This window comes from Mytilus edulis, chromosome 6 (genome assembly GCF_963676685.1).
Source record: "Mytilus edulis chromosome 6, xbMytEdul2.2, whole genome shotgun sequence".
NCBI classification, from domain to species: domain Eukaryota; kingdom Metazoa; phylum Mollusca; class Bivalvia; order Mytilida; family Mytilidae; genus Mytilus; species Mytilus edulis.
In genome coordinates this window covers 91,350,309-91,422,397 of record NC_092349.1, presented here as the reverse complement: position 1 = coordinate 91,422,397, position 72,089 = coordinate 91,350,309, and the positions used below count along the sequence as shown (strand labels likewise).

The following is a 72,089-nucleotide window of genomic DNA, read 5'->3' as shown; positions in this document are numbered from 1 at the left end:
TAGTAAATCAGCCTTATTTTTAATGTCAGGATTCAATGTATAATACAATCATGACAATGTACAGCAATATTGCAATATAATAACAACAAATTTCTGTTCGCCTAAATTAAGGGTGCCAGCATGTCCTCTTTTTACTTAAAATACTGATACGTAACAAAATTTCAGTAGTTTTGATGCCTCCAGTTGACTTGTACAACAAAATTATTTGACCGCATCCACCAAAACTGACCATATATGCACTTTAATTTGTAAATCTATATACCCGCATAGTAAATCAGCCATATTTTTTATGTCAGGATTCAATGTATAATACACTTTAATTTGTAAATCTATATACCCGCATAGTAAATCAGCCATATTTTTTATGTCAGGATTCAATGTATAGTACAATCATGACAATGGACAGCAATATTGCAATATAATAACAACAAATTTTTGTTCGCATAAATTTAGGATACCAGCATGTCCTCATTTTATTCAAAATATTGATACGTAACAAAATTTCAGTAGTTTTGATACCTCCAGCTGACTTGTACAACAAAATTATTTGACCACATTATCAAAACTGACCATATGTGAACTTTAAATTGTAAATCTATATACCAGCATAGTAAATCAGCCTTATTTTTAATGTCAGGATTCAATGTATAATACAATCATGACAATGTACAGCAATATTGCAATATAATAACAACAAATTTCTGTTCGCCTAAATTAAGGGTGCCAGCATGTCCTCTTTTTACTTAAAATACTGATACGTAACAAAATTTCAGTAGTTTTGATGCCTCCAGTTGACTTGTACAACAAAATTATTTGACCGCATCCACCAAAACTGACCATATATGCACTTTAATTTGTAAATCTATATACCCGCATAGTAAATCAGCCATATTTTTTATGTCAGGATTCAATGTATAATACACTTTAATTTGTAAATCTATATACCCGCATAGTAAATCAGCCATATTTTTTATGTCAGGATTTAATGTATAATACAATCATGACAATGGACAGCAATATTGCAATATAATAACAACAAATTTTTGTTCGCATAAATTTAGGATACCAGCATGTCCTCATTTTATTCAAAATATTGATACGTAACAAAATTTCAGTAGTTTTGATACCTCCAGTTGACTTGTACAACAAAATTATTTGACCGCATCCACCAAAACTGACCATATGTGCACTTTAATTTGTAAATCTATATACCCGCATAGTTAATCAGCCATATTTTTTATGTCAGGATTCAATGTATAATACAATCATGACAATGGACAGCAAAATTGCAATATAATAACAAAAAATTTTGGTTCGCATAAATTTAGGATACCAGCATGTCCTCATTTTATTCAAAATATTGATACGTAACAAAATTTCAGTAGTTTTGATACCTCCAGCTGACTTGTACAACAAAATTATTTGACCGCATCCACCAAAACTGACTATATGTGCACTTTAATTTGTAAATCTATATACCCGCATAGTTAATCAGCCATATTTTTTATGTCAGGATTCAATGTATAATACAATCATGACAATGGACAGCAAAATTGCAATATAATAACAAAAAATTTTGGTTCGCATAAATTTAGGATACCAGCATGTCCTCATTTTATTCAAAATATTGATACGTAACAAAATTTCAGTAGTTTTGATACCTCCAGCTGACTTGTACAACAAAATTATTTGACCACATTACCAAAACTGACCATATGTGAACTTTAAATTGTAAATCTATATACCCGCATAGTTAATCAGCCATATTTTTTATGTCAGGATTCAATGTATAATACAATCATGACAATGGACAGCAATATTGCAATATAATAACAACAAATTTTTGTTCGCCTAAATTAAGGGTACCAGCATGTCCTCTTTTTACTTAAAATACTGATACGTAACAAAATTTCAGTAGTTTTGATACCTCCAGTTGACTTGTACAACAAAATTATTTGACCGCATCCACCAAAAGTTTAAAACTGACCATATGTGCACTTTAATTTGTAAATCTATATACCCGCATAGTAAATCAGCCACACTTTTGATGTCAGGATTCAATGTATAATACAATCATGACAATGGACAGCAATATTGCAAAATAATAACAACAAATTTTTGTTCGCATAAATTTAGGATACCAGCATGTCCTCATTTTATTCAAAATATTGATCATAACAAAATTTTAGTAGTTTTGATACCTCCAGTTGACTTGTACAACAAAATTATTTGACCGCATCCACCAAAACTGACCATTTGTGCACTTTAATTTGTAAATCTATATACCCGCATAGTTAATCAGCCATATTTTTTATGCCAGAATCAATGTATAATACAATCATGACAATGGACAGCAATATTGCAATATAATAACAACAAATTTTTGTTCACATAAATTTAGGATACCAGCATGTCCTCATTTTATTCAAAATATTGATACGTAACAAAATTTCAGTAGTTTTGATACCTCCAGCTGACTTGTACAACAAAATTATTTGACCGCATTACCAAAACTGACCATATGTGCACTTTAATTTGTAAATCTATATACACCATGATGTACCCGCATAGTATTATAATCAGCCATATTTTTTATGTCAGGAATCATTGTATAATATAATCATGACAATGGACAGCAATATTGCAATTTAATAACAACAAATTTTTGTTCGCATAAATTTAGGATACCAGCGTGTCCTCCTTTTATTCAAAATATTGATACGTAACAAAATTTCAGTAGTTTTAATACCTCATGCTGACTTGGAAAACAAAACTATTTGACCAAAACTGATCATATGTGCACTTTTATTTGCAAATCTATATACCCGCATACCATTGTACCGAGGGCCTTAATGTCTTCTCCTGGCGCTCCTGTTCACATTTTAGTAGGACCGTAAATGTACACGTAATCAATAATATTGGAAAACCATTAATGCAAAAAATATTCTGAATAAATTGAGAATGTCAGAATTTCATCTCTTTATTTATAATAACAGTCACATCATATATAGGAGTTCATGATGGTGTACGTGTAAAACAAAACTATTATGCCACATCATCAAAGTACCAACACTGACATGTCTGAATTCATTTGTACTGTTTACAATGATTTAATAAAAAAAAGTATACGAGGTTCTCTTCTTGGAATCTATTATGTCGGTTGATTGATTTTGTTTATAGTTAAACGTCAAGTGGCAACTATTTCATTAAAGTGCGCATTGAGTATAATTTTAGGACGTCCCATATAAATATCGGCAATGACAAATCTCTCGATAAATCTGACGAATTTGACGAGATTGTTGATAGTTTTACCACATCGTATGCTTACGGACACTGTACAATTTCTGTTAGAATATTCTGCGGGAAATAGAATAGTAAATCCAATGCAAACAAGTTGAATATCAATGAAATATCCATGCAAGTATAAATTTATGCATAAAGTAAAATTTAGGAAGGGACAGGTAAACAACGGGGAACGAAGTAACGTAGACAATGTTGCCGATATCCCGTGATATAAGAATATTGTTCCGATGCGTTGGATAACCTTTCTATCCGCCTTCTAATAAAAAAAAACTCTGTGTGATCGTATAGCCATTTTTTATTTATATAAAAATACATGTATATCAAATAAAAGAGAGCATTTGTATAATATCTAGTAGAGTCTAGCGAGTAAATAATAAATGATATCTGTGGAAAAACAATGCGAATGTTGTTTACATATTTTAATGAAAGCTCAAGTCTGATATGAAAACTCTTATAACGATAATCTGTCATAAGCAGACCTGTCCTCAGGTCTGGTCAATAGCAGACGTGTCCACAGGTCTGGTCAAAAGCAGACCTGTCCTCAGGTCTGGTCAGGAGCAGACCTGTCCACAGGTCTGGTCTGAGGCAGACCTGTCCTTCGGACTGGTCAAAAGCAGACTTGTCCACAGGTCTGGTCTGGGGCAGACCTGTCCTCAGGACTGGTCAAAAGCATACTTGTCCACAGGTCTGGTCTGGAGCAGACTTGTCGATAGGTCTGCAGCAGTCCTAAAAAAGCAGACCGTAGGTCTGGTCCACCAACAACGAAGTTAACTTGCTTGACTGCTTAAAAATTCTCAAGTTAACTTAGAAAGCAGTCAACAAGTTAACTCTAAGTTAACTTTTGTCAAGGTTAGGACCGCACCCATCTGTAATGTCATGCTTTTAATGGATTTGTATCCGCTGGCGTTAAAAAGGAAGAGATTATTGGCATTTTATACCTCACCCTATATTCGGATCGTTGTTTATAAACAATGATCATTTTCCGGGTTTCATGTCAACGAATAGTTTAAATAAACTTAGGTGTATGTTATATGTTAGCTATATCTACATTATGTTCCAGGTAGGTTATGATTTTGCTACCTGAGTTTAGATTATCATTCTGACATATTAGATATTTCTTCCCAAAAGTTTTCATGAATATGTCATGGAATAAAATAGGTGCATGCGATGGGATTTTGATATGTGTGAGCGTTCTCCATTCTTCAATGTGTAATCTTGCATTTTGGATTAAGAAAACATAAATAATGTATATATGTTTTTCAAACCTACCGACCATTAATAGATCATTTGACTATCTTATTGTTTTTTTTTTTAATTTCATTTGATGAAAAATAAATTTTTCGTCAAAGGAATCAATTCGTTTTTATGTTTTAATTTGTGCTATATATACCCAGAATCAAGAGGTTATCCCTGCATTCCAAGAACATTATTGTTAAGTTAAGAGATGATTTTGACAAACAAATATATGCAAATAGTTTCTCCTACAATCTTGATAATATTTCAGATTGAAAAGCATGTTTTAAAAGGAAAATGTAGATAAATATGAAAGCATATTCTTTGTTTTAAGGATGTTCGCCCCTCCAGTTTTTGAATTTGTGCAAGATAATGGACTCTCTGGTTATCCATGAAGGGCCATTAAAATATTTCCTCGCTAATATCTTCTTCTCTTTTCATTTTTTATGCTTTATAGTTTAAATAGTATATTTGAAAATTCTATAAAATCCTTGTTATTTTTTCATAATTTTGAAAGTAAAAGAGTGTCTTAGATAATTTTGTCGCGTTGCCGTATAAACAATAAACTAGAACACACCCGCGAAATCGCGGGAATTCAGAGCTTGGTTGAAAGTTTGTATACTGTTGTGAGAGAAATTTTGTAAAAGATTTTGTGTCTGGAGAGTTTCAGTAAAAGAGTTCATGTCTGGAGAATATCAGAAAGGTATCAAAATTCATAGGTACTTGGAAACAGTTTCAGCCCTCTCCCATGTCTCCAAAGTCCGTTATTTTTTTCTTTGTTAAATTCCATTATTTTCACATTTCTGTATACTATGAAGATACGTATTCTATAAATAAAGTGTATCTGCTATTAACTATCAAATAAGGGCTTGGTTAAAAGTTTGTATACTGGTGTAGGGAGAAATTTGTAAAATATTTTGTGTCTGGAGATTTTCAGTTAAAGAGTTCATGTTTGGATAATTTCAGAAAAGGTATCAAAATTCATAGGTACTTGGAAACAGTTTGAGCCCTCTCTCTTGTTTCCAAACTCTGTTATTTTTTTCTCTGTTGAACTCCAATATTTTTGCGTTTCTGTATACTATGAACATACGTATTTTATAAATAAAGTGTATCTGCTATAAAACTATCAATTTTTAAGTTTCTTCTCATAGGCGATCACTGCTATGTTATAGAGAGAGTCTCTATCAACCCAATAATTATTATACTGTCCCCGAGTTCTCTTTTGAAATTTATGTGTCCTGTTTGAAATCGCGGGTATTTCAAGCATGGTTGAAAGTATATTGTCTCTTTTAGGAAGAACTTTTGTAAAATATTTTATGTCTGTAGAATTTAAGAAATAATATTGGAAGTCGTATAGGTACATGGAAACAGGACAAAACTTTTAAGCCCCCTCTCTTTTTTTCAAAGTCCGTTACCATTTTATTTTCAGTTATACATGTTATATTCCTTCATTTTCGCATTTCTGTATACTATGAATAGAAACATATAACACATTCTATGTCTCTGATATGACCATACGTTTCCATATTATCAATATTAGAGTGTATCTAATTTTCTATCAACTATTAATTTAAGTTTCTTCGCCATGGCGGTCACTGCTATAATACATATAGAGTGTCTATATATATATAGTATAGTAGTATTTAAAGCATATTATACAATACATTCAGATAAACGCAAACATAATTGTACTGTCCCCGTCCGAGAACTTATGAACATTATGTGTAAGTTAAACCGAGGTATAATAGTAGTGGTTCTCACGATCTAAAAACCACGATATGGACAACACTCTGATTGGCTTATATGTTTTTCAGTTTTGTTATCTATCATACGATAGGTTCTCAATGTAAAACCGGTAGTCATGTCTGACATAAAAGTCGGTCTGATGACAGAATGAATATCCGGACCGCTTTATTTTCGTTTTTCTCCAAAAATAACCCAAACTGAATAGTCATAAGAATGGATGATAAATGAGACTATGCATTGTACCTATAGGACACAGAGGCTTTCTTTTCATATTTAAAGTTTATTAAAAAAAATGGATAACTGTCTCTAAATGTTGACTATTAAATTGTAAAAAAAATCGTCTCATTCAAATTTAACATAAAAGACAAAATATAACTTTGTACAAAACTAAGGTTTTATCATCCATACTTTACTTTACATAGAATACTCATCACTACAATTTTGTTTGTTTGTTAAACTGAATCTTTAATGAAACGTTTTTTTTTTCACTAATACACTATGGTTTATTGTAACACAACGGCTTAATTGTAAGTTAAAACAAGTGTTAATATTGTGATTTATCGAATTACCAATAAGGCGGACATATTCAGAAACAGGTCGTTGCACGAATAAAAATGCAAAATAGTGTTTGTACAAATTAATCTAATGTTACAAAAAGCAAAACAGAAAAACAATAGGCTTTATATTAGAGTGTCGTCTATGTAATTCAGAATGAAATCAAGTCTAGTACAAGTCAAGAGGTGATGTTTCTCCTCTGCTGCGAAATGTATGATAAATGACGCCATTAATATCGTAAAGCTACATCAATCAATTGGAAACACAATTTCACAATACTGATGAATTCGGTCGTGGATTATGCAGTTACAATGGGTTAATCACGCATATTTTTTTCATAAATTTTTTTGCTATGAAAAAGGCCTTTAGTTTTCTTAATTCAATCGTTTCATATTTTTCATGTCGAAGCCTGTTATAGACGACTATACGATATTTTTTAACTGTTAAAGGCCCTACAGTTGTTTATGATTGCTTTAATTCACTTCATTTGATCTTCATTAGACAGTTGTCACATTAACAATCTTACCATATCTCTTAATTCTATATTAAAGATGTATATACTATTTCCGATAGGTGGAGGCTGTGAGTTGTTGATTCAAATTAGAGTTACAGGATTGAAAATGTCTCAACAGATACAGTTATATGGCTGGGTACACCAAGTGTTTCATTAGCATCTGTCTATGCTATTAACATCAATTGCATTAGCAATCTAAGCTGAGCTTCAGAGTTTTAGTCAATCTACCTACTCTTGAGGCAGTGTGAAAATATATACAAAGATATATTAGAAGATATACGCTATACGTATATTCCCTCTTGGAATTATTTTAAATGTTTGTTTTTTCTGTCTATTGCACAAAAACTTGAAAAGTTGCCAAATTCAATATAAACTATAACTCATTTGAAATAAAAGGAATTGCTTTTTTCATGAGACAGACTAAGAACATAGATATACAGTCCTTTGATGATGTAAAAGAGGGACGAAAGATACCAAAGGGACAGTCAAACACATAAATCTAAAACAAACTGACAACGCCATGGCTAAAAATGAAAAAGACAAACAGAAAAACAATAGTGAACATGACACAACATAGAAAACTAAAAAATAAACAACACGAACCCCACCAAAAACTAGGGGTGATCTCAGGTGCTCTGGAAGGGTAAGCAGATCCTGCTCCACATGTGGCACCCGTCGTGTTGCTTATGTGATTACAAATCCGGTAAATAGTCTAATTCGGTAAACTTCCAACTTCCCATACACCATTACGCCATACACCATACACCATTACAACATACACCCTGAACCATTTCACCATATATGTTACATCTTTGCATCATGCACATTAAACATTTGTCTACACCATCCGAAATTACCCTTATGCAATTTCATTTCATAGAAAACACACTTTATGTTCACGTTTCACAATCACACCATTTATCAGACACCATTACACCATTCCCCTTACAAGATACACCATACACCCTCTACCATTGCACCATAAGCCATACACCATAACTCCATACACCATAACTCCATACACATTTTTTTGGAAATGCTGTAATTGTCTATCATTCGATTGATAAACAATTGAGAAGTTTTATAAATACATGTAAGGAAATGTATGTACCAAGTCATGATTAGTTTGATGTGATTTAGCTATCGAATTTGCCATTTGATAAATGACTTTCCGTGATGCATTTTCGGTATTTTCCTTATCATTTTACTTTTTGCGACAAAGGATAATTTCAGCTTCCAAGTTTCGACCATGACAATTGGTTTGGCAACATGCAAGCAACACATGCATTTTAAGTAAATATCTCCTAGTTGGTAGGAAATTCATGACTTTACATTTCCTATTACTGTTTTCATGCTATATGGTTGCTTGGGGCTTATCAGGAAGCCAATAAACCAATAGTTCCGAGTGCAGAAGTTTAAATCATCTCTTACACAATTAACGATTGCCATTACGAATCGATTGATCGTTAAACAGTATTTTCTTCACAGCTGACAACATACTCCAATTTTATTTTGAACGTATATGTGGTTTTTTTTTGTTCACATATCGTTGTCAATATAATGGGAGTTTATATGACTCTCATACAAGACGACGATGGTGGATTTAAAAGACCATGGCTACCTTTGGGGGTTTTGCTTGGTCCAAGTCATACAAGTTACAGGTTTTGCTAGCTGTAAAATCAAGTTTAATCAACCATGGTTTTACAAAAGAAAATCGCCGTTACAGGTCTAAAAGTGACAGTTGTTATTACTTAGTGTGATGTGTTTTAGATTTGCGATTTTTCCGCTTTCTTAGGGACTCTCTGTTTAGAAGTTACCTTTTCCTTTGGTATTTTTGTTATTTTTTTTTTTTTTTTCACAAAAGATATGCGTACTGCTGGTTCCCATTCGAAAGTCATTCACGGCCGTCATTCGGCAACCCGAGAGATTGGTCGGTTAATCTATTTTGAGTATGCGGCTGGTCTGTTGTTCTGGTTTGGCTCAAGTCTGTTTATCAGGTGTTATCGGGAAAATCATTGCAAAGTGAATATGTTTCATTGAATTACTTTTTAAATATATTTGCATCATAAAAGCTGTTTATGTTTGCCAAAACAATTTAGTGTACTGAATCCAACGGTGTTATTGTTTTTTTTTTCTAGCTTCGATAAACGATCCATAAAATGAAAAGGTAGGCTACTCATTCATAAATGTTTACACATCTTACACACACACACCAAAGGTACGCAAAATATTTGATGAATTGACTCGCATGCAATAATTTCAACTTCGAAAAAAGACAGGCATTATCTTTGTAAAACATTATAATTATCATGTGAAAATCTACACAAAAATCTGTATTTGGGTTCCATAAATCAATGTTTAAGGGTGTACTTAGGTGAGATTAGGTGAAAATTAATAAATTTATAAATTAAAATTGATACTTTAAGCTGGTAGAGTATCACTTCAGGATAAAAATAATCTAGAAATATTTATAGGTCATGGACCTCCTTTTCGAGATATTTGAGATTTAAAATATGGCGGGAAAAGACTGACTCGGACTTTTACCTTATATTTGCATTGGTATTATTGGGTCCCACACAAAAGAAAGAAAATCAAGAATCTTCTCAAATTTTGGTAAATGACCTTTCATGAGCTATTAAGTCCAATATGAAAAAATAAATGGGTGTTATGGGGCAAAATATTTTACATTGTATTGTATGGAAAAACACCAAGGACACTGGTCTATTAATGGGTCGGATGTACTACACCCGGTCTGTTAAGAGTTATAAATGGCAATACAAGTTTAATTTGAATAATATATGGGGTGTTATCGTAACAAATGGGTAGGCTCTAGACGAGTGGATAAAATATACGGAAACAACTTATGACCATTAAAACATAAGTTTAGACAAAGGATATTTTTTTTATCAAATGGCATAAAATGTGTTGATAATTGCATACAAATTTAAACAAACCTTTCACACCAACCTTTCTCTACACCACTTTGAAGGTCACGCGATGCAAAAACAAGCACGTTTGCGGACTGGAAGTCGGCTTAAAAATTAACAATGGAAATAAATCAATACTCGAAAAATAAAATGAATATTATCCATTTGTTGTGATTTCCAGGACAAAAAATATTCTTTTTGTTACACTTAAAAGTTAATCAGTACCCTTCACAAATATTGATGGAAAAACTCTTACTAATGTCAATTTATTGGTAAGAACAACGTGTACTAAATGCATGTTTATTCCAGTGGTCAATCCATATCACGTTATATTGAAGTGACACACCCTTCAATAGATGCAAATATAGTCAAAATAAAAATGCTCTTACAAAAAGGATACTGTTGCGTCGTATTGTCATTTTTTCTACATAAGTACATCTCATTCTTAACTTTTTCAATGAGAAAATATAAAGGTAGTAAAACTATTGTCGGGGCTACAAAACTATAAAGTGACAAAATTTAAATTGTCCAACCCATTAACAGACTATATACTCCTCATATTCACCAAAACATGTGGTAGTACCCAAGTTATACTACAATTATGAAATATTACTAATGTCATTTTTTTCAACAACTGTTTTGTGTCCTTTAAATGGTTTTAAAAATGTTTTTTCCGTCTTTTGTATAAAAATTTGCTATGCTTAACCCTTTCGCGGCGAGTGTATCCTTGAGGATACACAATGCGCAGGGCGGATGTATCCTTGAGGATACACGATGCGCAGGGCGAGTGTATCTTTCAGGATACATAAATATTGTCCCAATAAAAGCCGCAGTTTTACGCTATTTGCCGTTCTTAACAGTTGAAATCAATTTTTCATTTAAAATCTACGATATCTGAGGGTATTATTTCAGTTCTTCAACAGCATTAAATACATCGTGAAAGGTAAATAAATCAAATCGGAAAATTTTATTTTCTAAAATTAGAACCGGAAACACGTTTTGAGGTCATGTGGGGTTTCAAAATGGCTCCTCTCGATAACGAGGAGTGGAAGTACAGCTGTTTTGTGTGTTTTGATGAAGCCCTTTATAATTCTTAGGTAGTTTTAACTATATAATAAAAATAAATGGTTCAATATGTCTTCAATAAATATGATAGCGATCTTTTTAAAGCCTTTGCTTCCCACAAAAATCGGAACTAGACAAGTAAGTTTTTTCGCGTTCATGGCTTTGCTACAAAAACAATTCTCGATTTCGAGGGAACAGAAATATGGCTTTGAAAAGCTGGTACTCGGTTGACACATACACTTTGATTGAGTATCGGGTGAAATAAGCGGATAGGGCTGTGAATGTACGGGAGAACAATGCACGAAATTGAAAGTAGTTTGGAAAGTGAAACTTCGTCTGCTACTATTGCAGTGTGAAAATGTCGTCAGACAAAACTGATGTAGAATTTGCATGTTCAGTGAAACTGATGTAATTAATGCCGGACACGAGGTCTTACTTAATGAGGAAAGGTTACGAAATGGTAAGAATTGGCAGGGGAAAGATGACAGTGAGGACTATAATGAGGAAGCCATAGGGGAGCAGGAGGTTAATATTAATTGGTCAGGAGATTGTGGTGATTGGTGGCACAAACATTACAATGAGATTAGTAGTGTTGAAAAAGGTCTACACATATATTTGCCCCTTGTGGGAATACTGGGCTAAGTCATGTCATGGGTGCTGAAAAGGAGGTGTCAGATTTCGGGCAACTTTATATGGACAATCCTTTTCTTGAATGCATTTAAATCAACAAAACTGATAACTTTAAGCTTTCCACTGATTTTTATAGGTGCTGTTATGCCACTATCCCAGATAAGGGGGAAAGGTTGAGCGCTCACAAACATGTTTAACCCTGCCACACTAATCTTATGTGCCTGTCCCAAATCAGGAGCATGTAGTTTACTGGTTGTTGTTGGTTCATGCCTGTCATTTTCATTTTAGATTAATTGTTTTGTAATCAAGTACATGTAGCTATATATATAGGCAGTTAGTTTTCTCAGTCGAATTGTTTAATATTTCCCATGTCTGGCGGGCCTTTTATAGCTGACATTACATTATGCGTTTTTCTCATTGATGAAGGCCATATGGTTGCATATAATTGCTTACATCCACTGTATTTGAACTTTGGTGGATAGTTGTCTTATTGGCAATCATACCTTATCTCCCTATTTTCATATTCACTACAAAGGCAAAGGCAAAATGACAACAAAATGCCTTGGAGCTACAAATAAGAAATGAAAGCATTTCTTGGTCTTGCATACCATTTACTAAGTTGTATTGGTTAACAGATCCAATAATGGTCACCTCAATATTTTCTTGTACAATGATTAGGGACAGGTATACCCATATTTTATGGTACCTTCATTTCTCTGACCATCATGTTGATCCTTTCGGTAATATTAAACCTGTTCTTTCATTAGTTGAAACTCTGAAGAACAAAACAAATGTATCAATCTTGTTAATATAATATATATATATTGGTCATGTTAAATGTTGGCCAGTTCGCAAGATAAGAGGTTAAACTACCCCTCTGCCATTGTTGACTACACTTCAAATGTGATGGCTGACCAATACATCTAGTATTATTGTTATTATAAAAAAAAATTGCAATGGCTCAAAAAGTATGTTTCATTTTAGTTGGGATTGTTAAATTTGTAATACCTTCATATTTACCATTCATCCAACCTAAAATTTCTTCAGTTTTCTTGTTTGCTTGTAAAAAGGATTGATAAATAGATATTTTGTGCTGGGGTGAGCAGGGGAAGGCCATTACTAGACATAAGTTTACACACATGCCTTCAAACTGGAACAAAAAAGAGAGAAGTCAAGTTTGCTGTATTTAATTTGTTCTTGTTGTTTGTTAAAATTTTATTGTTGAACGTTCATACTTTAGTTATCAAATTCTCTTAGTTAATTGTAATACTGATATAAATGGGAAGATATTGCTTAATTTTTTACCAAAATCTAAAGTTTTGTGACTTGATGTGGGAAAAATGAAACTGCACTGAATTATCAAGAAAGGATGAAACATATGACAGATATGTGTACATGTGTAATGAGAGTAGAAATTCATTGTGTAAGTGATTATTCTTCGCATGATTACAATGTACATGTATATATATGATAACTAAAGTATCTATCATAATTAAAATAGTAATTTAATATATTTTATATACTCAGTGATTAAAAGTTTTTCAAATTACACAGAACAAAGCTGTTGCATATTGGTAATAGAGGAAGTTGAAAAATAACCAAACCTTTGAAAAATAGACCATCTACAAAAGTACTTGTATATATACATGTATAATGGTTGACCCTGGTAAATTAATTAGTCTATTTTTTTTTATCGACTTATAAAAGATAATGACTATATTCTGCTTTTTTATTCTTCTAAAATAGGCAGCATAGACAGAAAAATATTTTTTTTAGCAGATTTTTTTTTTTTTTTTTTTTTATAAAGTATTGTAATGTTTACCAGGGAAAATGAAACAACAAACATATCTTGTTTGTTTAATAACAATCTTTAATACCAGTGTTTACAATATCAACAACGTATCCGTGGTAATCGTATATAATCGTACCATGATCTATCACTTTGAAAACGAGTAGTCGTTCGTCGATTGACAGAATTGTCTTTTCATCAATACAAATGGCGGTCGGAAACGAAAAGTCAAACGGTCAATTTATGAGAGATAAAAAGCTTCGGTTTTGCTATACATGATGTTTAAATGACAAAAACGGGTGATAAGATAAATAAGAAGACTCGGTAATAATGATTTGCTGAATATTATCCGTTTAAACACATTTTTAACGTAAACAAGTACAGCCGAATGTCGACATTTTGGCAACATTGAGCTAACAAGGTAACAAAAATCGATCTTCCAAGCATTGTAAAGACATTATTCTTTGTTTTAATTTTAATTCACTAGGAAAATCTTGTACAGAGCAACCTTTTGAACTTCTGTATCACTTGTTTAGGCGATCCGAGACTGCGTTCTCGAGTTACAGCACGTTTTTCAATTTGCAACTTTTCTTGAAGCGCCGGTCACGAAATTAATTCAGGCTGGGGAATCTGAGCGTGCAAATTTGCCTCGGCCACAGAAACCCGCGGAAAAAATAAAATCAGTAGTGAAAGTGTTAAAAACAGAAATACCACATACTTGTGCGGTGCCTTTTTGTTTTAGTAAAACAGCGCAGACTATGACACGTTTTCAAAAAAACGTTGTATGATATATATTATTTTGGCAAACACTTTTCTTTTCTTGTTTTGGTTCTTATAATAGGACAAAAATCTGTATATTTAACAGATATTATCATTAACAGATGTATAACCGACCCGATAAGAGACCAAGTGCCCATATAGCCGCATACTCAATATAGATTAACCGACCAATCTCTGGGTAAGCCGACTGACGTTTGTGTCATTGTTAAAAAACACGTATTAAAAATATAGTCAATAAGAACATGTGATGTGACTGCAAAAAAACCCCATTTATCTACCTGGGACCAACATGAGGTAGAAAGGTAGTAACTACATGGTCACAGTATGGCCTTTCGAAATGAACAAAACCCATACAGCCTAGCAACTAATAAGAAATACTCCGGGGTGATGGAATGTAAAACAATCTGAATTATGAAAAACCATGAGTATGATTAGCCTGTTCCTTCTACTATGTATCTTTCTCTACGTTGGCATTGGTGATAAATGAATCAAATTTTGCATCTTATTAATCAACAAGTTTAATTGGTTGATCACTAGTCACATCTTCTACGATAAATAAATAATGTTTTATTTTAATTAATTGATAGGGAAAGTATCATTTTTCATTTGTAGTTGTACTTTTCATATCAAAGTGTTCAAGAATATCAACAGTTTGATTTGAGCTACCTCCTCATGTAGGTATTCGTAAGATTCCTTGAATTTTATGTAATCATTATATTTTGTTTTATAGAACAATGGAAAAATTACCAACAATTATTTTGACTGTACTGGTCTGTATGCGTTTTGCAAAAGGTAATATTTTGTTCATGTCAAATATGTTATGTATATGTTATTTTATGGTTGAAGGGGTAACACATTGTTCATTGGTGTAGAGAAAACGGTATAAACTTTCACGTGCTTGTTATGTCATCATATACAATTCGTTATGTTTTCATCTATAATATTTGGCCCTGTGCATTTCCACATATTATGCAGAAATTTGAAATAGTTTTCCAACCATTAGTTTTCTTGGGCCAATTCCTGGCCTTAACGCCCTTGTTCCTTTGATGTTAAACATTTATTGCTTGCGATGTGTGAGTTTCGATATGGTATAACATGTTGTTTTTATATTTAAGTCTTTTTTGTTATGCTATTTATATAAAATGAAAATTGAAAATGTAAATAGGGAATGTGTCAAAGAGACAACAACACGACCATAGAGCAGACAACAGCCACCAATGAGTCTGCAATGCAGTGAGAACCTCTCACACCCGGAGGCGTCCCTCAGTTGGTCCCTAAACAAATATGTACATGTATTCAAGTTCAGTGATAATGGACGTGATACTAAACTCCGAATTAAACACAATAAACTAAAATTAAAAATTAAAAAAGAATAACAAAGGCCAGAGGCTCCTCATTTGGGACAGGCGCAAAATTGCGGTTGGGTTAAACATGTTTTGAAATCTCAGCCCTCCCCCTATACCTCTAGCCAATGTGGAAAAAAACAAACGTAAAATAATACGCACAGTAAAACTCAGGTTTTTTTAACAGTCAAAAGCGCTTTAGAGCTTGCGTTGTATATTATATTTTTATTTAACAAGACAAATACGAAAGAAAACACAAAATTCTTATTGCTTGAGTACCTAAACTTGAATATTAAAATATATTCTAATTTTTAGGTGCTTAATATTTTTTTCTTGCATACCTGACAATTTCTTTAGATAAGGGTACCTTGTCGAAGTCTTATCTATTTTTCTTTTTGAAGTGTGTTTTGTCAGTTAATTTCATTTACAAATGTTAATGTTTCTCATTTTACATATTACAGGTTTTGACAAAAGCCGCAGTAAGTATAAATGTGTTTAGTTTGCAATGCATACTAAATTTATTATGTCCATTTGAATTTCCCAAAAAAACTTTTAAAAATAATACTTTCATCATCAACGTTATCTGCAGTTGTTATTATATATATCTCCATACATTAGACAATGTAACCCGAGGGTAACCAAGTAGTTAAGATATCCTCTAATATAATTGATTGAGTGTTGATTGTTTTACGTCTAGTAGCAAAACAGATATTTCATTTTTATCAAGGATTGAAATGAATTATTTATCAATACGACTGGAAGGTCTTTCAATAAGGACAATTGAAACCGAACACAACATCATTTTTAAGGTTTACAATTTCAAAAAAGTCGTAGGTTATGTAGCAATTTACAACAAAGAATGCATATGCTTCATGAAATAGCAATGTGAGATATGAATTGGTACATTTCTATAATTCAAAGGGTATTGACTGTTAAGATGTTACAACAACGACATAACATCTTAAAAGAAATTTTATGAATTCCGAGATTTTCCCAGTGGGGTGGCAGTTTCCGGATACAAGTGTCTTCAAGGGTTGTTAGCCTTGTGTATTTTTCGGGAAGATACAGTAGACCATGCTTGGCGTGTTCTAGTTTTAAATATCCTCATCTATGTGACCATCATCGTGAATGGTTTGTAACGCAGTGACAACTTTTGAACTACACACTGAACAAGATGATGTTTTCCTATTTGTTAAGTTACATGTAGTCTTCAACTCTCTAAATTGATGACGCATTCGTCTTTAATATTTTTTTACTTTAATATTTTTATCTATTTAAGTGAACTGGAAAGTCAAAGACAAAATAATTGAATATGGGGAGGACTTAAGATTACGTTGCACCTGTGGTGATACAAATTCAACAGTAAAGTATAAATCATGGACCGGTGGACCTAACTATACACTAATTTCGATTGGTGAAGAGACTTTGAATAAGACTAAATATGACATAATTATACGACAAAAATATTATATATTGGTTATAAAAAATGTTGGAGAATCAGACATAAATGAGCTTTATAAATGTGTGTGTGGATTTCACACTTATTTTAAACCTCTACTAATAAGCGATGTGTTTACAGGTTTGTTTACGTAACATAAGATTTATTCATGGTAATCGTTTCTAATGTTAATATTTGATATACATTTACATGGATAAGTAAGCAACCCTTTGTAATGTAAAACTAAAATAATATCGTTTGCTTTAACTCCATTTCTTATTTTGCGCAGAAATGGCGTGATTGGGAGCTTTCGTTGCATTAAAAAAAAAACAAAAAAAAAACATTGTTTGTATGTAATATCTAAGGTAAATCTTCTTCAACCTCTGATGTTTTTTTTATATATTTGTTTTCAAATAAGTTAACAAAATTAGTTCATGTTTATCAATATTTTCAAAAGTAGTTCTATTCGACGATCATTTTCACTTCATTGGAAGCCATGTCCCCTCAACTTTTTGTTATGCAACATACATGTAAATGTCAATAATGTGTATACACACTTGGTTTATGATGGTCTCATAGAGAATGACTTTTCCTTCAATTTGTAAGACATGTTTGGATAGTTTATTATACAATATAAACAGAAACGTACTCTGTTGTCTGTTTTCATTGTTCACCTTTCTTGCGTATATACAAAATTTAGTCCTGGTATCAATGATGAGTTTATTCTTATACTGTAGATTTATTCATTTTCGTGGGTACCAATTTTTGTGGTTTAACATAATGGTGAATATTTATTTTCGTGGATTTTACCAAAGTCTGCATATAAGTCTATGGAAAACTTGCTATTCGTTAAACATTTAATTTCCTGGTTCAAACAAATACAAATGAATCTACAGTAGGTTATCATTACTAAGTAAACAATCTACATGTATGAGCAAAGTCACATATTTACTGATGCTTCAACATACCTGTTCGCTAATGACTCTTATGAATCCAGACGATATCTTTATTTTGAGTAAAATGTAAATTTGGTCAACGCAGATACTGAAAAAATGTAAACCATTGATGGTTGTTTCAAAGGTGACGACGGTTAAGATGTTACAGCACGACATGACATCGTAAATGAAAGCATAAGAATTTCAAGAATTTCTCAGTTGGTCGGTCGTTTGTTGATACAAGTGGATTACCCGGGTTATTAACATTTTTTTGTTAGGAAACACTATCGACCCTGCTCGGCATTTTTTTTTATTAAAAATATCCGGTTTTATACTCATCTATGTGACCGTCAATGTGCATGGTTTGTAACGCAGTGACTATTTTATAACTAAACTTTGAAAGCTTTGTTTTATTTTCCTATATGTCAAAAGAGTTGGAATCGCACAGTTTTATTTTGAAAACATATAAATCAATAAATATTTCATTATCCTTCTCAGATTCAATTATATAATTATATATTTAGGCTTCATTAAAAATATATTGAAATAATGCCATTAAAGATTTACATCACTAGAAAGATGAATGATATGGGTCAAACAAAGTACCCTTTTAAGGAGCCTTTAAGTGACACTTTTAAAAAATAATAAATAACAAAAAGCACCTGACGACAGACTTTACTAGTGGATCTTATTCATATGCATTTCTTCAAAAACAAAATATAAAATTATTTGAATGTATTATCATATGTGATTCGTCATCTTTCTCTGAAGTCGTATTATAAAATAATTATTTTAAATAATTTGACAAATTATTTCATGTATATCAAATATTTTTTCACAAGTATTATCTATACCATACACGAAGACACTATCATTTCACTGGATGCCGTGTTCCCTGACCTTCATTGTTATGAAAAATAAATGTCAATAATTTGTATACACACTAGGTTTATTTTGGTTTGATAGAGAAGGATAAGAAAAGTTCGTATGTTGTACTAAATTATACGACTGGTATCTTTGCTGAATGCAGTATAGATAAATTGGTTAATGCAAATATTGTTCAGGACGAAATTATCATACTTTCAGTTATAGACCCAGACGACAATTTTTCATTGACTAACATGTAAATTTGCTCAACGCAGACTTTTCAAAAATTTAAATCGTCAATGGTTGCTTTCCCTAATTAATGCTAAGTATTACATATTTTAGAACCAACACCTCCAAAACATTTCAAAGCTATTGCGATTGAAAATAAAATAATAGTGAAATGGACAGCAGAAAATCGTTTAGGATTTCAGCTAACATTCGGTGTGGAATATCGGGAATATTTTGAACCCTACTGGAAGAGGATGTCTGTAGAAAACAAATCAACAGCTATTATAGACCGGTTACGGCATGGTACATTGTATTGTGTACGAGTTTTTTCAATGACTGCTATATATGAAAGTAATAGAACAGAGGAACTCGTAGTTAAAACAGGTAGTTACTCAGCAAAAAAGTTATGATTTTCTTTTGTAACATTCTTTCTTTCATTCTCTGGCTTCTTTTGTAATTCAAAAGCGGTTTTCAAATGCCCTCTCGTTTGATGTGGTTTAGTTTTTGATTTTGCCATTTTATCAGAGACCTTTTGTTCTGAATTTTCCCCGGAGTTTAGTATTTTGTGATTTAACTCTTTATGTGGTTCGTTGTTCTGATCGAAATCAAAAGAAAATGTTTCAATATTAAAGTTTATGACTATTATTATATTTGTTAATTTATGTATTGTCCAATTTCTGTCGGAATTTACCCATCTGTTCCTTTTATCGTTAAAAGTGGCATCGTTATTAATTAAATGTAACCCTTTTTGCTATAAGTCGCATTACGCTGACGTGTTTGAGTACTGTCTTCTAGGTACGCGTTCTTTGATAAATAGTTGGAGCTACTATGTAAAATTTGTCATTTGTACCGAAACAATACACAGAGTAAATCAGAAGCAGAAAGGTTGAAAATGAAATAGTGTAGACCCATCAGCAGGATAAGTCAGACAGGGGGTATTTGAAAACCTACAAGCATTGTTATTCATTCGTATGATGTGTTTGAGTTTTTTTAATTTTGCCATTTAAATACGGACTTTCCGTTTTGAATTTCATCAGAGTTATGTATTTTTGTGATTTCACTTTTAATACATGAAATTTATACAATTGTTGTTCCTGCGATAAAACATAAGAACAGATTTAAATCTAATTCTAGAAAAACAGCATTCTATGGTTCATGTCATATCAGTCAAATTCGCTGTGATTGTTGGAGCTTTGTCATTAACGATGTTTCTTTGTTGGTGGGGAACGAAAGGTAATATAAAAATTCTTCTTATATTCGGTGATAGATATGAACGACTTTGAAACGGAATAAATACTTTGAATGATGGTCACTCGGATGTTTGATTGTTTGACGCTTAGTGCGTATTTTTTTATCACACCGACGTGCGTGTGTGCTATTGTGAGGCTATTATATTATGTTGATAGCTACGCCGAAGTGCGATGTTGGTTATGCTGAAGAGTGGTGGTGGATTACATACGTCATATTTTAAATGTTGAGCATGTTTACAAGCAAATGTAAAAGTAAATTTTATTGTTTGAAGTACCTTTTTAGTTGGTTTTTTTTCAATAAAAGATCGACGTTATAGCACCGTAATGTAATATACGCATTGCATTTCAACGTAACTTTGTAGTTTGAAGGCTGATTTACGGAGTCAGTTTGGCTTTGGTCCCTTTATGGATCTGTAAAAGTTAATGCATACTTTTATCTGTGCCTTTTGGAACCCTTTGTGTCATCCTGTTGTTTATGTATATTGTACCTTGTAAATACCTTTGACGTACAATCGTTTAGAAAATTACTCTGTGTACAAACGTTGTTTTTTTCCTTTAAAACTATTACTAATTGTTATGACTGAACAAAATTTGGTAGTTGTTTAAAATGTAATTGATTATTGGTTAGTTGGAACGACACAGAATTAGAAAAAATCTATACGGCTGCCATGCATCAGGTCATGTTTCATTGTAACTGGTGGAATTTTTTGTTCTTGTTTTATATACTAAGTTAATAAAAAGTTCATGGTCTGATAATAATTTTACAATGATACAGTACTTGCAACCTTAGGCGTTACTGTTTGACGTGAACTTGACTGATCGGTGAATGATCGGTGACGGATGTTTGACTGATCGATGAGTGATCGGTGATTGGTGAACCATAGGATCCGTCAGATAAGTCAAATAACCTATGTGAGAGTTACCCTGACAACTGTCACCGATCGATCAGTAAATTAAATTTATGCACGGATCGGACGGTTACGTATATATTTAAAATTCTTATGTAAACCGAACTCCACAGTGTTTACAATCGATGAACGCGGACCTCTACGAAAACACCTTAATTTACACGTTTTAATTTGTGATAAAATTAGTTGCAATACAAAAGTAAAAATAGTTTAACAGAATAAAATGCTTAGAGCGTTAAATTGTTTGTGTTGATTAATATTTTCGTATTAAAAATTATAAACATCAGAGACATGTAATACATAATTGTACTATATGACTCTGTTAACTTGAACTTATTTCCACGAAAATGGTTATTGTTGACCGCCATTGGATTTTTGAACTATTAATAGTTTCGAATAGGTTGTTTTTCATGAAATTAAAAGAATGTCAAAGAAATGATATTAAAAGTTTGTTCCCATTGTTAAGAATTACCAAAATAATATTCTTTTTATCAAATATTGTACTATATTATTTGCAATCAGTTATTTCTACCATCTTGACACAAGTCTTCTAATTAGAATTGAGATATAATGAGAATTAAAATACTTAAACTTTTATTTTTGTGGAATAAGAATGCAGTTATTGGTTTATTTTGATGCAAATTATAAACCATCATATGATTTCAGTACTTTTTGTACATCAGGATTGGCTGTTCTTCATAAAACATGCCTTCTTTAAGGAAATGATATTAAATGTTTGTACGCGTTACCTAAAATGCAAATATTTCTTCATTTTACTGAAAATAATTGACCGCCATTGGATTTTGTACTTTTTATAGTTTAGAATAATTTTTTGTTCATAAATTTAAAGGAATATCAGAGAAATCATACTAAAATTTTGTTCACATTGTTTAAAATAATCAAAATTATTCTTCTTTTTATCAAAAATGATACTATTTTATTTGAAATCAGTTATTTTACCATCTTGAGACAAGTCTTCTAATCTAGCCATAATGCGTCTAATATACCATCTGAAATATATACAACATGACCATCGTACATAAGTAACAGAACCATCACACATTATCAAAACGGATATCATTACCGAGAGGCCTACAACTATCGCACCTAGGCGAAAACAATGGCATTTGAAAGTTCCAATGTCACTACCAATGAAATTCTAAAATCGAAACCATCACGTCATTAGTTATAGTTTGAAGTTGGTGTTAATTTCAAGAAAAGATCAAGACATAAAGCAAGCTTTCTTTTGACGATAGTATTCTTCATCACAAGTTCATTAGGGTGTATGGGATGTCAACACTCATTCCGGCTTAGAATTTTGTACACCAGTCGTGCTTTTCGTCTCTATTAGACTCATCAGTTGAACTCGACTCAAACACGTCACGATGCCGAAGAGTATAACAAAACAGAAACGATCAACCAAAACTGTGTTGAAATGAAGTCTTGCAATTATAATTATTAATTCAAATTCAATATATTAATTGAAATTCTATTATGTTAACCATGCAGTTTTATTTCTAGGTTGGACAAACAGAAGAAGTTGTTGTAAAATCCAAGATAGGTTTATAAGGTTTAGTCCTTCATCATTAGTTATTCAAGAAAGAGGAATAATGAATTTGTGTGATTGAATAAATTAGGACATGCTCTAGTTTTAGTATTATAGAAATATAGATCCCCTCAATACAACAAGTGTATAACGACATTTCTCCACGCGAGACAATTATATATCTATATATTATTAATAGGTATAAGAAGATGTGGTACGAGTGCCAACGAGACAACTCTCCATCCAAATAACAATAAGTAAAAGTCAATGTACGGCCTTCAACACGAACCATTGGCTCACTGAACAACAAGTTATAAAGGGCCCCAAAATTACAAGTGTAAAATAACTCAAACGGGAAAACCAATCGATATAAAAAAAAATCGAGAAACGGAAAACAATGTTTGTTTTCTACTGAGGCGCGAGGGATTCCTAGCTTGTAAAATAATCTAATTTAACTTTTGAGCTTGTTTTTTATAATGAATTTTTCAAAGAATTGTAAAAAGTTATTTTCTTATATTCGACCTCATCAAGCATGGTAAGCTTTTTTCATAACGTTACAATAGGATCAAGAATAGTTAACGTCATAGTTAAATTGCAACAAATCATTTGCTGAGAACAGATATTTTACTAGTGCGGAGAAATATATTTATCAAAACCCTCAAGAAATGTGAAAGGAGCACCGAAGATTGAGAAAATTTTATTCACTACGTTTCAATCATACAATATATTTTTAGTTATAACCCTTATGTTTGAACAGGGTGACTCAGTCACGCATACCAGATGATTTATCCGTTAGACAAGACCATTATGAAGAAATTGGTAGCATGCATTATAATCCACATATGACCGTTACAGATCAAGACACTACTAGTCCACACATTGTAATACCGCAAGCGTCGAATAACAACGGAAATAATCATGAAAGCTTTGAATCTAATAACCGTACCAGTCAAAATATGATACCGTGCGATTCGCATCAGTTTGAATCTAATCAGAAAAATAGCTCACCAAGGTCATCATGGGTTGAATCCTGTCTTATCCCCAGCAATAGTTATATTGATTTTGATCTTGAAAACGTTACCATCAATGAACGTCAGGAAATAAGAATCGAAACAAATGAATTGCAGGTACTAGACAAATCATCTTTCTCAAGTAACGACAGCGAAACAGTTCCCAAGAGTATTAGAAAATACGAGACGCTTAAATTACCAGATGCAAATGAATATTCTTATGAGAGATACAAAGAGACTGATCTATAACACAATTGTTGATTTGTTTTCTCCAAACAGTGTCTCTAATTTCCAATTAGAAGGATTTCATTGTAAAGTATATCATTTATATATCTTCCTGTCACACAATAAATTTTATTTAGGCAACAATTTGAATAACATAAACAATCACATTAATACAAAAATGAAATATATGGGTCAGGAGCAATACTTTTCTGATGAGTGGGTGTGTTCCATTTACATATTTTAACTGAAAGTACTTGACGACGGACCTTTCAACTGGATCTTAAAAATGTATAACTTTAAAAAATCTGTTTTTGCTGTGTGGGTTTTATAGTGTATTTAGTCTTTAACTTTTTAAGTTTGCCCTTCCACGAAGTATTTAATTTTATCAAATGTTTGAAAACTTTCGAAAAATTCTATCTGAAAACCGATCAGACAAGTTTTCATTTGACTGAATGCAGAAAAGTATTAAATAGCTAGCATTTACAGTTGTCTTTTTAAACACAACTGGTATATGAGTATCGTAATGGTGTTTTGTGGATTAATTTAACGGTTTTAAAGAGCTAAATTAGCAGCGTTTCATCCTGACAATGGCTTCCATTTTTCCGAATGTAAAATATGACTGGCATAAAGGAGTGATCATTCTTAGAAGTGGAATTCTGACTGTAATGGCTCAAAACGGTCAAAGATCTAAAAATGAAATTTAACTTTTTATACAGAATTACTCGCTCTAAGGGATTTAACCAAACCTGATACCCTTTGTTAGCTATTATTTGTGTGTTTCTCTGTCCTATTTTATTTTTATTGAAGTCCTGTCATGTAATGATGTCATTTTAATATTATATTAAAAGTTGCCACAAAAGCGAGACAATTGACATGTCACAAAACAAGGTTCAACCCACCATGTTATTGTTAAAATGTCCTGTAGCAAGTCAAGAAAAACGCCATTGTTATATTATAGTTCGTTTCTGTTTGTGTTACATTATAATGTTCTGTTTCTGTTGTGTCGTAGTTCTCCTCTTATATTTGATGTGTTTCCCCCAGTTTTCACTTGTAATCTTGATTTGTTTTGTGCACAATCCATTTATGAATTTCGAACAGCGGTATATTACTGTTGCCTTTATTTACCAAAGTTTGTCGTCTCAGTAAAGTACATGTATCTATCATGAACACGTGCATTTGTTTTGACATTTGTCACATGACTAGATATACCGCTTAAAGGTTTATTCTAGAGTGAACAGTATTGCAGGAGCTAATATTAGCCGGACGATTTGTAACGATAAATCTGTGTGTATTTATATCTTATTCGAAGCTTGTATTTCGGACAGTTCAGTCTAGTCATTCTCTACAATATGGCTGAACATACAGAAGAAAGTCTACTTCTACAAGACGACTCGTTACCTGATAAAAGCAGTGATGGTGCAAACAATCATCTTCTGATAGGGACTTATATGACACGTTATCTCTATTCAAGTTGTACATGGACGGGAAAATGGACAGCCTTGAATCCAAGTTGGTACGCGAACAAGACGGGCTGCCCAAGAAAAGAAAGTAGGAAGTCTCTGTCAAGTTTAAGCATGACGGAAACCGAATTCAATTTAAGTTTAACGAAAACAATGTGAATAATCTCAATAAGATCAACAAGTCAATTCCGTCAACAGAGACACATATTATTCGTGTTGTTCTGCATTTGCTAGATAACGTTAAAGGCCGTAATAAGCTAATACGGATTAATTCTTCACCGATTCCGCACCGGCAGCATGTTCAACGGTCCGTGAGTATAATTCTAATGATATTGCTGCTGACAGTGAAGATGAGAAGAAAAATCGTCAGGCGGAGAGTCGAGCCATACGCACGATGAACGACAAGACAAAAGGGCGTCCCGCGCTATATTCTAACAAACCAAAATTTCCACCAGCCGATAACTATGCTAATCCTACCTACAATCAACAGTTCCAAAGGCAGCCCTATCGTAACAGCGTCGCACGGTGTGAGCCGTGCCAGTGGGACATGTGCTTCTTTTGTAAACAGTTTGGGCATTGGATAAAAAAATTGCCCCCTCAAATGTGGATCCGTTGGTGTCGGATAGTCTGGAGTTGCCAATCACAAGTTAATCTGCAGATGCACCCATAAATGTAAGTGATAAGTCTAATTTTACTGATATAAATTGTTTTGAATGTGAATATGGGTCACAGTATGAATAAGATTAATTCATTATTTTGTTATTGTTTGGAATGCTAGCTAGCTAGACGTGTAGATGATTTGCGTGTATCACTTGTATCAGTTATTGGAATATTTCCTAATACAACTGCTAGAACCTTAGCTCAGGTTGTAGGTATTAGTATTTCCGTGGCTTCAGTCATTTGCAATGTAGCTTACCGACTGTGCACGGGCTGTATAGCCAGTCAAGGTTGTTAAAAAAACTTTCATATGTAATGTAGCTAGAATGATGACCATTTTTTTATATGACAATAGAGTGTAGAACAGAATGGGACAAACGGTTGTTATTTCCATGTCCTTACAACGTCTTATCAGAACTGTATTTTTGGTTAAAAAACATAACTAGTTTAAACATTAAGTTTTGGGGTCATTACTTAAAGTCACATGTAGTAATTTACCCTGACGCCAGTGGCAAAGGGGCAGGTGCATGGTCTGTAGAACTTGACAAGAAAAGTTTTCATGAAACGTGGGATTTTTCTGAAGCTCAAGAAAGTTCAACATGGAGGGAGTTGAAGGCTATAGAGCTAGCCTTGATATCTTTCAAAATGTTTTAGAAGGCAAAACGCTTACATGGTACAAAGATAATCAGAAATTGTAAAAGCTGTTAGTATGTATGAGAAACTACACATTTTAGCTTTGTCGATATTTTCGGTCTGTATTCAAAAATGTAGTTACATTGATATTCGATGGGTTCCTAGATCACAAAAATCTCAAGCTGATTATATCAGTAGAATGGTTGATTACGTGTACCGGGGTGTATCAGATGATGTTTTGTTTTAATTAATGATTGATTTTTCTGGTCCTTACACAATAGACAGGTTTGCTAATGTATAGATTTAATTCTCTGTTTTGGAACCCGTGTGCAAGACCTGTAGATGCTTTTACACAAAACAAGTCAAATGCGAATAACTGGTTAGTACCACCTGTTTAGTCGGTTATTCGGTGTATTAAACACTTGAGTTACTGTAAGGCTAAAGTAATCTTGATTGTTCCTAAATGGAAATCGGTAGCCATTTGAACTCAGATTTTTGATAAAAAAAAAAAGAATACAAGGTACATGTTACAAATGTAATTGAATTTATAGATACAGAAGGTATCATTATAAGAGGGTCTGAAGGTCTGTATTTCTTCAAAAACAATTCATAACACCAGTCTTGGTGGTTATGTTATATGATACTGAGTAGCGGTGACACGGTCATATATAATTTAGTTGACATGGTCACGTTTATTAATGATTTTACTGATAATATATGGTGGTGACAGGGTCAATTATTGAAAAAATATATAGTTGAAAGGTCAAATGTATATGACAAGACTTCGAGAAGAATATAAATTATGATCATGATATTTTATAAATACACAAATGTATATATTATGTTTTTGAGCTTATTGATTTTCATAATGTGAACACACTTTACAGACATTTTCAACGTTGGGATATGGAAATCATTGTCCAGCGATATTCATCCTAGTATGCCTGACCATCTTGTATAAACACTTCCAGATTATGTTCTATCGTCGAGGGCGGACAGCACTAGAAAGAAGTACACATATGGATTCAACGCATGGTGTGAGTGGTCAACATTACATTGCATTTCTTCATTACCAGCTTCTTCTGTACATATTGCATTATATTTACGTCATATATCAGAAACATTCAACTCTATAAGTAAAATAGATGGGGCTGTATATGCGATTTCTTGGGCATACAATCTAGCCAGTTATCCGAAGCCTTGCCATTCCGACTTGGTTACTTCTGTTCGTGAAGGGTCATACAGAAAAATTGGACACAAAATTAACAAAATGGAACCTATTACAGCTTCTTTTTTTTTCTAAATTGTTCATTTATATGGTCAAAATTGTAATAGTCTTAAAGATGTACGCATTGCATGCATGTGCTAATTAAGTTATTTCTAGAACAGAGCAAAACTGATGTTTATAGGGATGGTCGTGATGTAGTTATTTCTAAATATGGATATTGCTATGTTTGAAAATTATATAAAGTTTTACTGTACTGTCAAGGCGAGCTGATATCTCAAATAGTGTTTTTTTTATTCTAATTTATGAATATTTTATAGTTATAGTTTTTTTTAAGATTATACATGCTTCAAAAGATTGTTAACACAGATATTTCTTTTGTAGATTGTGTATAATTGGAAAATGATATGTTAAGGCAGCGCCTACGGGCGTGCAGACAAACATTCATATATTGTAAATAAAATGACTAAACATGCTTAACTATACTGTCCAGGAGAGCTGATATCCCAAATAGTGTTTGGTTGTGTTATTTATAAGTATTTCATGTTCATTGGAGTTGACTAACAAGAACATAAAGGATATTTTTTCCTTGCATTTCAGAAAAACACGACTAAATATTGTAACTATTTCTTTTTATTTTAAGTCATGGTGTTGTCAGTTTGTTTTCAAACTATGAGTTTGACTATCCCTCTGGTAACCTTTGTACCTCTTTTACTAATTAAGGCTTCGCAAATTCAACTTTCTGTTTCTTTGTAGCAACACTCCAGTAGCGTTTACATATGAAATATATATCTCCTAGTAAATTTACAATCACGTCCACATATTTTGTCCAATGTGATTGGCGTTGTCAATTCAATAAATTTAAATGTTAGTTACCATCAACAAGTGATTCTGTATGTATTTATCAGATGGCTAATCAGGCAGACACCTGTGAAATGTAACAAAAGAAGTGACAACTCTTTGTTAGAGAAGGTAACAATTCAAAATTTGCATATTTGAATTGTTTTTATAAGCCTTTAAAGTTTAGTAAAGATGCCTATTTTTTTTCTCCAGTTAATACCATATTCAAGGGCTTGTATTTCCTTTGATAATTTCATTGAGTGTTGCTGCTCATAATAAACCTATTATATCAAGGGTTCCAAATGGTGAAGTTCAAATCATTCCTTCGTAAGTGTTACGGACGCAAACACGAGTTGGTTGGTCGTTATGGAATATTCGTCCACAGATGATAACGGATATGTTCCATATGTCGTAACTACCATCCCGTAGCCCTTTCCCAAATGTGACCTACCGATTTAGACTTAAAACTGGGTTTGATGTGTTGAAGCTTTTGATTTTGCCATTTAACTAGGCACTATCTTTTTTTAATTTTCCTCGGAGTTCAGTAATTTTGTGATTTTACTTTTTTTTTAAATGTGAGCAACATTACGGGTGCCACATGTGGAGCATGATATGCGTACCCTCCTGGATCATCTGTATCACTCTCATTTTTTTCTTGTGTTCGTGTTGCTCAGTATTCAGTTTTCCATGTAACGTTTAATGTGGCTATTGGTCTTTATCTCTGTTTTGTAACCATTACATTGGCATATGAGTTTCTTGTATCTTTCGGTTTTTTTTACTGAATGCTTTTGACTAATAGGTCGAACAACTGATGTTCTTAAATCCTGCTGACTGTCATTGGCGATTACCAAAATAATAGATCGCAAGATGTAACAAAATGGATCTAAATATATAAATTTATTACTAAACAGAAAACAATTAACTTGCGGCAAAGATGTTATACCACAAACATGAGGTGTGTACACCAGATCCAGATTTCGACAATAAACATCTCTCCGGTGATGTCAGGGATCGAAACGGTATTTGGAAGGCCATATATACTATAATTTACCTCAATGTATAATAGACTCTTGAGTTTAAAGAGTCAAAAAGGATGAACGGATCATATAAACTGGAGGGAAAATGTTATACAAGCCCCAACGATAAATATAGATAAGTCTAATTTGAAATCTAATCGAAAACAGGGACGAAAGTTACCAGAGGGACAGTCAAACACATAAATCGAGAATAAACTGACAACGCCATAGCTAAAAACTAGGGGTGATCTAAGGTGCTCTTGAAGGGTAGGCAAATTCTACTCCACATGTGGAACCCGCCTTGTTGCTTATGAGATAACAAATCCGGTTAATAGTCTAATTCGGTAGGTCACATTTATGAAAGGGAAGGGGACAGTAGTTACGACGTCGACGTGAGGAAATTATCCGATATCATTTGTGAAACGGTTATTTCATAATCAGCCAACACGTGATGGCGTCCGTAAAAAGAGATGACTTCAATTGCACCATTTGGAACTCTTGATTTAATAGCTTCCTTGTGAGCAAAAACTCTCTATCAAGAAAATCATGATAGGAAATGCAAGCACGGGAATATCGTATCAATTGGGAGATATATGCAGGTGTTGCTGACATGTTGCTACTTAGAAATGGAAAGTTCACAATTGGAAAGCTGAAATCATCTCTGTTGTCGTAAAGTTTTGTTTTCAATCGACCCCCATTGTCAATTCATAAATATAAGTAAAGATATGAGGCCGACTTAACTGCATCTGCTGTATGCTTTATCTCTTGTTCAATGGGATAGACGCATTCGACAGAGTGACCAAATTTTGAATTATTTATTATTTACCAAAATAATAGATCGCAAGATGTAACAAAATGGATCTAAATATATAAATTTATTACTAAACAGAAAACAATTAACTTGCGGCAAAGATGTTATACCACAAACATGAGGTGTGTACACCAGATCCAGATTTCGACAATAAACATCTCTCCGGTGATGTCAGGGATCGAAACGGTATTTGGAAGGCCATATATACTATAATTTACCTCAATGTATAATAGACTCTTGAGTTTAAAGAGTCAAAAAGGATGAACGGATCATATAAACTGGAGGGAAAATGTTATACAAGCCCCAACGATAAATATAGATAAGTCTAATTTGAAATCTAATCGAAAACAGGGACGAAAGTTACCAGAGGGACAGTCAAACACATAAATCGAGAATAAACTGACAACGCCATAGCTAAAAACTAGGGGTGATCTAAGGTGCTCTTGAAGGGTAGGCAAATTCTACTCCACATGTGGAACCCGCCTTGTTGCTTATGAGATAACAAATCCGGTTAATAGTCTAATTCGGTAGGTCACATTTATGAAAGGGAAGGGGACAGTAGTTACGACGTCGACGTGAGGAAATTATCCGATATCATTTGTGAAACGGTTATTTCATAATCAGCCAACACGTGATGGCGTCCGTAAAAAGAGATGACTTCAATTGCACCATTTGGAACTCTTGATTTAATAGCTTCCTTGTGAGCAAAAACTCTCTATCAAGAAAATCATGATAGGAAATGCAAGCACGGGAATATCGTATCAATTGGGAGATATATGCAGGTGTTGCTGACATGTTGCTACTTAGAAATGGAAAGTTCACAATTGGAAAGCTGAAATCATCTCTGTTGTCGTAAAGTTTTGTTTTCAATCGACCCCCATTGTCAATTCATAAATATAAGTAAAGATATGAGGCCGACTTAACTGCATCTGTTGTATGCTTTATCTCTTGTTCAATGGGATAGACGCATTCGACAGAGTGACCAAATTTTGAATTATTTATTGCAAAAACATCATCTATATAGCGGAAAGTAGAGTTACAGGATATTGCTATGATGGCGTTGGATTAAAACCGCAAAATATATATCAAAGAAAACAGAAATATATAAGAAACCTTTAAGGACTACATAATAAACTATTTAGAATGTCGAATAAGAAAGATAAACAAATCATATTTAGCAACATTTTGAAATAAATTTTAAAAAAATCCCTAGAACAAAAACTATGCTATCATCTTTTTGTTACAGGCATTTTCTAAATTTTGGCATTTTGAAAAATAGCTAAATTTTCTGGAAATTTTTAAAATGTCTAACGTTGACAGACATTATACAAACTGAGTATAACACCTAGTCATTTTGTAAAATAACTGAAATTTTGAGACAAATTAAACATATTGCCTGTTCAGTTTCAGACAATTTGCAGAGGAACGATATCATTGAGATGAATATGACAAAAGTGGACCAAAACACAATATCTTGCAATTAAAATTACTAATGGTTCGGTATAATCAATTTATTCTCCTGAAACCTGCCGGGAAGGTTGGTATGTCATATATGATGTAATTGTTTTAGTGAAAATTCGTTAAGTATGTACTGAATCTGTATTTCAGATATTAAATTTATGATTATTTTGTCAAAAATACAGGAAGACAAATTGTTTTTTCAAAAGAACAAAATTTATAAATGATTTTTTTAGAAATTCCAGATTCAAAACAGTGAAGTGAATTAAATGAAACAGAGATAAAGAGTTTTTTTTTTTATAATTGACTGATTGCTGTTAGTTTGCTTCAGTAGCAAATAGTTCATGCATTTTTCAAAATGAGAAACATTTGGTTATAACTCATGTGGGTTATTACTGCTGTGGATTAATCTGGATAAAGGACAGGAATTACGACTTACACTTGCGAATCTATCACTGTCTATATCATGGGTTTCACTATACAAAGTGGTGTATGGTTGTGATGCAAATATATGAGTATCTCCAAATTCACTGTCTCTACAAAACCTCCGTTACAGTTGCTTAAACCAGATTTTACACGCGTCTGGCGTACTAAATTATAATCCTGGTACTTTTGATACTATTACGCCAATTAATGCATTAGCAATATAACGTGACACATAGTGTGATCAGTTCTGTCATCCAAACATTTTGGGAAGTTCAGTATTTGTGTAAATTTGGAATTGTTCAGTCAAAACTATTCTTGATTACTTAAACTTCTCTTTTTTAATTCAGTAATTATCATAATAAAAACTTTCAACTATTGTTTTTGTTTTACGTTTTATTTTATAAAAAAAAAATCGTTTCAGGCATTTTGTAAAATGAGTTTCAATTTTCTCAGGCATTTTCAAAACCAACAACCATTAGTTGAACCATTAATGAATTTTCAAAACTAAAATGGATCTCATACCGAACCGTGAGGCATACCAGTGTCTAATTTATAAAATTCATTACAGGGAGAGGAACCTAAGTCAGTGTTGTAGCGCTAAGGGACATTGTTCACAACGAGTACAATGGAGTAGTCACGGTAATAAAAATATTTGCATTTGGGAGAAAAAACTTAATTGTGATTTTTTGGAGACAACTCTCTGAGTTCTATTTCTAACCATCACAGCATCGTCTTGTATAGTGCAAAGATAGTAGCCATCAACATAAACAGAGTTTTAAACGTTAACATATTACCACATTCCGCGAACACGGTGATTACAGAAAATACCGTAATAACTTACAGGATTATTCTCAAACATCTTTGCACAAATAAGCTGACGATATAAAGACGAAGAGCAGACAACGTATTTAAAGAAGATGCACAGAAACCTTCCATATAAATTAGCACAAACGTTGAACTGAAACAATGATTTTTAACACTAGGAGGAGACATGTATCTTTAAGTGATAGGCATAGGACATAAGTACACATTACGATCCGAAAATCAACGTGAACCTATATAAGTCTGTAGTTAAAATAGGGTATCATAGCCGCCTATGGTAAATTAATTGTTGATGTCATATCAAGGGAAATTAAATATGGCAAAAAGCTCAAACAAATGTCATATTCCTCATGTGCAAATTGTGGATTAAATCTTTCACTTGTAAGAAATTTATCAAAAGTACCAGGCTTATAATTAGATACTTCAGACGCGCGTTTCGACTACATAAGTATTATCAGTGACGCTCAATTTAAATTCAATTCTGTTTGTTTTTTTTATTTTACGCCATGGCGTTGTCAGTTTATTTTAGATTTATGAGTTTGACTGTCCCTTTGGTATCTTTTGTCCCTCTTTTCAAATAGTTAGAAAGCCAAACAAGTATAAAGTTTCATTAGTATTGAGGACCGCATATTCCAAATAGTTATGCCAAATACGGCTAAGGTAATACAGTATAAGCCTTGGATAAGAAAATCCTTAGTATTTTGAATAATTCATATTTAAATTTTGCAAACTTAAAGAATCCAACTAAACTGACAACAATGTGTGAATAAAACAAACAGATAATTTATTACACTTATTTTAAAAATTGTTTTGCTGAACCAGCACTGTCTTAGAGGATGGGGAGGTGTGAGAGTGCGCATCCATATTTAGCCCTGCTTCATTCTGAACGTGCTTGTCCACAGTCAAAGGCCTTTACAGCTATGGTTGTAAGTTGCTGTGAGCCATTTCGGTTTTACTTTACTGTTTTAGTAGGGAACATGCATTTACTTTTCTAAAAAGTTAAATCCTTTTCATTTTGTAATGGGTGAAAATAATATAGCTTACATTTATATATACTTTGTGCTTTTTCTTTCACCATTATTAAAGTGATTTGAAGTGGCGATTTTACATATGGAGTCTGGAAGGTCATTGTCTGATTTTTGGCTATCAAACCACGTATCCCTCTAGTTATATACATTTTGTACTAGTAAACGAAACATAAGGATAATAGAGTTATCTCCCCTCTCACGTAATTTAACCTATATGAGATAGTTGCAGTGTATATAAAGCAATGAACGAAGAGGACAATTTCAAGTGTTCAGTCAAAAAACTATCAGTCGAAGAATAGATACCACAATTGTTAAAAGGAAAACAACAAAAACACAGTCTTTTGAACATAGAAAACAAAAGACAAGTTAAAACAAAGGTCAGTTCAAACTGTGACTGGTCTCGGGTAAGCATGAAAAATAAAAATAATTCTGCTCTTCTATTTGCATCGATTCATTTGCTTGAAATTGACAATTGGAAATGTATTAATATGTATTTTTACTGTTTATTATAATTTATTGATTATAAAACAATTCAGGTCATTGAATGCGCGATGACTTCAAAAGATTCACGCTTCTATTCAAGCAAATACAATTTAGAATAAACAAATCAAATATAAAACGAAACCACATACATGTACATAACTTTCAATAATATGAAAACATCAGCAAAAGGGCCGATATCATAATCTTTCCACATATTCAGAGCATTAAAAAGAAGGCCCGTAAAAGTGCAAAACATAATGCACTGTTCTTGTGATATTTATCTATTGAATCAATGACAGTTATTTTAGATGCTTATCCAATGAGTAAATATTTTTAAAGTGCATTACAATAAGGAAATACTTAAAACACAAACAAATGTATCATGATATGTCTATAAGTATAATGATTAATACATCCTAAGTACTCGAAACTATTTAGTTTTCATTTCCTGTTTCATATTCTGAAATTGTTATTTGAATGAGTGGACTTAAGGGTAATCTACTTAACACATTGTTCGTTATTTAGGGTATTACCGGTTTGAGGTAACATTTGTTTATAAATGTGATACAAGGTCAAACTTCTTTGAACAGTTTGCAATGACCAACTCTGTTGTATATGCTGCACATGTTTGGTTAAGTTCGTCAAGTAAAGTTATAACATGTTAATTTGGATTCTTATACACTGATAAAATTTGCTAGATATACTTAATATTCTGTTGTTAAATGCATTAATAAACGTTATAAACTAAGCAAAACATATGGAGAAAATAATAAACGATCTGTCAAATAAAACACAAAAATAACCAATTTTCCGCAAACCTTTCACAGAAAACAAGGGACGCACTATCAAAATACACATGCATATAACATTCTGTAATGTACTGTCTCTTAATAATAATAGCTTCAGTGATCACTTACATTTAATATATCCTAGTGAACTTGAAATTAAAAATACTACCGACACAGATACATCTGCTTTATATTTCAACCCTTTTCTCGAAATGACTACTGATGGTAGGTTAAATACCAAAATTTATTACACACGCGATGATTTTAATTTTTTCTATAGTCAACTTTCAATTTCTGTATAGCAACATCACAGCAGCACCAGCATATGGATTAGATGTGTCTCAATTGATACATTACTCTGGAGATAGTTCAAAGTACGTTGATTTTGTTGAACGAGGAATACTGTTTTTTTTAAAGTAGCTAAACAGTAAAAACACAAAAATACAGAACTCCGAGGAAAATTCAAAAAGGAAAGTCCAAAATCGAAAGGCAAAATCAAAAGTCCAAACACATCAAACGAATGGATAACAACTGTCATATTCCTGACTTGGTACAGGCATTTTCTTATGTAGAAAATGGTGGATTTAACCTGGTTTTATAGCTAGCTAAATCTCTCACTTGTATGACAGTCGCATCGAATTCCATTACATTGTCAACGATGCGGGAACAAAACAAACATACTCAAAGAGTAAAAATGTCAAAAATAGGGGTACAGCAGTCAACATTGTGGTATCATCTTAATCACTATAAAACAACAAATGTGACGAAGAAGCACAAAAAGGCATACATTTTTCTTATCTTATACGATTTTATTTATCTATGTAAAGTCTACCCGTAATGGATGGAAGGTTTTCAGTAGCGGTGTAAATCTGCGCGTTTGAAATTCGCACAGGTAGGCATAAAATAATTTTGTCGTTCAATGTATGACGGCATTCATAAATGCAGAGTCACGTAGAGTAGATATAACAAAAAACAGACTTAACAGTAAAAGTAATAATAATAAATAAAATAATTGTGTGGTTCAAAGTATGACAGGATATATAAGTACGTCAAATGTATGTCATGAAAAACAGACTTAAAAGAAAAAGTAGTATTAATGAATAAAATAGTTTTGTCATTTAAAGTTTGACAAGATCCATAAGTAAATGGAGTCTCACTAATTAGCGACAAGAAGCGTCAAGAAGCGACAAGAAGAATAAATTTAGCAACAAGAAGACTAATGAGCGACAAGAAAACATTTTTTTTTTAAATTAGATATAAAGAAATTAGTATTTAATTTTAATTTTTCTTTAATAAATATACAAGCAGATATATTTTATATTATATTGATGACGATTAATAGATGAAGAAATAAAACATTTGTGAGGAAGAAAGAGATTGAGCTGCTTTTTTTTTTTTTTTTTTTATTAAATATGAAGAATATGTATAAGATAAAATTCAGCAAAGTCAAAGTATGAATAAACGAATGGAGATATAGATTGAGTGGGCATAATATAATATAATCTTTTGATTCATTTGATTTCCTTAATGCTATGAAAAACTATATTTTTGTTATGTCAATGCGATGCTTTATTTGAAGAACTCTCAGCCACGCTTTGTCATCTCTATTATTTAAGTGTTTTTCCAGACCCCACGACGAGAAGGTGGTTTTTCTTTGGTCCATTTTTTTTTCTTACTTTTTTTAGATTTAAAATTTTTTAAAACATGAAATATCATTTCCTTACAGTATAATTCATTGTTCTTGATAGGAACAACATTAGATGTGGCTTCACCCTAAGGTAATAACAGAACACACAATGTGGAACATCAAATGATATTAACGAGGCGCGTGTCCCTTGTTTTTTTGCTACAATAACATCCAATTAACACGTTAACTTTGTACACGCGTCAGACTATACAATTGCACGCGCCAGAATATACAATCATTATATATAGTGAAGACCTTTTAATAACTCAAGATTGTCATTAATTACATTTAATCTTCAATCAATATGCATAAACATGATAAATATCGTGTAATGAGGCAATACACAAAATAAAATGTTGAAAATATTCACATTTAAATTTTCTTTTCCTCTTGTTTGGTTTCGGTTCTTTGTACTTCACAATTTGCGTCTGTATTTCAGGACAATGATGCACACATAATTCATTTTAACGTTATATATATTGTACAAAAAGAGTTTTAAAAAACAAATTATAAGATAAATAATATGTTCTAAAACACAAGGAAAAGAATCTCATAATACATGAAATACAACAGGGTAAACGTAATACTGGCTGTTATATATATTAAATGATCAAATATTATGTAAATAAATGTTTCAATTTTTTTCTATCAATATTAACTTTCTTGTCGTTAAAATTATTTTCTTTTGCATATTCTTTTAATATTTATTTGGAATAAGTCATTTTAATTAAAAAATATATGTTTTCTTGTCGCTAAAATAATTCTTATTGTCGCTTCTTGACGCTTCTTGTCGCTAAAATTCTTCTTGTCGCTAATTAGTAAGACCGAGTAAAAGTAATATTAATAAATGATATAATTTTGTCGTTCAAAGTATGATGTTTTACATAAGCAAAGAGTCACGTCAAATGAATATCTCAAAAAATCTGACTTAACAGTAAAAGTAATATTAATAAAAGAATACTATAACACGTTATTAAGATGATAACCAACGTCAGTACGCAAAATCTATACTTCACGACCATCTTGTATTATTTGTGAAGTTGATACGGAATATTTATCAACAATTTTTTGGTACCTTCCGATGAACATTTTTAGAAAAAGTCAGGGCTATGAATCAATCAAATTAAGGTCATCATTCAAGAAATGTTACGGTCGCCAGCATGAGCTGATTGGCCATTAAGACAAAAGTGTATCAGAAATCAAATTTTATATTCTTCCTCAGTCATAATAAATAACCTTCCATCATTACTGAACTGAACAAAAAAATATCACGACGGGTGCGTTTACGGTGCAGGAAATGCTTATATTTTTTATTCTCGTGGGATTTTGTCTGATGCCTGGTCCGTTTCTGTGTGTGTTACATTTCAGTGTTGTGTCGTTTTTAATGGCGTTCGTATTGTTTCTTATTTGTTATTTGTAACGGTTGATGTAAATGTCTTTTGGTGTTATGGGTCTTTGTTTACTTCTTTGTTTTGATTGGTATTGTCCTTCATAGACAAACCTTTTGACTCATTGATCTCAAATATTCATTCCGTTGTAAAAATATTCAACGAAAACGCTGAATATCAATTGCTTCTTTCATGATTTTTCTTTACTTTTAAAAAGTAAAATCACAAAACATCTGATCTCCGAGGAAACAGAAAGTCCCCTATCAAATAGCAACATTAAAAGCTCAAACACATCAAATGAATGTACAACAACTGTCACATTCCTAACTTTTCTCATGTGGAAAATGGTGGATATAACCGGTTGTATAGCAAGCTGAACAATATATGGTATCTGTTCACACTCCAAATGTACACATTCAGTTTCTTGATCAACATCGTAGCACAATGATGTCAATTTAGTCTTGTAAATAAATGTCTAATCATATACAATCTGCTACACCATTCATTTCAGTATAATTTTTTCGATCACAGATAAGTCTGTTCATGTTATTTCTGAAAATACATAAATGTAACAATACTGTAATAACATGGGTCAATTAACAAACCGAGTATCAAACATTAACGTCCTTTCCTACGACCATGTCGCCCTCATTTGCCGCTCCGGAATTCTCGTATTAAGCCTTCAAAACGAGACCAGGCATTATCAGCGACGTCACAATGTGAATGGAGAATTTATCAGCAACGTCACAATTGGAGAGAAGACGTTATCATACTTGCTTTCGTCAAGCTTAAAACTGTCTTAGGAAGAGGAAAAATACCAGTAATAGAACGATAAATAGATAATCGGGTTTTTTGTCGTATAAATATTGAAAAAGATTCACATTGTGGGTCGCAGCTGATATTTTACGATCTCAATGTGTAGCAAACCCGATAATCTATACTTATCATACTCATGCCGGTAAGTTATTATGTTTATTAAGCAGGTTATAACAAATGTAGTACAAAATGTACTGCACCAGAACCGCATTCTGACAATATTGTCTAATTAGTGGTGCTTTAAAAGTCGACCTTCGATAGATTTGACTCCTAGTAACCAGTAGTATTTGTTATGTTGTTTTTTGTAATTTGTAATGAGACAACTTTTTCTTAAAGTCACAATTTAATAAAAGTTAAAAAGTATATGGGAAAGTATGACCTTCAACAAAAGTCAAAGCTCACAGGGAACATCAAGCAATAAATAGCCCAAAAATTACTAGTGTAAAACGATTCAAACAAAAACCCAACATTTAAAAAAAATAAGCAAAAAGAAAAGAAAATTGGTACATTTCTAGGCAACGCCTCAAACAAGCGTTTAACTTAAACGACAGCAGGTATATTTTAATGTTTTAAACAAGTTTAAACGACTCAGATTGTTTACACGTCGAGGTTCTATATAAAGAACAGGCTCGTGCGACGGAACTTTCGTGATTCCTATTCTCCAGCTTGTCGGTTTTTTTTTAAATTGAAATATTTTAACAGATGCAAATTAATGTAAGGTACAAAATAATTCAATATATAATAGGCAACATATCAAAGTTAGAGAAAAGTACAAACAAAATATCAAAAATACCGTGTAAAAATGGCTCCACCTCCTGATTATTTTCCTCTTGAGGTCTTGATTTACTTGTATATTTTACTACCGTCTCAGAGGGGATTTCTGGAACTAAAAAAAAATGTCAAACTTAAGGTTTGTGACCCCTTTCTGTAGCCATTTTTGTACGAACTTTTCAAACTTTTATAGTATCAAAACTACAGATATAATGAATAATAGAGATATACCAGTTTGTGCATATACAAAGGACAAACTTGATACAAATCATTATTTTTTTCTGCTTCATTTCATTCAATAGAAAAACAGGACTTTGTAGCAAATAAACCAAGATTTTTATACAAAATCCAAAGCCTTTAATACAGAGATTTTTGTTATAAAACTTGGAACATAGATTACTTACTTGTCCCGCCTCTTTTGTTTAATCAAGTCTAAAGAAATATGCAAACCCATTAAATGCTTCTTCAAATTTTAATATCGTATTACCTATTTCATCATTTTAAACGATTTCTAGCTTTGTTTAAAAAATGAGCACATTAATAATAAGAGTCTTCATGTACAGCGTAATGTGAAATGTGTACGATATATATATTTCATTTGTTTTCTTAGAAGATTCCAAATATACGCTTCCCAAAAAAAGACATGATCTTTCTTTGTCTGTGATGAAGTGGTCGAGAAGAAGACAATTGATTTCGTATATTTTTAACAATTTGATTCCCTAGAGGCTAAATTATATCATTTTTGTTTTAGTCTTTAACCACATTGTTTTAACTTGTAATGCCTACATGTTATAACATGTGTCAGGTGTAATATATGTTACTTTGTTATTTAAATAATACTTAGTGTATATAAAGTGCGAATCCAGCTAGTTCATTTTTACTGTTATATGCGGGTATGTCTATTGTAGAATAAAGGATCATGGGAAAACTGTATTTGTTTACGTTTTGAAATTATCAAGTTAAAGGATTTTAAGTTAAGTTTTAACATATTTTCATTGTGATATGTCTTTATAATATACAAACATAGCATTAAAGTTCAAATAAGTGTTATAAAAGCATCATAATATAGCATATCGATTATTGAAAGCGATCCATTTTTACTATAGATGCGATGAATTATCACTGTTAGTGCAGTCATTATTAATGTAGAATTTGCAAAGATGCGAGGAATTTTTATTGTAGAATTATGTGATAAATGCACTTGCAACAAATGAAAAAAAAACTTAGTTGATGACTTTAGGATTTATGATACATGTATTTTCAAATTGTAATACAAACTCCTCATTCATTCCTCATCAAATATATAGCTTTTCAAACTTGTAACAAAAGCGATTCTCAAAATGTCATATTGTATTCTTCAGATTACGTTTCTCCTTGATTTTAACTTATATAGGGAATCACTGGAGCGTGACAGCAGCGGGCCCTCTTAGGCAGTCAGTGGGCCCCTACTTATGAAAAATTCTAGATCCGTGAATGGATACTACCGCAGAGGTAAAACCATGCACATTTGGGTTATTGTACACGAAATGCATGCTACAATTCATTTTGGTTGATTTTAGACCCTTTGGAACTCTATGTGGGCTATTTCAGCAACTAGGCAAAAAATCCCCAAACTAGATACACGGTTAGATTCAGCATGTCAACGAATTCCATATATCTATATTAAAGGACTTTTGTCTATAAATTTGGACCCACAAAATTGAAAAAGGGACCAAAAATTAAAAAAAATGCATGCATCGGATACATTTGTTATTGAAGGCATGACTGTAACAATAGGATAAATATACAAAAATATCCTATTCTTGGGTCTCATTTTGGTTCTGATCCCGGATCCCGCTTACTGTTTTGGCAGATTCCCGTATTCCGCTTATTGTTTTGGCAGATTCCCGTATCCCGCTTATACTATGCAGTTCTAATTTTTTGTAATTATCCGTGTCCCGCTAGACTTCATTTCCCGTTTTTCACTACACAATCATTTGACTTTCACCTGTCACGATTGCAAAAAATCGGCAATCCGGCGTGACGCTTATAACCAAATGCGACCCACTTTTTGACTCATATTAACCCAATTATAAATATATTAAAAAAGGAGCGTAGATATTTTTATCCCGTCTCGTTTCATTTTTGAGCCATCTATAGATGTCGTATGTGACAATGAGACAACTCTCCATCCGAGTCACAATTTATAAAAGTAGACCATTATACGTCAAAATACGGTCTTCAACATGGAGTCTTGGCTCACACCGCACAGCAAGTTATAAAGGGCTCCAGTGTAAAACCTTTTAAACGGGAAAACAAAGGTGCAATCTATATCAAGATGTACGTGATTAGTGGTGAAGTGTTATGGAAATGGATAAAAAAAAAAGGATAAAGATCCCTATACGCTTTATAAGAAACTAAATGGAATACATTTGAAATAAATGTTATTTCTATTGATTTATTTGAGTGTTTTAAAACCAAACTTTCCTCCGTAAGTTAAATCTTATCAAATCTTTCTCTTACTTTATCTATTGTTTGAGCAAGTCGGCTAAATTAAGGCTTTACAGCTAATTTCTTACTGCATGTAAAGCAAAACTTTGGTTGGCTTGCTTGCTTTGTTTGTATAATTGTTTATACAAACTTTGTAAATAAGATTGACATTTTTAAACAATATTAATAGGCATAGTTTAACCTGTATTTTTAATATTTGAATTTAATTGGGTGTTATCATAATGATTATCCAATAAAAAAAGCAAGCAAATCAACTAAAGTCTTGCTCTACATGCTTAAAGAAATGAGCTGTAATAGATAAAAAAAAAAAATTATACAGTGAAAATGCACCGCATATACAATACTAATGATTCGCTCCACAGTGAAAATGAAAGAATAGTATCATTATTCGACAGTAAACATGACTAGCATTACGAAATCATCATAGTGGAATTTAGTTAAATATGAAGAAACTGAATGACAAAACATATTCTACGTTATACAACTTTAATAATTGTATTAAAATGAATAGTTTTTACTGCAACAACATCTCACCTGTTAGTTATAAAGCACCTGCACGATCTGTTCGTGAAATGTCCGAAATATTCACCTATTTTGGTATATATTTCACAGCTGGATGGCTTTAGGCGCGATAAAACCCCGCTCGCATCTGTAACTTTGTTTTATTAGTATTATGTATTTCTGAACATATACATTTTAACTGATTTTCTTCATTTTCTTCAAAAATAAAAAAAAGTTCGTCTGTTTATTTATCATTCTACATTAGACATTTATGGCATATACAGTAAAAATGATATTTTAGGATCCGCACTTTACATACACTGATACTGTAGCAATGGTATTACAAGTTTAACCATACTTACCTCTTCGATTCTTTCTTTCATCGTAAAAAGGTACTGCAAAAGTTAATACGACACCAATAACCACTAAACAAATAACTATTACTATACCACTATTCACTGGTGAAATTGTCCTGTTGTTTCCCCCTAATGTTATACTGTTAAAATCTATTTGAAAAAAAATAATAATATAAATTCAAACAAATTATTCAGCTTTTGGAAAATAATTTGCATTTAAACAATCATCAGTTACAAATCCAAGTTCAAAACAAATTTGGTAATAATGATAGTATATCTGTGTTGGGTTACATTCTATTTGCAATGTACTGTAACATAGAAAATGCGAAAAAACGGAATACTACAATCTTACTTTAATGGCGTTATTGATTATTTATATATATCATGGATGTGTAGCTCATACGCTTACATATGATATGTGGGTATCCTTTGTATAGCCTTGAACCATGAATATATCAATTCAGGATTGTTCAAAAGATCTGTGATCATTGCCATTACAGGTCCTGACATAATGATTTTGTAAATAGTAATGCTAGCTGCGTTGAATGTGTATTGATTAATATTGATTTGAGTTTGTGTTGATCTGATGAGTCATGATGTCATTTTCGGCAGATTTTAAGTTTGTTTTTGTACGCAGTCAACCCAATGGCCCATATGTTAGTAAAAAGTTAAGTTGCAGCAAATATGTGTATCCCGACATATTCTCCTATTGCCTGGTCTCAGTCAAGAGCTTTAACTCAGTTTGTCTACCACAATGAATATTTAACTTAGTCGTGGGGTTCTAGAACAATTTTCTTCAGAATTTTCAGCCGTCAATTCTATAAATTTCCCTAAATGAATCCCTTGCTTTAAATACAGCACCATTGTCGAATATTATGTAAGCAAAACGTGTGTTTGAGGAAACAAAATATTACCCTTATATTTGATGAGTTTTTTTATTCCAGTCTGTGTTGTCGATCGAATTGTGGATTTTTTCTGTTTTCAACAACAGTTAACACTTACCAGTACAATTATTCAGTTCCTTTGACAAGTCGGTTACAACAACGCTCCCAATAAGACAGCGAACTGACAAAAGTGATCCACATTCTAGTTGGCTAACATTTTGCATTATTTGCATTGTGTAGGTGTAAAATATGCCGTCTTGAGTAACGTTGACTGATATATCAGACATATTGGTAATGTCTCTTTCCTGCAAAATAAAATGGACACATAGATAACATATGCATTTACATGTGAAACAGACTGTTTTTATGCATCAAAAGCTTTAACGACAAAAGTTATTATCAGTCTGTCCTAAATAAAAAATGATCACCATAAAACTGTCGGGTTTCATTCACGAATTCATCAGTGATTAATATATAAACTGTAGTGTTCTATTCTGTCAGATAAAGTAAAAACTATGATTTTCATTTGCAAACTTACATGATTTTTTTTAAATTTGACTGTGCACTTAGGTACAGGATAAATATCATCCATTTTCAATGAAACGTCTACAATACTGTTATTTGTTGTAACTAAAGGAATGACGCTTCTGTTTCTGGGCAGCTCTGCAAGAAGAAAATAAAAAATTAAATAATGAAAAGCCGGATTACGTTGAAACAATGCATTTATGTTTAAAGTCTAAGCAATAAGTAAATTATGCTTACATCCATAATGGCATTGTACTATTGTATTTTTTATGTCCAGTTGACATTCTACTACAATGTTGCGTCATATTACCTAGTATATATATATTACTGCTCTATATTTCATTTACAAAACATTTAGCTTGAAAGAAATCCTCCTTTAATTGTGTTGGTAGTACCGTTATGAGTTTGGAATTTGTCTTGTAGTGTGATAGTTATGACCGGATAATCAGCAACACTTTTAAATTTGTCACACTAACTGAAATAATCTCCATTTTGAATAATGACACCCTATTTAGTCGTCTAGGTTTATGTTGGATGTCGTCATTATTTTTTGTTTACTTATGAGGGGAAGGACAATGAAAATTCCTTTAGAACTATATTAAATTTATAAAACCCCTCAATTATCTATACTACAAGGATCCAGTGTTTCAATTTTAACAACTCTCTTGCCGTCAATAAAATCGTTAACAAGAATGTGTCCATAGTACACGGATCCCCACTCGCACTATCATTTTCTATGTTTAGTCTGAGACTACTATAACACATAGTAGTCTCAGGTTTAGTGGACCGTGAAATTGGGGTAAAAACTCTAATTTGGCATTTAAATAAGAAAGATCATATCATTGGAAACATGTATACTAAGATTCAAGTTGATTGGACTTCAACTTCATCAAAATCTACCTTGACCAAAAACTTTAACCTGAAATTTAAACTATCATTTTCTATGTTCAGTGAATCATGAAATTGGGGTCAAAACTCTAGTTTGGCATTAAAATTAGAAAGATCATATCATAGGGCACATGTGTACTAAGTTTCAAGTTGATTGGACTTGTATTTCATCAAAAACTACCTTGACCAAAAACTTTAACCTGAAGCGGGACAGATGGACGAACGAACGAACGGATGGACGAACGAACGGACGGACGAACGGACGCACAGACCAGAAAACATAATGCCCCTCTACTATCGTAGGTGGGGCATAAAAAGGGAACCTATAATATTAACAATTTAAAAAGATAAGTTTGTTACTTGTTACGTCCCATGCGCGATCGTGATTTAACTTTAAAAAGATTTATTCAAACCCAGACCTTAAAGCAACTGAGCCTTTATTGGAGAACGAAAATACTAAAAATACCTCTGTTGTCAAGACATTTAGTTCTGAATCAACACTCCGTGTCAAATGCTAGGCTTAAGTCAAGATGAGAGTGTCTTTCAAAAATCTTGGACTATGTCTTTGACAAATACTTTAAAATAAAATATTTCGAATGAAAAGTTGTACAATATTTGAACCAAACTTACTTAAAAATTCGTAGTCCTTCATCATTAATCCCTTTTTCATCTCATTTAATCCGAAGGCACATGAATATGAAATATCAACATCATGGATAGATAGATTATGTATTAATAGTGAGTAAGAACAGTTAGAATTCTTATGCACTGTGTACTTTTCTTCGTTTCTACATTTCCCGTCTTGACATAGAAGGATGTCATCTTTACTACCATACCACTGCTGAAAACTTCCGTAGCACTCATTTCCCTTTTCTGATATTTTACATAATAGTTCCAATGTTTCTCCAAACAAAATGGGTTTGGTCTTTACTTCCCAAGTGACATTATCTGCAATTTAAAAAAAAGTAAACTTTTTCTAACAAGTTGTATACTTTTTAAAGATATCATTTAAACATTGACTACATCTATATATTCTACCATACCACATTTTTTATATCGCATTTCACTAGATTAACTCCATTTACATGTAGAAAACTTATTAAGAAGTTCGAATTAAAAATTTCCAATCAAGACAGACTTAAACACTGTGCAGGACAAATTTGACTCTCCAAAATTGGCAAATCTGACTTTGTCGGTTTACAAGATATCCAAAATATATTTAGTCCAAGTGATAAGTAATAAAAAAAATTCCCATATGTCCCAACATGTCACTGTGGTCACTGTTGACACCACAGCTGATTTAAAGTACATTTCTTATGGGAAATTTAAACATTCCCATGGGAAAAGTTAAAGTTTTCATCGGAAAAAGTACTTTTCCCATGGTGATTTTAAAGTTCCCATCGGAACTTAACATTTCCCATCGGAACTTTACAGTTCACATGGGAAAAGAAAAATACAGAGAGTTCTCTTGGGAATTGAACTTTTCCGATGGGAACAGCTTATCTTCTCATTGGAACAATCTTTCTTCACAAGGGAACATTGTTTCTTCCCATTGGAACAATTTGTCTTCCCATGGGAAAATTTGTCTATCTATGGCAACAATTTTTCTTATCATTGAAACAGATAAAATCAGGAATGTTGATATGATTACCAATAAGGCAACTTGTTTGTATTCGTGCTTTTTAGACTTTAGTTTTTCTATATGTTGGTCTTTCTCTTTTGTAGCCATGGCGTTGTCAGTCTATTTTCTGCTGATCCGTTTGAAAGTCCCTTTGCTATCTTCCGCCTCTCGTTTCCAAAAGTGTAGAATGCAGTTGATTTAAGCAACTATATGTCGCACTATGGCTTTAACAATAGGGACAACACACCTACAAAAGGCCCCGGCATGAAAAAAAATTCTAACAGTCTGATATTAGAATAAAAACAAGAATGTGTCCCTAGCACACGGATGACACCTCCGAACATTCATTTCATATCTATGTATAGTGGACCTTGAAAATGGGGTATTATCTTTAGTTTGGTATTCAAATTAGAAATATCATATCATACGGAACATGTGTAATAAGTTTCAAGTTCATTGGACTTCAACTTAATCTTAAACCACCTCTATTAAAAACTTAAACTTGAAGCGGGACTGACGGACGATCGAACAGACGCACAGACTAGAAAACATGATGCCCACAAATGGGGCATACAATAGCAATAAAAAAACAACATTTACAGGCAGCAAACCAAAAGCAACCACTGATGTAGTGGCTCCTGACTTCGAACAGGCATATTTGAATTAAGGTGTGATTAAACACGTGAACTCCTAACCCCCCTTCAAATTGAAACAGAGGTGTTACAGCACAAACGTTGAAAATAGGGTGATACCTTAGGTCTGATCGAGGGAAAAAAAGCATAAAAAACAATAGCATTTTTTATTTACCCCTCGGATTCTGACATGAAACTTCAAATGAAACCTTCAGTTTTGAAATATTTGATATGATTAAATAAAAATATACGCGTTGGAACAACATGGATTAAATATGAATTAAAAAGAGAATATTGGTACTAACTGTAGTATTAGCAAAAACATCTTTATGTAAATGTTTGATTGGTGTCTCTTAAAAATTCAATATAAGTTTAACCGATTGTTACTTACCGGAACATACCACAGGTTTAGTTTTAATGATGCTAAAAAACACGCAGAACATCGATAGTGAATATAGAAACAATTTTGGTTTTCTGTTTGCAGCTCCGATCTGTTTTCTCTTTCTCAAACTAAAAAAGCAAAATTCACAGGTAACGCATCAAAATATAACAAATAAAATCGAAAACAAAGGTACAGTACAAAAAACAAAAAAAGAAATAAGGTGAGAAAGTTTTTGCAAGATTTCACAATGGATTTGAAATACGAAAGTATCTGCGTCTAGAATATTAATATCGGTAACTGATCAGTACAGAGAATTAACTTTAGCTTCATTGTATGGCGACGAGTCACATTACGATATGCGTGTCAAAAATAATTTTGTATTTATAAATGATTTGTAAATGATAGGGTTAGTGCTGATTCGGAATACACCATTTAAACAATAAAACTCGTATGTCGAAGAACATAGGTAACACCATATCATGGCAAACAACAGCCTGCAAAAAAACTATATAAAAACTAAAGTCTAAGTAAAAATAAAAACTCAACCATGCATCGGGGATGATCTCATATGCTCTGGAAGGGTATGCTTAGTCTGCTCCACATGTGGCACCAGTCATTGTTCATTGTGTGTACAGATTTTGTAGATAATTATTATTCGGTGATTCGACAACAAAGTAATGTGATATTTTTATTGGTGTACTGATTAATTAGTTATTCTCGAAACATATTTTAATTAATCTAAATAAAAATATTAGGTACAGATAATCTATCTACATCAATATTTTGAGTTGTTTATACCGTTTTGAAATTTTTCTGATTTTCCTGCATTTTTGCGATGATTGTCCAAGACGTGGTCCTTTCAAGTTGTCTTCAAGAGAAATTATCATACAAGTTTCCTTTGATGACGACTCATTATCCTTTTCTGTTACGGTATATTCTGTTGTCAAAAATGTCTCCTCTTGGAATTCTTTAGTATTCCCAAGATTGATTACTGGTCTATGGCGCTTGTAACAAGATTTAGTAGTAAACTGTAAATTTGAAAGATATTCAAGGTATTAACTTATAAATACAAAAATTATCATAAAAATTAATAAAACAATAATTGTATTTGTGTATGTAAAAAAGTTGAAAGAAAAGAGATTATTTGTAGAACTAGTATTAGAAGTCGGTATAGAACAGTATTTAACGTTTTGTTGATACGTTCTGGAAGTCAATACATTTATATAAATTGATTTTTATTTTGACAAAAAAAGTTTTATTATTGACAAATAAGTTACCGCTATGCCATAGTTAAGGTAATGAAACATTATTTAGGCCTGTCTCTTAAGAAATTCAAAGTGCAATGAAATTAAATTAAAATAGTAAAGACTATGAATCACATCAATAAATTTATTGTTTCATTGGATTTAATGTAATACCGGGATTTAGGTAAAATCAAGTAAAAAACTTAACATATAATCTATATACTATTACAGAGATTTTCGCTATAATACGTTCAACAAAGTTTGCTCACTTTGTTTTTCATGGTGTGCTAGCGTTAATTGTTTCCAATTTGTTTTTTAGAAAATTTGTACAATCCTTATACATAGTGTTCAGTCGGTGCTATAATATGTCCATGTTTGGACTTAGACTTCCTTAGAACAGTGTTTGGAGGAATAACAAAACGACGAAATAAATAGTTTTTCTCTGATCTTAAAAAGAAGGGTCAATTTGAATCGGATTTCTTAACAAAAAAGAAGAGTCGGTTTATTGTCCGCATTCATGAAGGAATACATTATAGAGAATGCTACACGAGGGCTTTAAACTCAGACTAGTTGACATTGTTACAATATGCAATGCATTTCTTTTTTCCGACTTTTACACTACGCTAGAAGATACACGATCTTATGAAATACTGAACATACCTTTTTTGTTGGTTTATTGTGATTCGGTAGAACTGCGATAATGTTAATGTTACATTTACAGGTGGAAATAGATAGTTTGTCTGTTATAATATCTACTTCTTCTGCAAAAAAGATAATATAATAACATAAAGAGGCTTACAAAAATAATCGAGAACTGTATAGCATGCCTGGGTACAATTTTGTATATGTGTACTGAAATGATTGTAGCATGAATGATCATACAATAGAATAGAATATTGTTATTTCCCAAATTGCTGGTTCCATAAAGGGCATAAAATTAGTTACAATTGATTTACATAATTGTTAACAACAGCAATAATAGTCACGTGTAAATAAATATTTAGTATACTGAGCCAAACAAGTTTAGCAACACTTTTTTTTCATTTTTTGGGGGTTATTTCTGCCAAACAGATAAAATAAACATCTTTGACATAAACCTAAGGTCTACGGTGTACCTGTAATTCTACAGCGGTATTTTTTCCGAGTGATTGATTTCGCACCATTTAAGCTTTGCACGTGTAATTGCTGTTTACCTTCTTTACCTGTACTTTTAAAACGAAATTTGAAATTTATTTTTTACTAACGTTAAGAAAAACACATAAACGATAGAAAAAAAATGCATGGGGCGTCAACCAGTCCTCCCCGAAAATGACCGTCAGAAAGCTCTAGGAATGGTTGATGCCGAAATGAGTGTTGCAGACGTCGCGGTTCGATTTAAGGGCATACGATACAGTTTTGATCCCGTACAGTTTGTTGAAAATTTCCATGTAGGCTATTTTTGCCTGATTAAATCAAATATGTAATAAAAAATATACCTTCATGTGCTACTTTTTGAGTTAAATGAGGTCTAAATTTTGTAAATTTGCTCAAAATTTGGATTTGTGGCCGTATTTTTCTTTTCGAAAGAAAGACATAACTTTTTTGTTTCAGAAGATAAACACAAATTGTTTTTTGTTAAAAAATTTGTAATTTCTGTATTTTATAAGTATTCTAAAAATTGATGCATTTTTATTCAGAATAACTCATATTTATCAAATGGTAATGAATTGAGAGAAAAACTACTTTTTTGGCTGTATATTTATCAAAATTATAAAAAATGCACTATTTACAGTTTATAAAATTTGGTCCAAATAATCTCCCTGCAAAATGAAACAAAATGTCGTTTTAAAAAATAGGGGTCCGTGCACTCGTTTTCAATTTAAATCAATTTGAATGATAAAACTCAGTCGAAAAATGCATCTTTTCCCGTTATGTTTACTATGTTAGTAACGTCATTACTTGTACCTCCCCTGTAACTGTACCGTATGCCCTCAATGTGCATACGTCAACAGTTTAGAGACTAACAAACAGATATCGACAAATGACAATTGCACAGGACAGGCTGATATCTGGTAGACCCAAAAAAACTAACAGCAAGGGAGGAGCGCTTCCTTCGCTTTTTGAATAACACTAGTATACTTATTTCTGCATTTTGACCCTAATGCGCTCCATACAAAAATATCCTAGTGAATGTGAGTGAAAAACATGCATGTTGCTTCCGACATGTCATCATTAGGTCTTTCCACTTTTCTATTGTATTTCTTTTAATTATTATTAAAGAAAAATCTGCCAAGTTTTGAAATTTTGGTTTCACAATATGTCGCTTATATATTTCTTTTTATTGTATCGTACAGTTTATGCGCTTTTAAATTTCACCCTGCTAAGACAAAAAAAAATGTACGAGTTATCTCCCTATTCACTGTCTATCAAATGGTTTTTTTTCTTTCGCCTAATTTTGTTCTTGCGATAATAATTTGTTTCACAATATGGTGCATAGACATTTTTCCAATTGTACCGTATAGTTCAAGCGTTTTTTAATTTCACACTGCTAAGATGAACAATTTAATTTGTAAGATTTATCTCCCCGAACACTGTTTTCCTTGTAACTACTATAAAAGAAAGCGACACATTTATTTATAGAAATGCTGTAATATCCTTTGCATGACTTGTCCTATTTTGACCGAAGCGATATGAACCATATGAGAGTTATTTCCAATTATGCATGTGATATAAGTGATATGCATTTCTATCTTGTAAACCATAAGTGATAGAGACCTAGGATCTTCAGATTTGAGATCCTAAAATAAGATGATTAGGCCAAGGTTAGAGGTCAAGGTCATGTTTTAAATTTTGATTTTGGCTTATTTTCAATTCTTTTCAAAATCCGTATAACATATCGACAACATATTTTTACAAAATTGTATGTTGCGACATGTCGTTCCACATGAATTTTGGCCAACATGAAATTGGAGTTTTCTCCCCTCTTGTATTAAAAATTAGGCATATAGTGATATAACTCATTAACCATACATAATTATGACCTATGGTATTTTGATTTGAAGCCCTTGATATTCAACTCAAGGTCATAGATTAACCTGACGTTCTAGATTTTGATCTTTGCTTTTACTGAATATGTACATTGTATACATGATTAAGTCATTGGACTTGTTGCATTACGTTGCAAGACACTTTACCATGGAAAAGCCAACCGGAAGTGACCTTGTGTAAACCGGAAAAAGCCAAAAACCACATATATATATTGTAAATAAAAGAATAGAATTTATATTATATGCATTCATTCTCAAATCATGCACTTGACTTAGTGTCAATATTTATACCTGATCTCCTTCATTCAAAACAGTCACAAACAGAACTGCCCAGTTTTTCCGTAAGATTTACATTTTTGGGGTTAAGAGCCATAAAAAGTTAGTAGATTTATTTAAATTTTTAAAATAAAAACAATTGTTAGAAATGTATTGAAAAGAATCTTCCCTTTGAATATCATAAAGAGGGCATTCTTAAAAGAAATTAAGCTCGTGTTCAACATTACCAAGTGAGCAATTTGTTCAAAGACTCTACGATCTTTCTATTATTTTTTTTTAATATCTGTCTGTCTCGATTATATAAATATAGTGCTCCGATAATTGCAGCTTGACACAACGGAAAAAGTCACAGTTTGTAGTATCGGAATATATTCAGCATGTCAAAGTACAAAACAAAAACATTTCTCCATATATGAATTTAAATCAAATTAAGTTTTATTTTGGATCCTTTAGACCTCAACGTGGACATATTCAAAAGCGGAGCCCAAAATTTGTATTTAAATACATAATTAGATTCTGCATACTGAACATGCTGAAGAATCAGAAGAATTCAAGTATAACATTGAGAATGGAAATGGGGAATGTGCCAAAGAGACAACAGCCCGACCATAGAGTAGACAACAGCAGAAGGTCACCAACATGTTTTCAATGCAACGAGAAATTCTCGCACCCGGAGGCGTCCTTCAGCTGGCCCCTAAACAAATATACAGTAGAGATCACTTCTAACCTCTCACTAGAACTGTCAGGAGAACTGTTATAGAACTGTTCTAACCTGTCCTAGAACAGTTCTACCTAGAACAGTTCTACCCTAGAACTGTTCTAAGTAGAACTGTCAGAATCAGTTCTAGGTAGAACTGTCAGGATCAGTTCTAGGGTAGAACTGTCCAAATCAGTTCTAACCGTAGAACTGTCAGCAGAACTGACTAAATCAGTCAGGACTGTAGAACAGTTCTAAAGTGACGTCACTGCAGTAAATGATAAAAGTGTTGTATTATAACGTAAAAAAACTATATACATTTGCACCATCTCTTCAATTTAGCCAGACTTATCCATAACGATTATAAATGATATATGGGAGTCTGAAACTCAGAAAAAATATACTCATCTGAACATAAATGAAGCATTTGCCACTGGACGTTCGGCTACAAACAAAATCATGCATTTTTCTTTGCCTTCTTCTATTTGTCTTCAAATTATATTAACAGTATACTATTCCAAGAAGAGAACTTCCCATACATGTACTTTTTATTTTAAAATAAAGTATATGAATCAGTCATGTGAGTGTTGGATGATGCCGTAAAATAGTTTTGTTTAAAAAAAAAACAACATCACAAACTAACTGACTTAAAAAGTCACTTTAGTGACGGTTCATTATTATGGATACAGACAGAAAATAAGGGTGCGCTAAATTTTTAGATATGGTACAAATACACCTTACCGCTATTTGTCTGCCATTACTGGATATCGCACAGGTTCCCGTAAAAATTTGACATCATAAAACAAATTATCTGACGCCACAATGGAAAAGTGATTGTTGTATGCTTCAAAAGCTCAAGAGGCTGGGTCAGCCAGGATTAGCAATATAGGTGTATTGTGTTCCAAAGTTGGTGTCATTTTTATCATACGATCCGTCCTGACATAGAAATATTATAATCCAGGTTTACAATGAGGCCATAAATATTTACATGATAAGTGTAAATAAGTTCAGTTTTGGTTGATATGTTCAAATAATTTTGTTAAAACGACTCAGTCTGATACATGTATATCGAAACTACTGAAATTTGTTTACAATTCAATATTTTGAATAAAAAGAGGACTTGCAGAAAATTGCTGGTACTCTAAATTGATGTGAAATTTTTTTTTAGCCAATGTGTTACAATATTGCTGTCATTTGAATTATACAATCCATCGTGATATGTAACTAGTTACTACATGTATAAGTGATTTACTATGCGGCTATATATATAAATTTCAAGATTTAGTAAAAGTTTAATCTAAGAAGACTTAAAGATGATTCACTTAACATCAGAATCTGACTGACGAAAGATATCTGTTATCCGAAATATTTATAAATAATTACATTTATAGTTCCTTTTTATATCATTGGTGTTGTTATGTACACTTTTTAGGCGTATATATATATATATAACTCGTCTAAACATCAACCCAACAATGTTAGATCTGTAAATTTGCTTTCGCAAATTTTTGGTTCTTCCCTCGCCGGGATTCGAACCCATGCTTCTGTGATATCGTGACACCAAATCGCCTGCACTGCAGCCGTCCCGCTAGACCACACCACCACCTGGGCTCTCAAAAAAAGAGCTTTTGCTGGCCGTGTGTTACCTTTCTTCGTCAGTTTTAATGTAGCGGCGTACTACAGTACATGATATATAAGGCATGAAGATGTTATTGTTACAGATCAGCTAAATTATCTATAGTAAAGGATCCTACAAATTAATGTAATATACAGTCACAGAAAATAATTATATTTATAAGTACGTCTGAGTCAGTGACAACTCTACAACAGATGTATCCATCGGATCGCCATCATATATATATAAATATATATTAAGATTTACATTATAAAGTGTAAATATGGTCAGTTTTGGTTGATGCTGTCACATATGGTCAGTTTTGGTTGATGCGGTCAAATATGGTCAGTTTTCTTGGTTTTGGTTGATGCGGACAAATAATTTTATTATATCCATGAGTCAGTCTGAGATATCAAAACTACTGAAATTACTTTACGATTCAAAATTTTGATTAAAAAGAGGACATGCTGGCACCCTCAATTAATGCGAACAAAAAATGTGTGGTCATTGATTTCCAATATTGCAGTTATTTATATACTACAGTCCCTCTCGAACTAAAATTATAACTGAATTGCTGTGCAGCTATATAGATTTACATAATAAAAAGGAAATATATGGTAAGTTTTGGTTGATGCAGTCAAAAGATTTTATTACACGACTCAGTCTGAAGTATAATGATTCAATATTTTGAATAAAACAAGGACATGCTCATTGGAGGATCAAGGGGAGGGGGTCCAGGGGTTGGAACGGACCCCACTTCTTTTTTTTACATCAATGCATATGAATTGGAGCACATAGTTGGACCCTCAGCCTGGATCTAGCTGCCCCTGCATGCTGGCACTATAAATTGATGTGAACAATTACATTTTTTTTCCAAAATTGCTGTTACTTGTATATTACAGTCCCTCTAGACCTAAAATTAAAACTGAAGTACTGTGCACCTATATAGATTTGCAGAAAGAAAAAGCAAATAAAGGCAGTTTAGATTGATGCGGTCAAAAGATTTTTGTTAAACAGGTCGTCCGAGGTATGAAAACTACTCGTAAACAGATATTATATTGGTTATTGAGGTCCGATAATTTTGTTATGTGATAATGAGCCATTCTGACTCCCGGAATAACAAATGCAAAAACAATTCAAATAATAATGCCCCCCCCCCCTAATACTAACGGCCTAATTTATATACAAAAATTGAGAGAAAAACAAAAATTTGTGTAACACATCAACAAAAGAAAATCACTGAATTACATGCTCCTGACTTGGAACAGGCACATACATGCAGAATATGGCGGGGTTAACAGGTTAAACATGTTCTCTAAGGCAGCAACCATTTGATTTTCGGGGGGGGGGGGGGGGGGGGGGGGGCTATGGGGTTTTTTTCTGTACAAACTTTTTTTTTCGACTTCGGCGAAGAACAATCCATTTTTTTTAGCGACAAACCGAAAACAATTTTTTTCTTTCAATTTTAGCATTACATATAGCATTACATATACTAGTAGTGGCAGCTGAGGATGAAACAAACAATTTTTTTCTTTCTCAGGGGCCAAAACAATTTATGGCGGGAAAAGTCTGACTCGGACTTTTACCATATATTGCATTGGTATTATTTGGGTCTCAAATCAAAAGAAAATCAAGTATCTGCTTAAATTTTATCGAATGACCTATTATGAGCTACAAATGTATTAAAAGATAAAAAAAAAAAAAAGTGTTGAGGGCAAAATATTTCACTTTGTATCGTATGGAAAAACACCAAGGAGTCCGAATATTTGACATTTATTCCAAAACCTCACCTAAGTACATCTTTAAGTTTAAAGGAATTTTTGAAAAACATGTTTAAACATGAATTATGAAGTACTTTCATTAATAATTTTGAAAAACACACCTTGGTGTATTACTCATATTTATCACTTACTTTCAGACTGGCATAAAGGTTTGCCCTTGGTAGTCATGTTGTGGCGTCTTTCCTTGTAGTGTCTCCTAGGCCTATAACAGACAAACGTAATAAAGTAAGATAATTTATATTTGATGTATAATAAATAGATATGTCAAAATGAAAAAAAAAAACGGAAAATTGAGATATACAAGCATTCAGATGATAAACAAAGTCCCCTACCGATTAAAACTCATTGTACTGGAACACAATGCTAACTTGATATATAGCTTGTCATGGTGAAATGTCGAGTCAATATCTTCAAGCATGACGAAAAATAGTTAAAAGCTGATCATTTGAGTGAATATTTTAAAGTTTGAGTAAATCAGTTGTTCTAATAAGAAAAACTGTATCGTTCGCATATTCCAAAGTTTACTTGTTTTACTATTTACCAATAGTTAAAAAAATATATACGATTATGTTTATTATCGCTATTTTGTGCATTTTTCCTTTGATCTTTTTTTGTGATAATTTTCATATCATGCTTCTCGCTTGAAATGGAAAAATTATCGCTAGAAACTAAGGAGGCCACGTGGCGTTGCTAACGAAATTGACATGAAATTGACAACGTCGTCATAGGTAAAATAGCGATAACCAGATTATCATTGGTCATCTCAACTCGATTGCTTTTCTCACTTTCGCTGTACCAGATCAAGCGAGAAAATAAATCTCGTTGAGATAATCAACGATAATCTATAAATACAACATAGCATGTTTCATCTGATAATCCGAATATTCTTACTTCATAAAAGCATTCGAATGTGAAATTGTGCTGGCTATTCACATGAAAATAAAAGACACGTTTATGTCAATAAACATTATATACAAATAAGAAGATGTGGTATAACTGCCAATGATATATCTGTTTATTACAAGCTATAGCTACTTGTCTTACAAAGCTCATATTTAAATAAATTGTATCAATGATCGTGGTTTGAGTTGTTATCTGAAAGACAGAGAAAACACATAATCCTTATGGTTCATGAATTTCTACATAATAAAAAGTAGAACTATCATTCTGGAACTGTTCAATATTCATAACTATAGAATCTGACGAACGAACGAGACGTTTTTTTTTTTTAATAAAACACTATTTTATTAAACTACATGTCTTTCTTCAATATAAAAAAAAAACACAAGAAGAAGAAGAAAAAAATATTTTATTTTCCAATTATCATATGGGCCCCAAAGGTTATCAACATTACAACACCTATAATGATCATAATACAATACAAACAATGAGATAAAAAAAAAAAAAAAAGGATTAATGAGAACTATCTAAGTTCTTAAAAAATATGTAGATAAAGAATCTATAATATTATTTTTTAATGTATCTAATACATTTTAATGCAAGTTTGTACACAATAAATTGGATCAAATAAACATAATAAGTAGCAAAAAAGAAAGTAAAAGTTAAGCATGTTTATGAAACATCCTGTTTCAGCAGCAAATAGCTATAGGAAAGTATTATTGTCTTTTATGTTCTTATAACTATGTTCCAGACCGTATGAGTATTTGGACCGTACGCGTACGGTCTGACTAATATTAAGAAGTTGGTCAAGTTTATTAAAAAACAAATGAAAATGGCAGATCAACATAACTTATATCTAAAATTAATATAAAAAGTTCAATAGTAATTGAAATAAAAACTTTTCATATTATAACTGTTTAAAAAAATCACGCTTATTTAATCTGTTAATCTCCTGTATTTAACATGTCAGTAATTCATTAATAGCAGCCCAGTATGCTCATTAAAATTGAAGTTATCGGAAGTAAACAACGAGTGGGAGAACAATAGTTTTAGAATATTTAGGAACTTTACAAACAAATGCATATGCAAAGGAACATGCATGAACAAAACATGTTAATGTAAAAAAAAGTATGACGTTCTTTGTGGAAACCAGTGTCTGAGTGTCACCTTGAGTAACAAAATAGAATTATCGGATAAACAAATATTTAATTTCAATTGTTCGCTTATTCACTTTATTCATCTAACTGTAATTATAACAATTTGAATAAAAAAAAATAAAGATTTTGATAAATGTTTGTTTGAATTTAACCCATATGATCCCAAAACATGTATGGTTAGCTGGACCGTACGCGTATACTCATACGGTCCGACCGTACGCGTATGGTCCGACCGTACGAGTATACGTATACGGTCCGGACCGTATGCGTACGGTCCAAATACTCGTATGGTCCGGAACAATTACATTAGATGTATGTTTCATTATAATACGTTATTCTGATTGGCTAACTGCACATCACGTGTTATTCCTTACGCAATTGCATTACTCAATAAAACTTTTCATTTATGATAACACGAGGTCCCACAATAAAGTGCACAGGTGAATTAAATAAAAAAATGATAAAATTCGTGTTTTTATGAGCCTAGCTAAAAAAATGTAATTATAAGTATTGAATGCTTCTTTTTGTAACTTCATAAGGTTGTGAAATGTTGACCGTGCGCACATTTTTATACAAAATGTACTTCGGTCAACGCTTTTACACCCAATGAAGTTACAAAAAGAAGCATTCAATTCTTAAATCCTTGATTTGTTCAATACGCTATAAAGTTTGTCTTTTATCTACAGCATATCCCCTTTTATTTTAGAAAATGAACCATGTCGCTCTTATGTACACAGTTTAAGCATGCGTGACATATCGGCTATTATCAATAAGTATCACATAACACTTTCAAATCCTGCAATAAGATACTGTTACCCTTCCTCATGCAGTGTATAACTACGTTTCGGTACATGTATGGTTTGTTTATTTTTAAAATGCTAATAAGTAAACCTGAAAACTCTGTTTCAAAAATAAGACGACACGACAATTTATATATTTTATTGTTAAGATAATAGGGAACCTTTTAATATTTTTGTAACTGGACGTTCGTAACTCGCAACTCGACGTTCGCAGCTCACAACTCGACATTCGGTATTTCAAGTCACAACTTGAAACTCGAAGATAAGAAACCCTCGTATTTTTCGAGGACAGTTTCGAACTTTTGTGTGTGTTTGTAATTTATTTTTTGGGGTGGGGGTCACTCTGCAAGGGTTTTATCTCTGATTTTATTTTTTGTGCACAACTGAATCTACGTATTTCACCCTTATCATTTAACATACTATTTTATGGGGTTTTGGATTCACAGTCAAGTTAATGTATATTATTCAGCATATTATATGCGCTAAATAAATATTTTTTCTGATAAAGTTACTAAATTCAGAACCCATTATATATTAGTTGACGTTTTAATAAGTATAAAAATGATAGATAAAAGATCATTCTTGTACAATCTAGATTTCATACTAACTATATGTTTACCATTACTCTCGACCCTACTAGATATTTAGTGACTTTAGTCAGTACATTTCAGAATTCTCCTAGTACAAATATGGATATCTTAATAGACAACTTTCGAGTTCGATGCATTAATTTCCGTTAAAAACTCTGATTTTAGTGAATGCCATTCGTGCGTTTAGGGGCATCGTCCCTTCCATTCCCATATCAAGAGATTGGTTGGAAAATTATAATGTTATATTGCATAAATCATTCGGCAAATTAAGTTCTCATAATAAACAATCAGCACTGCTGTCATTAGGGAAAGGTGACGGATGAACTCGAAAGTGGTATATTGCTACAAGTAAAACTCTGAGTTGCACTGGACTTCAACTTAAGGAGCGACCATTCAACTTGAAAAGGGGGGGACGGATTTAGGGGGTGGGGTTGGGTAGGAGCCTAAATAATATTTTAATAAAGTGTAGATATTTGAAACTTAATTTGTACTGGGGGGATTTTTTATTATTATGAATTCCAATTGCTGTTATTGGTACTGGAATTTATTCATATAGATGTCTAACTTTCATGCATTTTATTACATTTATAAAGGAAGAAAAGCCGACTATTGAATGTGGGCCAGTTAAATATTTAAAGCTCAAAATAACCATGTCTATTTATAGATTGACAGCTGTTTCGTATAGTTTTGATTACAGACAATATATATATACATGTTCATTTAGCAAAATTCACTCAACAGATGGAAATTAAGTCTCAGATCGCAAAAACAAATAATTGCAAATTGTCGTCCTGTTTTAATTGCTCAGGGAGAACAGTATTTGTCATTACATTTATTAATGATAATTTTTTGGTTTGTTCTTGAAAAAATTCTGCACCAAAAAAGTATTTCATAGTTTATTTAAATCTTTATTGAACAAAAAAAACTTTCAAAATAATAAATTAAATATATGTTTCGTTTTTAAAATTATTATAATGCAATACGAGGGCTACTATAGAGCCGGGCGGATCATTTCAATAAAACTTAAAACAATAGGCATTAATAATAAATTATTAAAAATACATGTAATCCAACTATCTTTACTAATGTATTTCCGTTAATTGTAATGAAACGTGTTTTTACATATATATGTTTTCAAGATTGCAAGTCATCAAGACCGATTGGAATTTTATTTTTTTATATTTAGATGTGTTACGAATGCTTTATAAATATACTACATGGGAAATTACGTTTCTATTTTTAGTTCAAAATCTTACATCATCGTACTCTTAACACCAATCCATTGATCCTTTAATTCATTGTGTATCTTGAGTGTGTCAAATATTGACCAAATATTTATTGTTTATACTTATATGTGTAAAAGAGACCACTTAATAATTGCGTGAGTATATATCCTATATACATGATATACTAGCATTTTTGTTATATTCGACAAAACATTATTCATTGTAATGTAGAAATTACAGTCACGGTCGTAACTGGCATTGCCATTACTTAAACGTTTAAAGAACTCTTCTCACGCTGGTAAAAAAGTTTTTTTTTTTTTTATAATTCTTCAGTCAGGGTGATCAATTTAACAAATTTGTTTTAAACATTGATTGTTATTGGCCCTGTTTTATTTAACCGGTGAGATACACAGTATTGAGCATCCATTGATAAGTATAATTTCTTTATCCAAGTAAGATTTCTTTTTTAGTTTTCATCTGGTAATATAAGAACTGATTGCTACAATATAGCCAATATTGATCAGAGTGCGCTTAAACAATCTAATTGTTCGTGCAATGATCATTTTTAACGTTGTACCTAATTATGGACGAATTTAGCACAAAGTAAGCTTCTAAGACTAGATTCATTTCAAATTGTGAATATCATCAATAATAAAGTCATTACAAGAACTATTTCCAGTTGTTGTATGTTGAATTATAATATACAATAACAGGGAATTTATACGTACATCCATCACTGACTATTAATTAAAAGACAAACCATGTGTAGTATTTCTATTTTTATTCATCTGATGAGTGAAGAGTTGACTTTTTCAATTGATTTTTATACTTCGTTCTTTATTTGTTGTTCTGTAACACCACTGTCCCAGCTAATGAGGGAAAGGATTGGGATCTAGCTTACATGTTTAACCCGCCATACACTGTATGCATGTGCCTGTCCCAAGGCAGGAGTCTTGTTGTTTGTTGATGTGTTACATATTTGTTTTTCGTTCTTTTTTTTGTACATAAATTAGGCCGTTAGTTTTCTCGTTTGAATTGTTTATACATTGTCATTCGAAGCCTTTTATAGTTGACTATGCGGTATGGGCTCTGCTCGTCGTTGAAGGCCGTACGGTGACATATAATAGTTGTTTATTTCTGTGTTATGTTTGTCTATTGTGGAGAGTTGTCTCATCATGCAATCATACCACATCTTCTTTTTTTTATATTTACATAGTTTTTTATATCGAGTGCAATGACTTTGTCTTCACTTTGTGTTTGCGACTATTCATTTGTTTATCTTTACTATGCTATTATGTTCTAAAAGTATTTGTTAGATATTGTATGTCTATTTTAAAGATTAATACCGTAACTCTGTTTTAAGTCTGTCGCAATTTATATTTCGTGTATGGCTGAAAATCTTAGGTGCATATTAATTCGTTTTGGCCTCAGATGACTTTTAAAATGCATGTGTATATCGTTGAAAAGCTCAAAATTATCTCCCTTTGGTGACAAAATGTAATTTCTTTGCATTTAAATTGAAATATCTTTTTGAACTCATCATATTTTTTTTCAAATAAATTTTACTTAAACTAAACATATGTTTGCACCTGTCCTTAGTCAGGAATCTAATGTACAGTAGTTGTCGTTTGTTTATGTAATTTATACGTGTTTCTCGTTCTCGTTTTTTATATGGTTTTACACTTATAGTAACTCTGGGGCCCTTTTTAGCTTGTTGTTCGGTGTGAGCCAAGGCTCCGTGTTGAAGGCCGTACATTGACCTATAATGGTTTACTTTTATAAATTGTTATTTGGATGGAGAGTTGTCTCATTGGCACTCACACCACATCTTCCTACAAGGTAAATTTAATTGTAAAATTTCGGCGATTTCTGTAATTTAGTCCTTTTTTAATTCGATATCACCTCTATTTCTCCTATTAGTTCAACGGAAAAAAGATACCTTAACAAAAATGCATGCTTCTTTCAAAGGCAGATTGTGAGTTCAAATAAACGGTGACCCCATTTTTTAATTATAATTTTCTATTTAGTTTAACAATCTGATAAAAAATACAAAATAGCGAAATCCTATATTTATCAACATTGTTTTACCAAATAATAACTGGTATACTGATTTATCATGACAAGTTACAGTCCAAGTTTAAATTTTGTTCCATTCTGATGATATTTTTGTGCAGACTTATGGTCCTTGGACTTAAAAAAAAAATTCACTCAAATAATCAGTTTTCCACACTTTATTTTGTCATGCTAATAGATATTTTGAAAATTGGTATACGAGTTTCATCGTGACAAATTACAGATCAAGTTCGAATATTGTTCTGGTCTGATGTTTTTGTGCAGAGTTAAGGCCCTTGGACTTAGAAAATTCACCTAACTAATCAGTTTTCAATACTTTTTTCATCATACTTGAAGATATTGACTTTTAATGTATTACTGTATCTGAGATCAGAAGATCATTTATTTATCGTTAATTACTGAGTACTTCTCTAAACTAGTATTTAAAAAGAAATGTTTAAACTTTAAACGTGTCCATTGTCCTTTCTACAAATTTTTAAGTGCAAAATAATTTTTAAAAAATCAAGCAGTACTTACTGTAATATATGAAATGTTTCACCAGACGTAGTAAGTTAACAGTTATCTTTAAAGTTGGAATGCACACAATAGCTGACACATTTGAATGGTCAGAATATTAATACGTGGTATGCAACATTTGTGCAAGTTTAGAGGGGAAAACCCATGATTCGTTATAGATTTCTTTTTATCGTATATATGACGCATGCGATAATAAGTAAGGCCAACAACAGAACTAATCAGTGATTAGCTTTTTAAAAGTCAATACAACATTTTGAAAACATATTTTTGTAATTTACTGAAAAAGACAGTAATTGTTTTAAACTATTATACACCCCTATTTTTCATATAAACACGTTCGATAAATGTCATGTACAGTTAATTGACAATCTTTCTTTCTACAGGTATGGATCGCCGTTCTAGATCGGCGCACTCCTACACAGTAGGATGGCTAATGCGCTATATATACAAATTTACACCCCCACCCACTAAAAACTCATTTAAACACACAAAGGAACGTGCCATTAATCCACCAGTGCATGCATACATATGTAACGGTAACGATAAAAGCGTGCTGCACACATACCGTATTATTATTTACATATTATATACATCATACAGTACAGTACAGTGAAGTTACAATTAAGACGAATGTGATCATCTTCTCTGCTCCATGCTTAAAATACTAGTTGCTAATTTATGCTAGGTGTGCGAATATATACATTAACTTTATAGCAGTCTATAGGTAAGCACTAAATGTTACTGTCTTATATTTTGAATAAACTGTTAATATTTGATATATGCGTTCATCTGCAGAATTTGTTAGACATATTTAAACTTTAGGTACACTAAAGCACTATGCGGCAAATATTTAGGAAACTAGAATGTAAAATTACTATGTTGTAAAATGGTCAAATTAACAATACATGTAGGTAAATAGCCAAGCGGATTGAGAAAATAATATGCTTCTACATAAACTGTCACTAACCCTCGATCGCCCCTACCCTGTCATCTGCCTCATTCTACTGGTATGCATGTCGTAGCAGAACAGTCGTGTGAGGTTTTCTAGCTCTACGTATTGTTTTTGTTTTATATGGAATCCATAGTTAATGCTTTTGTGAGTACAGTCCATCAAAATGTGTACAAGCATGTTTCAGTTAACTATAAAGTTCTTAAAGAGACCATTCTTTAAGTTGTTCAGGTATAATTTTATTTTCTGGAGGTGCCTTTCACGTGTATGCGCATATATATATATATATATACATCTGTTGTAGAGTTGTCACTGACTCAGACGTACTTATGAATATAATTATTTTCTGTGACTGTATATTACATTAATTTGTAGGATCCTTTACTATAGATAATTTAGCTGATCTGTAACAATAACATCTTCATGCCTTATATATCATGTACTGTAGTACGCCGCTAGATTAAAACTGACGTGGAAAGATAACACATGCCCACCGAAAGCTCTTTTTTTGAGAGCTCAGGTGGTCGTGTGGTCTAGCGGGACGGCTGCAGTGCAGGCGATTTGGTGTCACGATATCACAGTAGCATGGGTTCGAATCCCGGCGAGGGAAGAACCAAAAATTTGCGAAAGCAAATTTACAGATCTAACATTGTTGGGTTGATGTTTAGACGAGTTGTATATACATTATGTACACAGCCATGTATCACCATCATTGATGGCGATCCGATGGATACATCTGTTGTAGAGTTGTCACTGACTCAGACGTACTTATATATATATATGTTTATTAGCCTCCCTAAGGAGAGATAGTGATACCAATACAATAGTATTGCATAACACAATATGTACAAATTTGAATACAAAAAAAAACAAAAAACAAAAAAACACACGAACGGAAAAAAATAAAAAATAATAATAATAATTGAAAGTACTTTCAACTTAATTCACATTGTTAATTCGGATTGAGAAAAAACTTTGAACTTAATTCATATTGTCAATTAGGAATGAGAAAATGTTTTGCAAAATCTGTAAACATATTTGACGCATAAAAATTGAAAACGTTTTTTCTGCTCACAGTCTAGTTCAAATTCGGTTTCGCATGAGAGTAAAATGTAACAGAAATCTTCATCATCTAAGGAACCAAGAAAGGCACTGAAAGTTATTGGGTTTAAGCATAGCAGCTCGCACCAGAATTCATCCCGAATGTCGGATAAATAGTCACAAGAAGAAATTGCGTGAATACACGGGTCGGTGAAAAGTTTACCACATTTATCACATAAAATACTATCGCTGTTCGTATTGTGGACCAAACAACACAGGGATACTATGTATTTGCCTGTTTACGCAAATACGGAAAGTCTGATACAACTGTCCATGCAGGATGAGGCTGAATTACTTTATTATCTTCTTGAAAATGTTAAAGTCACTATCTATATTTATACGTTGTTGCCATTCCTTAAGTTCATATTCAAAAATAGATCTGTGAACTATTCGCTTCCATATACGCTGAGACGGAAAATGTCCGCTATCCATAAACTTTGTTAAATAGTCCGATAAATGGTAATTGGTGTACTCTTGATTGAAATACTTGAGTTTAAAAAGTTTACGTACGAGAATACGAAATGAAATTGCTCGTTGTGGTGAATTACAAATTCGTCCGAAGAACAGTAACTTGCGTTCATTAATAAAACTGTCTAGGTTTAACCAACCAATGAGAGATAGGCACATATCAGTTCTTGTCCGTCTAGATAATCCTTGAATGAACTTGCAAACATAGTGATGCGTTCGTTCTAACATAAGTGTTTCTGTTTTAGACAGCTTGCCTCAGATCTCGCATCCATAAAGAGCTTTTGGGTAGCATACTTGGCGAATAATTTTTGCACATACTATAGGGTTGAGAACAGCAGGATGAATACCAGAGCGAATCACAGACGCAGTGGTTGATCTTAATGTTCGACACGCTTTTAATGTATGATCCATAGTTTTCATCGAAGTGTCTAGTGAAATACCAACATGTGTTGCACTTTTAACTGATAGAATAGGTTCGTTGTATAGGAATATATCTGGACCTGTTAGTTTTTTGCCGAATTGAAGAAGTTTGCTTTTCGTGGGTGAAAAGGAGAAGCTCCACGATTCGCTATATTGTTCACATATTGATACCATTTTCTTTGTTGTTCTTTAGTTTTGAACAAATTTCACTTACATCTGATATTTTAAATGTAATGTTGTTCTGATCACGGTTGACAATTTTGCGAATAGATGACACTTTTTCTGTAATTTCAGTTTCACGCTTCGGGTCGGTATATGTCGACGGAGAAAATACATTTTGGAAATGAGATAGCCAGATATCGTTGATCTTTTTAGGATCGGTATAAGTCACACCATCGTTCACTAACGCACTACAAGCGCTTGATTTCTTTTTTCGATTATTTATGATTGTCCAAACCGTTTTCTGATCGATATCAAGGTTACTTTCAATAGTTTTTGCACAATTACTTTCATATTCATCAAATGCTTTTCTTAAAGCTGTACGAAATTCTCGTTTTGCAGACTTGTATTTTTGAAAAAACTCACAGTTTGTATCGTGACAATGACAATTGTTTATCCATTCATTCCAAATACTACGCATCGAGTCTCGTAAAACTGTAAGGTTCGGATTCCAATACGGTTTCGAGTGGCGATTGAACTTTTTATACGGTAAAGTGCCTTTTTCGGCTTTCTTTATAGCACTGACCATGCAAGAATAGTACGATTCAATCACATCAGGTGTGGCTGTATTTGGAAAATTTACCGTCCATAGATTTGTTGATACTGCAAAAGTGTAATCCTCTATAGAGTTTGTACTTCGTGCGCGTTCCGTAGATACAGTTGGGTCACTAGTCTCTTGTGGGTGATGAAGATGAGATTCCGTTTCTAAGGTACATAATATTGGGTGATGATCGGACGTGCTAAATGAATGATTGTCAATAACCTTAGCTTGTTTAACAATTTTGTACGGTTAATTGAGATGTGATCAATTTCAAGTCGAAGGACCATCGTCGTAAGATTGGAACGTATTAACAGGACTTTTACACATTAATTCCATATTTACTGAACAAAGATTGTTAGTTGACATCAAAGTTTTACAAAGTTTACTTCTTTCGTCGTATTTATTTTACACCTCGGGCCGCCTATTTTCGAATTGAAGTCCCCCATTAAACCAAATTCTTCGTAGACGGAAGACAGTTCGAACAGCAAATCTACTTCGTTACGGAAATATTCGTACGGTTGAGTTACTGCAGGTAAGTATAAAGAGAACACATAATACTTTTCACTGTTTGGTATATTTATTTCAATACCAATAATTCTGTCGCTGTTAACCTCAATTAAAGATGTAAACGGATAAATGTCTTTTGATATAAGTAATGCAACCCGGAACGTCCTTTGCAGGTGAGTAATTCAGGATTAAATTCGTCGGTCCCTTTTGCAATTGAGATATAATTCTTATCTATCGAATCAAGAACATGTAACTGAAAAGTACGTAGCCAATGTTCTGATAAGGCGCATACATTTACATTATACATCCGAAGACTTTGAGCTAGGAACGGTATACACAAAAACACACCTCTACAATTTCAACACATTAAATTAAGTTTTTCTTTAGCAGCAGTCATTATGGAGGGGTTATAGAATGTTCACTGGCGAATTGCTCCCACGGTAACCATTGTTTCATGTAAATACCTTGGGGCCAAAATTCTGGATGAGTTATCAGATGTTCATCATCTGCTACAATATTGAGTTGAGCGGCGGCAGTACGTTTTGATGGTCTATTGAAATATCTTAAAAATGTCACACGTATATTCCGCTCTGAAAGAAAATATCGCATATTATCTTCAGAACCACATGATTTATCGATCCCGCCGATATAGAAACGACTAACACGTCTGCTTTTACGAATGAAACCTTTAAAATCCGAGGTTTTTGGGTTACATACTGATCTTGTAAAATGTACCGAAATACTGTTTGTGTCATATACTTGAATGTTCGTTGTTTTTGATGAAGTTGACATGTTTCTAACTTGATTATCCGTTTTAGATATTGTCTCTTGAGATACATGAATTCGATCGTGTGCAGGTAATGTCGGACATGAAGTTGAGGTGCGAGGTGTCTCGGACCTAATTGGATAATCCAATGGTACAACAGATACAGATTTATCTGCTGTCTGAACTGCGGCTGCTGCGTAAGTCATAACTTCACGTTTACTCGCTTGGACGTTCTTCTCGACATTAACTACGCGTCTTCGTAATTAACTAGTGGATGTCATAGATGAATTAATTTTTGTCTGAAAATCCTCTAAAGCGGTATTGACGTCCTTTACTTGGTCACTTAACAGAAGCACCTTACTGTTTACACTACAAATTCCAGTTGAGCGGATATTACTTATGTTTGTGATGCATGATGCTTCAGACTTCAAACGGGTTTTTGTTTCATTTGCCACAACAGATACTTTAGAGATTCTAGCTTCGCATTTCGAAACAGCCGTTGTGTTGTTTTCAATAACAAGTTCGATTTCTTTTATTTTGTTGTTTGCTGAGCGTATTGTTTCCGTGGTATTCGAGTTATCGTTAGCTAAATCTACTTGCTTTAGTGAAACACTTTTAAGTTCCGATTTAACACATGCTAAATTATCATTTAGTTTATTATTTGCAGTTCTAGCCAAGTTTAATTGATTTTGAATGTTATTCATGCGTTCCTTTTGCTTAGTGAAATCATCATTAAGTTGTACATTTAGTTTTTGTAAACTATCAATTTTACATAGTAAAGCAGACTTGTCGTTTTCGTGGGCAATCTTTAATTCAATGATTGAACTTTCGACATGTATCAAAGTGTCTCTAATGGAACTATCTACATACAGCTGCGGGTTAGATGTGACTAAGTCATCCACACAAGGAGTGTCCCTTAACGATGGTTTAATACTTAGAGCTTCTTTTAAATCATCGCAAAATTCGCCTTTAGTTGCAAGACGGAGGGAAAAGCAATCACGACCAAGCTTATTTACCAATGGCTCGCCTTTCTTTGTTTTTGGTTGCATGCGTATTTTTCAAAATTGCGGATGCAAACGGAAAGTCCGGTCTTTGCTTTGCCATGACAAAATATTGTAATCGTAGTCGTAGGTATTGCATCATTGTCACAAAAATACCAATCGGGTAACGAAAGTGTCTTTGGGTAGGCCATTACATTGACCTTCAATGCTCTGTAATACTAATTTCTTTGGATCAGGGTCTTGGTTAGACATATTGGTAGACAGGGTATAAGCAAACGGGTTTGCCATATGCTCGCTTTGAGAACCAAGAAATTGTCTAACGATGTCTTGTGAGCTATGTGATGTAATGTCCGTATCAAAGTTATTTTGTATATAAGTATTTTGACTGCATTGTAGGGAACAGGGTTGTAATTCAGTGTATATCAAGTCCGGTTCATTGTTTACACTTTTGTCACCGTTCATTTTGAATAGATAATCTCATTTGCTGTATCACACAATGTACATATTGGGGATATATTCTTATTGTGTCTAGTCCTAACTGTCTGTAGCATATACGTTTGTGTAACTAGTCTGCTCTTTGTTTCTCCTGTTTTCACATTTGTAGGGTTGTTTCCTGTACACTGCCATATGCGGCATAACTGATGAGTTTTCCTGTATTTGAAGATATGTCAATGTCTTTTAATTGGATCGATCTTCAAGGCATATTTCATCCCAGTATTTTGTTTGATGATATCTAACTATCCTTTTCTTTTTTTCCTTTGATTTTGGGTGTTTCATTAGATTTTCAACCGGTTCCATCCTGTACTTTGTCAGAGCTTCCTCTACTCTTTTTATAAATATGTTCCTTTTTTATTTTTTATTGCAACTTGGCGTTCCAGGATTTTATATTCTAATGAGTTATTGTTTCTTATTATGTTCATCAACAAAGATAGTAGCATATTTCTATCTATCACCATACGGATTGGTGCTCCAATTAATGTGCAGACTGCTGTGTTGGCTACCTGATTGGAAAGGCCCTGTAACTGTTTTAAGATTTTCCGTTGCATTGTTTCCATTGTTTCCATTTGGTCCATTTCTTTTTTTCTTAATTGGCATGACCTCCAACCCATAAATAGCTTTGAATGTTCTATCTATAGCTAATTAAGGTTCATCATAATAAATGGACAAAAATAAATTTATTTACACATCAGAAACTAGTCTGATAACAGACTAACCTATTCAGTTGGAAAAGTTTTAAGGCCTGGCATCCACTTGATATATAAAATTTGAATGCATTTTGTTTTTCAGAAAGATAAAAGAATTTTGACCGGCATCCTTTTTTTTTGGTTTCTGCAGA

The 72,089-nt window shown here is 32.5% G+C and overlaps 1 protein-coding gene across 1 annotated transcript; it reads right to left on the bottom strand.

Moving 5' to 3' along the window:
* Positions 1-37,601: 37,601 nt before the first annotated feature.
* On the bottom strand, positions 37,602-57,715 carry LOC139526869 (uncharacterized). The gene is made up of 10 exons (XM_071322006.1): positions 57,651-57,715; positions 50,785-50,885; positions 49,679-49,908; positions 48,890-49,008; positions 46,876-47,193; positions 45,371-45,495; positions 44,951-45,137; positions 43,955-44,098; positions 40,624-40,716; positions 37,602-39,566 (listed from the first exon to the last, which is right to left on the bottom strand). The coding sequence occupies exons 1-10, from the start codon at positions 57,685-57,687 to the stop codon at positions 39,556-39,558; spliced, it is 1,365 nt and encodes a 454-aa protein (XP_071178107.1). The 5' UTR covers positions 57,688-57,715; the 3' UTR covers positions 37,602-39,555.
* Positions 57,716-72,089: the final 14,374 nt, after the last annotated feature.

Coding starts and splice junctions, on each gene's coding strand:
- LOC139526869 (XM_071322006.1), bottom strand. CDS start 57,687: ATGACTACCAAGGGCAAACCTTTATGCCAGTCTGAAA. Junction 50,886..57,650: donor ACCTTTATGCCAGTCTGAAA/GTAAGTGATAAA, acceptor TCTTTTTTGCAG/AAGAAGTAGATATTATAACA. Junction 45,138..45,370: donor TCAAATTTAAAAAAAATCAT/GTAAGTTTGCAA, acceptor TTTATTTTGCAG/GAAAGAGACATTACCAATAT.